General features: G+C 39.6%; 3 protein-coding genes and 1 long non-coding RNA gene across 19 annotated transcripts; 3 read left to right on the top strand and 1 right to left on the bottom strand.

The window, feature by feature from the left end:
• Window positions 1–314: 314 nt before the first annotated feature.
• On the top strand, window positions 315–17,197 carry exoc1 (exocyst complex component 1). 2 transcript variants are annotated; one of them, XM_053614368.1, is made up of 19 exons: window positions 315–557; window positions 1,753–1,884; window positions 2,083–2,213; window positions 3,256–3,415; window positions 4,178–4,365; window positions 4,443–4,670; window positions 4,983–5,115; window positions 5,537–5,646; window positions 7,905–8,054; window positions 8,231–8,339; window positions 9,710–9,754; window positions 10,590–10,753; window positions 12,151–12,252; window positions 12,936–13,012; window positions 13,551–13,779; window positions 14,083–14,266; window positions 14,495–14,694; window positions 14,908–15,102; window positions 16,484–17,197. In XM_053614368.1, the coding sequence occupies exons 2-19, from the start codon at window positions 1,761–1,763 to the stop codon at window positions 16,634–16,636; spliced, it is 2,682 nt and encodes an 893-aa protein (XP_053470343.1). In that variant the 5' UTR covers window positions 315–557; window positions 1,753–1,760; the 3' UTR covers window positions 16,637–17,197. The 2 variants fall into 2 exon arrangements, with proteins under 2 accessions (XP_053470343.1, XP_053470344.1); XM_053614369.1 differs by lacking the exon at window positions 9,710–9,754 and having other exon boundaries at window positions 316–557.
• A 966-nt stretch (window positions 17,198–18,163) lies between these two features.
• Window positions 18,164–24,612, top strand: chst14 (carbohydrate (N-acetylgalactosamine 4-0) sulfotransferase 14). The gene is made up of 2 exons (XM_053614594.1): window positions 18,164–18,578; window positions 22,923–24,612. The coding sequence occupies exons 1-2, from the start codon at window positions 18,285–18,287 to the stop codon at window positions 23,751–23,753; spliced, it is 1,125 nt and encodes a 374-aa protein (XP_053470569.1). The 5' UTR covers window positions 18,164–18,284; the 3' UTR covers window positions 23,754–24,612.
• cep135 (centrosomal protein 135) lies at window positions 19,460–45,715 on the bottom strand. Of its 15 annotated transcripts, XR_008384701.1 has the most exons (28): window positions 45,405–45,714; window positions 43,641–43,774; window positions 43,348–43,538; window positions 43,050–43,217; window positions 41,390–41,534; window positions 41,231–41,315; window positions 40,980–41,108; window positions 39,202–39,417; window positions 37,921–37,986; window positions 37,242–37,392; window positions 36,832–37,055; window positions 36,550–36,705; window positions 36,214–36,357; window positions 35,351–35,428; window positions 32,781–32,932; window positions 32,544–32,659; window positions 32,230–32,384; window positions 31,990–32,045; window positions 31,475–31,643; window positions 31,264–31,374; window positions 30,839–31,024; window positions 29,620–29,829; window positions 29,281–29,483; window positions 27,113–27,217; window positions 26,859–27,014; window positions 25,938–25,994; window positions 25,762–25,845; window positions 25,512–25,618 (listed from the first exon to the last, which is right to left on the bottom strand). XR_008384701.1 is itself a non-coding variant. In XM_053614569.1 (27 exons), the coding sequence occupies exons 2-27, from the start codon at window positions 43,751–43,753 to the stop codon at window positions 25,824–25,826; spliced, it is 3,564 nt and encodes a 1,187-aa protein (XP_053470544.1). In that variant the 5' UTR covers window positions 43,754–43,774; window positions 45,405–45,714; the 3' UTR covers window positions 25,477–25,823. The 15 variants fall into 15 exon arrangements, 12 of the variants coding, with proteins under 12 accessions (XP_053470548.1, XP_053470545.1, XP_053470544.1 ...); XM_053614569.1 differs by having other exon boundaries at window positions 25,477–25,845; XR_008384702.1 differs by lacking the exon at window positions 25,938–25,994 and having other exon boundaries at window positions 25,762–25,827; window positions 45,405–45,713.
• Window positions 45,716–45,730: 15 nt separating this feature from the next.
• On the top strand, window positions 45,731–48,018 carry LOC128601404 (uncharacterized). Its single transcript, XR_008384704.1, has 2 exons — window positions 45,731–47,167; window positions 47,656–48,018. It is a non-coding gene; the product is annotated as an uncharacterized LOC128601404 (long non-coding RNA).
• The last annotated feature ends 11,595 nt before the right edge of the window (window positions 48,019–59,613 follow it).

Below are 59,613 nucleotides of genomic sequence, written 5' to 3'. Positions count from 1 at the left end.
AATTGTAGGGTTGGCGGTTTGAATCCTCATGTCTCCACATGCCGAAGTGTCCTTGGGCAAGACACTGAACCACAAGTTGATCCTGGGATCCATGGCAGCCTTGCATGGCAGCTCTGCAGCCACTGGTGTGTGTGTGTGTGTGTGTGTGTGTGTGTGTGAGTGAATGAGAAAGCGCTTTGTAGAACCACTATATAAGTGCACAGCAGACCATTTACCATTAACTGAAGCTCTTGACCTGTATCTGTTTGATGTAATGCATTGCTTTGCTGCCACGTGCCACATTAGCTGAGGTGTACCTAATAAAGTGGTGGGGTGTCTATGTATTAGCAGTACTGATCCGAGCCGGTAGGAGGCGCTGAACCAGGAAGTCAGGATTATTCCTGTGTGTGTTTTCAGTAAGGTCTAACCGGAAGAGGAGCTGTTGTGTGTTTAGGTCGTGTCCCTTAAACAGATATTGGTTTCATTGGAAATAATTATGCGTAAATAAATAGAGATATAATAACTAAAGCAGAAAGCTTGCAGTTCACAATATTTCCGCTGCACAGGTCTGTTTCGAGGTAAGCTAATCCAACTGGTCTTTTCCATATCCGGTTTCGCTAAATGTCCAGACTGACTAGCCGGTTATAATTAATAGTAGCTGTTATTGCTATTGCTAAGTCTACAGTAATACAGTAAAATAATGCACTAATAGTGGTACAGGGTTTAGTAGGAACGTTTAGCTGTGTAGTTCTGACAGGTTTGTGTTTGGTAATTCATACATTATAATCCCAACAGGATGTTTTTCAGACCCAGAAATTTGTTAGTTGTTTACTTCCCTACTAAATAAAAAACAAATTCATTGAGTTACTGATGTTTCCAGTCCTGTCCAAGGATAGAAAAACAAACAAACATGAAGGTCTACACTAATGAAAAGAAATATCCCTTATAAATATAAATAATATTCCATACAGACAGTGAATTTAAGTCTCTCTTTTATATATATATAAATATAAGGAAAATATTTAGGAAACTGTTTGTGGTTCTTGCTGCATCATGCCTCTGCTATATCTGTACTGTACACATACATATACAGTACTGTATGAAATGCTGTAGAGCAAAGACGCCTTCGAAAATAATGCAATGAAATGTTTCGACATTAAACGTATACTATAAAGAGCAGTAAACGGTAGTAAATGTAGTCTCGGGTACAATGTGTGCAGTTTTAATAAGGAAATGAGCTGTGGGTTAGGTTTTACTGACCATCCTGTAGAAGTGTGTAGTGTAAATGTTGTACATGTCAAAATATTGCTTTATGTCTGTCAAAAATGTCATTATCTTCTCGAATTATAGTAAACATGTTCTATAATCATGTCTATAGTTTAGTCTTTAACACTGATTGATTATTTTAGACCTGATTGATTTTGTTGTTTTTGTTTTTCAGGTATTATGTTTGTTTTTATTATTATTATTATTATTATTATTATTATTAGTAGTAGTAGTAGTAGTATTATTATTGGCATTCTTACACAGGGCCTTTTTAAAAATATATATATAATATAGTATAATATTTAGATGTAGTCAAAATTCATATCGTGTTTAATTTAGTTGTTTTTTTTACAGTAATAAAAAAATCTGGATATGCTTATAAATAATTTATACATTAAAGGGTTAACGGAATGTTAAATGGTCTTTTTTTTTGTCTTAACAACTTTATTCTTGGCATTGTAATATTTCTGCGTTGAATCTACAAAGTAAAAGTATATTATTTTCCAGGAAGCAGAATGACCGCCATAAAGCATGCTCTCCAGAGGGATATTTTTACTCCCAACGATGAGCGCCTGCTCAGCATCGTCAACGTCTGCAAGGCGGGGAAGAAGAAGAAGAACTGTTTCTTGTGTGCCACTGGTAGGCAATAAAACCTCGAACCTGTGCCTGACCTTCTGCACTGATCTGACATTAGCCTTGTTTCACATTAGCACTGCAATATCGCTGAAGCACAGACCATGTAACGAGTCTAAACAGTGGATGCAGTAGATGTAGATAATAACCTTAACTGATGCTCTGTTATGATTGGTTAAATTCGTTGTTCTTTTTGGTTGTTAGTCACAACGGAGCGTCCCGTGCAGGTGAGGGTGGTGAAAGTGAAGAAGTCAGACAAAGGAGATTTCTACAAGAGACAGATGGCCTGGGAGCTCCGTGACTTGTCAGAGGTGGACGCCAAAGATGCAACCAAGGTAAAGTTTAGGTGATGGGGTGTGAGGGAATGGAAAATTTCAGCCTTATACCAGTCTTATACCAGTCTCAGTTTGTATTTTATGTCTGCCTGCTCTTTACCTGCTTTAGGTATTATTATAAAAATCCTGTAAATTTGGGGAAAACGTTTGTATCTTACTTGTGCTCCTGACTGTAAATTACGCACAAAGAAGACTAACTAATGTAAACCTGTAAACCTGGCGCAAAGCCGTAAACAAACTCCTCAGCTGAAGGAAGATTAAGTGCTCGCTTATTTTATATATATATATATATATATATATATATATATATATATATATATATATGATTAAATATGTTTATTAGCATAGAAGTGACTCACTTATGTCTTTCAGGCTTTACCCTGATTGTACAAAAACCCAGCTGTCTGTGTACTTGAGTTTTGTGGGCGTGAATAAATGCAAATGAGCTGTGTTGGGAACCCGCTTTGGTCTATATGGCTGATCAACCAATAAGCTTTTTACGAAAATCTGGCAGAAAACTTTTGTTTGGTTTGGTCTATTGACGCTAATATAATTTGGCTGTTTTTTTTGCAGTATGCACAAATCAAACACTACAATATTATAAATTACATGTACTCTCCAGTATATACAGATACCTGTTTCAGACTAAACACTGGCCAACTTGAACATGAAATGAAAATGTGCCTCATTTAAATAGGGAAAGGATTAGGATTTGAGCAAACATGGTGTGATATCAATACACTCACTTCAGAATAACACCAAGGACACTCATATTTGCCTGATTTTTTTTTTCTTCTTTCCCTCTACACCAGAGAGCAAAATAGCAGGGTATAAATCTGTTGTAACTAATGCTTAAGAGGAATTGCACTATACTATAGCGTATAATCATTAGGATTGGGATTTAAAGATTATAGCAGGAAAAAGAGTCTTGGAAGTGACAGTGTGTGTTTTCTAGCCATATTAAATGTTTCACATGTTTTTATCATTCGTAATAAATCTTGCTGTAACTCACTTTTTCTCGTTGTCTCCCCTCCCTCTGTAGGAGAACCCGGAGTTTGACCTACACTTTGAGAAGGTGTATCGCTGGGTGGCCAGCAGCACGGCGGAGAAGAACTCCTTCATTTCCTGCATCTGGAAGCTGAACCAGCGCTACCTGAGGAAGAAAGTGGAATTCGTTAACGTCAGCCCCCAGCTGCTGGAAGGTAGAGCCTTGGTTTGCATCACTCACTACTGCCCCTACTGGTGCTAAGGAGTAATAGCATGTGCATGTACATCAGTTCATAACTAAAGTGGTGGTGGGATTGTGGAACTTCCAGTATGCATGTATTATAGTAACAGTGTAAGCATTTGTTATGAAAAATATCAGTACATGACTAATAGGTGCAGCATGTAGAATGAATGAAATTAAGAGTCTGTTGATGCAGCCAAAGTGAACCTAGTTTGCCTGATTAAAGACTCTCTCTCTCTCTCTCTCTCTCTCTCTCTCTCTCCCTTTCCTCTTTCACTAAGTGGCTTTATAATGCTTTATAACCTCTCTTCTGCACTCTTCTCCTTAAATCTCTCACTGGCCAGAGCTCCCTGAAGGTTGGTACAGTACCTGCTTTTCCTCCTTTGTCTCCATTCTCCATTGCCATTCATATTTTCATTTTCCTTTTTCCCCCCTCATTGAGTTGGAGCGTACCCTTGATGGTTTTTGTCTGTTTGAATTCACCTTCATATAGCAAGAGTTGTTTGACATTAATCTGTGCACAAAGAAAGCTGACAGATGTGTGTGTGTGTGTATTTAAAAATTGTTTTCAACAGTCCCGTTCCCTGAAACATCTACATTTCAACCCTAATAATAATTACAATTCTACTCTACACATTATGTGCACTCCCTAACAAAGTATGTGTGTGTGCTGTACATGTAACAGTTTACTTGTAGATATCTTGTATTAGCGCTATAACACATGCCTCTTCCTCAGAGTCAGTCCCTAGTGGTGAGAGTCAGAGCGTTGCCGGCGGTGATGAGGACGTTCTGGACGACTACCAAGAACTGAACACACGGGAGGAGCAGGACATTGAGAACATGATGGAGGTGTGTGAGTACGCCATCTCCAACGCCGAGGCCTTCGCTGATAAACTTTCCCGAGAGCTGCAGGTCCTGGATGGGGTGAGTACCTGGAGGCCTTTTTTTTGGGCATGTTTCCTATTCATTATTTCTTGTTAACCATTTCCCCACCCATCCAGGCAAACATCCAGTCAATCATGGCGTCGGAGAAGCAAGTGAACATCCTGATGCAGCTGCTGGATGAGGCGTTGTCCGAGGTGGATGCCATCGAGGGAAAGCTCCTGAGCTATGAGGAAATGCTGCAGAGTGTCAAGGAGCAGATGGACCAGATCTCCCAGAGCAACCGGCTCATTCAGATCAGCAAAACCAACAACGGAAAGCTCCTTGACGAGATCCAGTTTCTGGTGGTGAGGAGCCATGGGAGCTGTGCTGTTGGGGGTGATGGATGATGGTGTAAAGACACTATCTTTGTTTCAGCAGTCCAATCACAGTGCAGCAATGAAAATCAGTACATTAACTATCAGACAAATAGAGAGAAATTATAGAAACATTAGATGTAGTTCAATTTCAATTGTTTTCCCAACAGATATTTGACACAATGGACACAAGAGATATTTGCTAACAAGGCCATGGTTAATGTCGGAGCCATGTCGCATCTCGCAGTCAGTAGGCAGTCTCAGAACGTTAAAGACTTTGTTCATGAATCTTTCTCTTTGCAGAACTATATGGATCTGTCAAAAGGGCATATCAGAGCTCTACAGGAAGGAGACCTGTCATCTCCTAAAGGTATCGAGGCCTGCATCAATGCCTCCGAGGCTCTGCTGCAGTGTATGAACGTAGCACTCCGACCAGGTGTGTGTCTGAAACATCCACAGAACAGCACAACAAAGACAAATACGCATATTAAACAGAGAGAAAAAAATCAGATATTGTAGGACTTCTGGGTGAAATTTTGAGAAAGTTCAAGATTGCATCATGTAAAAGTGTTTCGAGGAGGAGATGTGCATGTCTGAAGGCAATGGCCAGAGTGATCATGGATGAGCATGCATGACATGTAACATGCTGTGGTTTCAAATGTTGTGTGTGTGTGTGTGTTTCTTCTGGAACTCAATTAAAGATCTTGTATGGTAGCACTACTTGTATTGTTCTCTGCTTGATATATCGCTTTACTTGTCTTTTTCTCATTTGTAAGTCGCTTTGGATAAAAGCGTCTGCTAAGTGAATAAATGGAATAAATGTAATGTGTGTGTGTGTGTGTGTATGTGTGTGTCAGGTCATGATAGGCTGCAGGCCGTGCAGCAGCAACAGCGTCTGTTTGCTGATCTCCGAGACAATTTTGCCCGTCGCCTCACCAACCACCTCAACAATGTGTTTGTGCACCAGGTAACGGTCAATGTGCACACATTTCTTAACTCTTTTGCTTAATTAAGCCCTGTTCATGTTCCTTTTTTCCACCTAGTCTGTGACTGTTTTCCTATTCTGATTCATGTTCTTCGTTCTGTGATCAGTCTGCTGCTGTTCTGAACTGTTCTGTCTCTCTGTGCTACCCCGCTTCACTCTTAGTTCAACCACTTCAGTCACTTCAAAATGACCATTCCTCAGTTCTATAGGTCGTCCTGTCTGTCACTCCCTGTGAGTACACGCTCCCCCCGTTTGACCCGCCCACTCTAACCGAACGTGTGATCTTCACTGCCTCCACTAACATCCATCGAATGTCCTTGCTTCCACAGAAGCATGTGTGTGGTGTCTTATACATCTCAGGATGTCTACCAGCCCATGAACTCACCAGTACCACCACCAGCAGGCTCTGTCTGAATTTAACGTTCTTAAAAAAAGCACTGCATTGTTTTGTTCAGTGAGAACTGCTTTTTATATCTCCTGGGTACGTGTCGTGAAATACTTTTGAGGAGTATTTAAAAAAAAAAAAAAGACACTGCATGCTATAACTGTGGGCCATATTCAGAGTTATACAAGGAGAAAGATGGAGCAGTGGTGGCTCAGTGGTTAAAGGCTCAATGGTTAAATGCTCTGGGTAACTGATCAGAAGGTTCAAGCCCCAGCACTGCCAAGTTACCACTTTTGGGCCCTTGAGCAAGGCCCTTAACCCTCAGTTGCTCAGTTGTATAAATGAGATAAATGTAAGTTGCTCTGGATAAGGGTGTCTGCCAAAATGCCCTAAATGTAAAGATAAACATATACAGAGTAGTGCAGTGTGGGTTCATTTTATGAGCATTCAGATTATCGAAATGACCATTTCATGCAAGAAGTGACCTTAGGGTAGGACTTTTTTTAAATGTAAAAATTAATAAATAAATAAATAAGCAGTTGCCTTTAAACCTGAAACAAATTCGAACTGATATTGCAGGAAAAACAATAGTGAAAGAAAATGTAGGAGAACTGAAAGTTGATCAGATTTTTTGCGATCAGTTGCAAGATGGTGTAGCAAAAGCAAAAAATGACATATAGACTAATAGGATTACATGAAATTGATCATGTAAAAAGTTTTAAATTGATTAATGTAAAAAGAAAAAAGCAGGTATTAGTATCCTAATGTGTTGTGAATATGTTGAGGTCGATTGTCTGAAGTCCCCCAACTTTAGTTGCCTGATAGGCTTTAATATGTACAGCAGATACTACTACATTAAGAAGCAGACGAAGCATCAAAATCAGAAATAGAAACAAAATTAGTCATTTATACACTGTCCTCTAACACAACACAACCCCTTTAGTTTTTTGCACGCTTTATTGTGCTATAGATTTAATTTAAAATGGATTCAATTTCCATTTTTCCCCATCAGACTACACACAATAAACCATAATGACAAATGAGAATATATATATATATTTTTTATTTTTTTTGCAAAATTTATTCAAAATCAAAAACTGAAATCTCTCAATTAGATAAGTATTCAGCCCCTTATCAAACCTTTTTAATCAATCTTCAATTAAACCTATAATAACAGTAAAACGTGCAAAATGGAAGGGTTCTGAATACATTCAAAGCCCCTTTGTACATCATGCAGTGCTGCGCGAGTGTCCTATAAACTCTCGTGTTAATAAATACAGCCTTTCTTTGTGGCTTTTCTTTCTTTGGGAGCTTAAGTCTGCACGAAAGAAAAAAAAAAACGCGTGCCCTCACGGCTTGTTTGTCGGGTAACGTCGAATCTCGGTCACGATACGCACACATCTTGCGCCACTGTGCGATTCATTTCGAGGTCCGAATACTAACAGGTGCATTTTGTTCTTCTCACACTCACACTTCACTCGACTCTGAATACGGCCCGGTAGCTGCTGGATGTGAAGTCGAGCCAGAGGTTAGAAGTGTCTGCGTGGGGAAAGAAAGTCAGAAAGCACGCTGTTCGATTTGAGAAAGCAAAGCATGTGTGCCAGTGTTTCAGGAAAGTAGCTCTGATTCCCTTACAAGGATGAAAGACTGACTGCAAGGGAATGTTAGTTCAGACTAACTGCCTGTGTTTTTTAGATCATCATAAGATCATCCCTGTAGGTTTGCTTGTTGCCATTAACAAATAATTTCTTACAGTGATGTCTTCAGACACTTGTAGTGCATATGCTCTTCATGCACTTGTGTTTTTGTTGTTGTTGTTTTTTTTACCATTGTGTGTGTATCTGCATGTGTGTAGGGTCATGATCAGAGCTCGACGCTGTCTCAGCACACAGCAGAGCTGACCCTGCCCAAGCACAGCCCGCTACACCGAGACCTGCTCAGATACGCAAAACTGATGGAGTGGCTGAAGAACACACAGAGAGAGAAGTACGAGGGCCTGTCCAGGGTGAGCATTTCTTCATCACGTGCATCATCATCATCATCATCATCATCATCCTAATAATCTGGGATTGAGATTAAATCCATGTGATCACTTTATCACCATGCACATTTTTTTTAAAGAACATTTTCTAGTAACAATAAATTAAGCATCTTCTGTCTCTTCCCCCTCATATTTAATAGACCTATGTGGACTACATGACTAGATTGTATGAGAGAGAAATCAAAGACTTCTTTGAGGTTGCAAAAATCAAAATGGCAGGAACCACCAAAGAAGGGAAAGGAAAGTTTGGTAAGATTCATGTCTATTTTAAGTGTTTTCTTCATTATGCAAATTCTGCGTCATCCAGTTTGTGCTCGTCGTCTGTCCTGTGTTGCGCCGCATTGTCTTTGGCTTGCATCCGTGCATTTGTCTGACTCTGATGTAATACAGAAGATACAGTTGTCATTGCTTGCACTGATGTTGCTCTTAACGAAAAAAACACACTTTAGTTTGTTGAGGTCAAAAGCATTAGTGTCGTTCTGGACAGACAGATCTGAATTGCTAACAACTCATTATGAGTCTTGGAGTAAACATTTTGGGAGGTTAAACTGTCTGGCGTGCCTTAAAATACCTGCAATCACAATGATTAATATCTCTCAAGCATACCAGATTATTTAGATTAATTTGCTATGTTTATAATACAGTGATGTATTTATCTCCGTCTCAGTCGAAGGTTTGGTGATGCAAGTTAAGGTTAATTATAATTGTGAATATTATTTGAATTTAGGGCTGCAACTAACTAAGTATTTTGATGATCAAATAACGTATGGATTTTTCCGAGAATATTTAAGTAAATATATTTCTTTACAGCATTTCGCATCAACTTATATGTCGTACCTCCATTTCAAGCGCTGAATTGTTCATTTCTTGCCAAACAAATTGGGAGGAAAAGGCCAAATAAATATCACGTCTGTCCTCCGATGCTAACTGGGGGGGGGGAGACATCCTCGGTGCCTGGAATCCACTCCAAAGCATTGACTTATAGTTTTCAAAGCCTGGAATCAGTGAATTGACTTTTTTTTGGAAAAAAAATCATTTTGCATGCTCTTTCGCAGTGATGTTTGTTGGTAAATGAGACCTTTTAGCTGTGCTCATGTTTGACGCACGTGAATCGAAGAGGGCTTTGGCTGAATGCGCGTCGTGATGACGTCACATGACACGTCTTGGCTCAAAATCTGTGGTAATTTTTAAATATTGCAAGCTCCTGCGAATATAGCGTTTCCTCGGATTTTGTGTTAAAATCGCAAAGATCCTAGAGGGACTGATTGATTTTGTTTATTAGTTGTTGCAGCCCTAATTGAATTGCTGTGCTAATATCTATATAGTAAAAGACAATTAGGACTCTAATAAAGCTTTAGTTTATAATAAATTCCTAGTACGGCGTTCACCATCAAATGGAGATAACTCGACTTTGCGTCTCTGTCGTGTGGAAAACAAAACGCTGGAGAATTTTGTTTTCAAGCAGCCATGGGCTTGGAAAACCAACTCAAACTCGGCAGCGCACGTCATTGTATATATCTATTGACCTCATGTCTAACCCCTAACCCCTGAGTCCCACTGCATGTCATGAGCCTAACGTGTCTCTGTCTCTGATGCCTGCCTTTCTAACTGGCCTGCAGCCACGCTTCCTCGGAAAGAGAGCGCTCTCAAACAGGAGACGGAAAGTAAGTACCACGCAGCACGCATCTTTCAACGCTTCATTTTCTCTAAGTGCCAAAATACACCTCATACATATATATACACACACACACACACATATGTATATATGTATGTATATATATGTATGTATATATATGTATATATATATGTGTATATGTATGTGTGTGTGTATGTATATATATATATATATATGCTTTGTTTTCAGTGAGTTACTGACTAGAAGGAACATGTTTAAAGATACAACACATCTCTTTCTAAGCTTTGTGTTTCTGCACACATAGATTTACGTGCATTATTTTCAACAACTCATGCTTGTCACACGTGTATGTGCGTATGTGTCTTTGGCTAGACATTTGTTTGCTGAGCTTTACACAATGTATGAAGGTCAGACTAACCTCAAATGATTTGTTCATTACGAGCTGTTCACAGTGTCATTTCACGTAAGACTGAGGTCTGATTTGTACGTTTCAGTGAACTGTGAGCACACGGAGGCGTCAACATCATTCCTGTCCAATCAGTATACTATTAACAGGGAATTTTTGGGGATGAAAGTCACATGTAGTTAAAAGAAATAGACTTGAATATGGAAAACATATTTCAGACTAAATAATGCTTTAATTGTAACCTACATGCTATATTGTGAATATGGTTATTGTCTTCTGAATAGTATATAGCCAGAGTCGTAAATAAGATAATGGCGTAAATATGTACGATTAGGAAGTATAGGCCATTGTTTGTTATTAGGTGTAGTACTCTGTAGTGCTGTATCAGTGGGGGTGTGTGTGTGTGTCTCTCTCTTCTCCCTCTCTGAATGCCTTATCTTCTCTGGGACTCTCTCAGGTCTTCATGGGAGTTCAGGGAAGCTCACTGGCTCCACTTCCAGTCTCAACAAGTTGGCTGTGAGTAGTTCCAACAGTCGTCGCTCACAGTCCTCATCATTGCTGGACATGGGCAACATGTCTGCCTCAGACCTGGATGTGGCTGACAGGACCAAGTTTGACAAGGCAAGGACAGAAATTCTGTTATAGTCTGTGTTAGTTAGCTACAGTTACATTTATATAGTGCTTTTCTAGACACTCAAAGCTCTTTACACAGTATGTACTAGTGTGTAGCATCCACCTGGATGATGTGACGGCAGCCATAGTGCGCCAGAACACCTACCAGCTATTAGTGGAGAGGAGACAGTGATGTAGCCAATTCAGAGACCGGGGCCATGATAGAGAAGGGCCAGTGGGGGAATTACACCAGGAATTATACTCTTTTACAATGAGTGTCCTAGGATTTTTAATGATCACAGAGAGTCAGGACTGCGGTTTAACGTCTCATCCCAAAGACAGTGTTGTTTCTACAGTATAGTGTCCCTCTCACTATACTAGGGCATTAGGACCCACACAGACCACAGGGTGAGTGCCCCCTGCTGGCCTCCCTAATACCACTTCCAGCAGTGACCTTAGTTTTCCTCTGGAGGTCTCCCATCCAGATGCTGGCTCCGCTCAACCCTGCTTAGCTTCAGTGGAAAACCAGACAAGAACTGCAGGTTAATAAGGTTAGGCTACCACAGTGCTGTTGAAGCTTAAATCTGATTGGTCAGAAGGTGTCGATTTAGTTTTCTATAACAGTAAAGCACAGGTTTATATCAGTGCACTGGCTTTAATACGTTATCATTTCTATAGTAACAGTTCACGGTGATTTGTGTAGTGGACACTCCACATAATTTATCCCTAAACAAAGAAAAAATGTATAATCAGTAATAAGGAGATGTGTGTTTAATAATTATGGAAGGAAGCTCTGGTGTTGAATGTTTTCCACCAAAGGACAGTCTTCAGGACTGAGGGTGTTGTGCTTCCAGGTTTCTCAGAAAACATGAAAAGCTGCGTATTTTCTCTTATTATAAGAGAGGTTCCGTTATAGCTGCTATAATGTAAGTGATAACAGGACCTAACTTGTCTCATTGATGTTCAGTATCATTAAATGTAATTATAAATGGTTAAAGAGTGACATGATGCTTGATAATAAATTCAAAATTGTCAGGTAATCATCTGCAAACAGCTATGGTATAAACGCTTCAGGAAGTGCTGTTATTAGAACAGAATCAAATTCGTAGTGCTTAAAGTAACTCCCCTTTTGCGTCAGGCCACATCCCACCAACCCGTCATTGATTATTTCCCTACAAGTTCATGGTCAGTTGTGTTTTATTTGTACTTAATTAATTCCATAGTTGATATGCTCAGGAATGATTAACATGACCTCTTAGAGTAATACCTTTCAGAATAAGTGCCATGGTTTTGGAGTGATCATGATCCTTGACACATTTGCTTTGGACTTTGGAGTAGTTTATTGTATTCAACTGAACATGTTGGTGTTTAAGGTGAATTTGAATTGTCTGTGTTTGTGTATGTAGATCTTCGAGCAGGTCCTCAGTGAGTTGGAGCCTCTGTGTCTGGCTGAACAGGATTTCATCAGCAAGTTCTTTAAACTGCAGCATCAGCCAGCAGCAGCTCAGGTGTGTGTGCATGCGTGCGGGTGTATGTATATATTAGAGGTTGACAGATTCATTGGTTTTGCTGATTAATCAGCTCAGATAAACGACTGCTGGAACTATCAGTTATCAGCAAAAATCCACACTGATAGTTTTTCCTGGTTGCGTCTGCAACTGAGAAGCTGAGAAGGGTCCGCCGTCATTATACAGTACGAGAGTGGCCTCTAGCGGCGAAATAAAAACCATCACTGACTAATTTTGTTGTGTTATTTGAAGTGTTTTTTTTTTTTTATTGAATTTGTAGGGCTCTATTTTTATTTGTTATTTTGAGTGTTACTTTTTGGTTCAGTTTGGATCTATATCTTTCATTCACTTTAATATGTATTAATATTTAATATATATTAATATTTATTTAATTTTAAAAAAGTATAGTACATTTTCACGGTACAGTCAAAACTGTTTATTTTTGTAATAAAGTTCAGCAATATTTTACTCTGAGTGTTATGTTTTCATTCAGTATCAATTTTAAAAACTATCGGTGATTAATCGGTTATCGGCAGATACCGCCCGACTTAGTCATCGGTAAAATCCACTAATGTGTCAAAATCGGTCGACCTCTAATGTGTGTGTGTGTGTGTGTGTGTGTGTGTGTGTGTCTTTTTGGTGAGTTTAAGCTGCATACCAATATTATTATGGATGTTCATTAGGGAGAAACCCTGGATGACCTTGATGGAACGCTTCAGTCCAGACCAACCAGCGAGCACAGACACTCCATATCATCAGAGTAAGTGAGCACTTGTATCTCCCCACTCGTACAGTACTTCATCATGGAAGAGATTGTCAATCCGTATTTAGCCAACGTGTTCCGTATCCAGTTTTAGTCTTTGTGACATCCAGCCCAATATTCATTTGACTTTTTTATTTTTCTGATGGTGGCTTAGTGGTGAGCATGTTTGCGTCACACCTTCAGGGTTGGGAGTTCAAATTCCTCTTCTGCCTGGTGTGTGCAGAGTTTGCAGGTTCCCCCCATGCTTCAGGGGTTTCCTCCCCATTCCAAAGACTGAGGCTCAGTTGTAGGCTGATTGACATCTCTAAATTGTTCTTAGTGTGTGATCGTGCCCTGCGATGGGTTGGTACCCCATCCAGGGTGTCCCCCACCTTGTGCCCCGAGTTCCCTGGGATTGGCTCCAAGCTCCCCATGACCCTGTGTAGGATAAGCGGTACTGAAAATGGAGGGATGGAGGGATTTTCTGGCTTTTACTTTCCTTTCACCTTCATCTACAATTATTCAAAACCCCTCTTTCCTTCTTTGGCACTCTCAGCAAGGACATGGTGCGACAGATGATGAATAAGATCTTCCACAGCATCGAGACAGAACTTAACAGTCTTATCGCGCTGGGCGATAAAATCGACAGCTTCAACTCGCTCTACATGCTGGTGAAGATGAGCCATCATGTGTGGACTGCTGAGAACGTGGACCCCGCATCTTTCCTCAGCACCACACTGGGCAACGTGCTGGTCACCGTCAAGAGGAACTTCGACAAGTGTATTGTGAGTCGAGGGTCACAGGCAGCTTAGATAGCTAACAATGCTGTAGTGACACAGTTTAGTGTTCTTTAATCTGAAAGAATTGTAGAATAAAGTAATCAGTCTCTGTTAATGCCAGAAAATAGTTATTTAGATTTTCTCTCAGAACTGTTGGTCGTTATCTTCTCACACCTTATGGAGCGTTTTACAGTCAGCTCCAGAATTATTTGCACCCTTGGTAAAGATAATAATAATAAAATAATAATGACATAAAGCCGAAGTTAATGCGCTGTGGGTTTTCACATTTGCGTATATTTTTGCCCTCAGTCTGGTCAGATCAGGCAGATGGAGGAGGTAAAGATCTCTAAGAAGAGTAAAGTGGGGATCCTGCCGTTTGTCACAGGCTTTGAGGAATTTGCCGAACTGGCTGAGACCATTTTCCGTAACGCAGAGCGACGAGGTGACCTGGATAAAGCGTACGTCAAACTCATCAGAGCTGTCTTCATGAACGGTGAGACTCTTAGCCCAGTCAGATTGTTCATTGTTGTTTAATGGATATATTGATTGGCTGTTTATAATTGGAGAAATGTGATTAATTTTTTCACAAAATAAAAAATCACTTAGTCAGATTTAAGTGGTTTGTGGTAGTCTATACGTTTGCTCTGATCTGTAATACACTCGGGCGAATATGAATAAATATCAGCTGCTCATTATTGTGTCTGTATCTGATCGGGAGCAGTGGAGAAAGTGGCCAACGAGAGTCAGAAAACTCCCCGCGATGTTGTGATGATGGAGAACTTCCACCACATATTCTCCACTCTTTCACGCCTCAAGATCTCCTGTCTGGAGACGGAGAGAAAGGAGGCCAAGCAGAAGTACACAGACCATCTTCAGTATTATGTTATTAACTCGCTGGGCCAGCCACTGGTGAAACTCAACGTAAGGAAAATACATTTGCAGGAATTCTTCTTTCTAAAATCACTGAAAATGACCACAGCAGATTAGAGTTGTGAGTTAGTGTGATCTCAGTTGTACTGAAATTTCATTTCTATTTTGTCTGTGAAGGTTCGTGTAAGAGACGTAGTAAAAAAAAAACTATTAGAAGTACTATAAATGTATTCACTTTGTGTGTGTGTGTGTGTGTGTGTGTAGCTCTTCTTTGAGGGGGTGGAGGCGCGTGTGGCTCAGGGTGTGAGGGAAGAGGAGGTGAGCTACCAGCTGGCTTTCAACAAACAGGAGCTGAGGAAGGTGATTAAAGAATACCCAGGAAAAGAGGTGAAGAAAGGCCTGGACAATCTCTACAAGAAAGTGGACAAGCACCTGTGTGAGGAAGAAAGTCTTCTACAAGTGAGTGATCCGAATCCATTTCATTTTGGCCCATGGAAGCATTTTACTTTTCTTTTATTGTCCATTAGTGAATTGGGGCCCAAACACCAAGGGTTCGAAGAATCCTATTGTATATGTTAGGATTATTATTATTATTATTATTAACATTATTCTTTAGTCATTTTTGAGGTGCTTGTCATGCTAAAAAAATTCACAAATCTTGGCACACACATCAGAAGTGCTGGCTATCAGGGTCTGGTAAAACCTTGGACCTGGGCATGACCCCGGGGTTCATTGTTGGAATTCGGTTTCACCTACGTACACCAAATTCGGGAGTCAAGACACAAATTTTACAATCGCATCCATTATCTCCGCCAAACAGGAAGTCAGATTTTTGGATTTTGTACAATTTGACAGGTAGCACTCTCTTCAACAGATTCCAAGCAAATTTGTCAAGATAGCCAAGATGCTACATTACGAAGGAACTTGTAATATCTTAAAAGGTGTTGCCATGGCGAGGCGATCGATTAATATCATGTCACACAAACAGGAAGTGTGGCATAATTCCACTGTACATAATGCAAAGTGACTAACATAATGCAAAATTCACATGTATGTTAGACGATGGAGTTACATAAATATGTAATTAGTGATTTATTGCCATGGCGCTGTCACTTGACTTATATACCAAACTTTTTTGTACTCCTCCTAGAGCGCTCATTGGTTTCATTCCAAGTTTTGTCAGCATGATGTCAGCATATCCGTAACGCTATATTGAGAACATATTTTTAATGTATTAAAATGTGTTTTGAGATATCAATTAATTTGTTGCGCCACACAAACAGGGAATGTTGAATAATTCCACTGTACATCGTGTTCACATGTCTGTTCAGTGATGGTGTACATGCCTTGGCTTGCATGGTGGCTTAAGGGTTAGCACGTTTGCCTCACACCTCTGGGGTTGGGGGTTCGAATCCCGCCTCTGCCCTGAGTGTGCGGAGCTTGCAGATTCTCCTTGTGCTCCAGGGTTTTCCTCCGTGTATTCCCGTTTCCTTCCCCAGTCCAAAGACATGGTTTGAAGGCTGATTGGCATTTCCAAATTGTCCGTATTGTGGGTGTGATTGTGCCCTGCGATGGGTTGGAACCCCGTGTGCCCCCCCCGCTCTGAGTTCCCTGGAACATCACTTGGGTGTGAAGTCATAGCACATGCCACATATGCTGCCCCAAATTAAAATGCCTTCCTACGTCCCTGCCCTTGGTGCTTCGGCCCATAAATTGCTGCTTGCAGCCTAAATTTAGTATAATGATGCAGCTTTTTTCTAGGATGAAAATAAAATAAATGGTGTTGGGCCCAAAAACAAACCATTGATGATGTGTTTCAATATAAATTTCTTTTGACTAGGTGGTGTGGCACTCCATGCAGGACGAGTTCATCCGGCAGTATAAGCACTTTGAGGGGCTGATAAACCGCTGCTATCCCGGCTCAGGCATCACCATGGACTTCACCATACAGGACATGCTGGAGTACTTCTCCAGTATCGCCCAGTCCCACTAGAACTGGAATAAAAAGTGAGAGAGGAAGAGGTGTGCATACGCTCGCTCGCTCGTTTGTGTGTCTGCGTGTGTGTGTGTGTGTGTGTGTGTGTGTGTGTGTGTGCGTGCGTGCGTGCGTGCGTGCGTGTGTGTGTGTGTGCGCGTGCGTGTGTGTGTGTGTGCGCGTGCGTGTGTGTGTGTGTGCATGCGTGCGTGTGTGTGTGCGTGTGTGTGTGTAAAACTGTTGAGGGATCGACTACAATGTTAGCGTTATGAAAGGATTTACAGCGCAGTCTAATCTGTGTACATATGCTAAAGCACTAAAATCATTTTTGTCTGTGAAATGTATTCATCAGGTTTTTTTTGTTGTGTTTTGTTCAAATCTCTGATTAAACCCCGGGATAAAGTAACACTGGACCCTCCTGTAAATGTATGATATATATAAAATCAGACAGTTACTCTAAATCATTGAATTTCCTTATTTTTTTGTTTTTTGAACACTCGCCCACATTAAATCTATGTTAATCTCCTTAACCGATGCCAAATGTTAAGTAATAATAATAATAAAAAATCTCAACATGTATTTCTGTATTTGTGGAATTATTTAAATACTGTTTTTACTTTTCTGTTCAGTTTGGGAGAATAAATGCACCGAGAATTAAACGTGCATTAGATTAGATTTTTTTGTTTGTTTGTTTGTTTTAAACTCCTTGAGTCTACTCCCCCAATTCATTACCGCCCATTTTCACAAATCTCCGAACCCAGGATCTCTGGTGGCCTGTAATGTGTCTGTGATGGTTTTGTTCCCCCGCAGCATTGGTCTGGTTTCAGACTCACTTGATTCTATCGAACCCCGGTACATTTGCGTTCATCTTAAGTCATCACAAACGCTCATGGAGAACACACGACTTGCCAGATTTGTTGTTTTATTATTTTGGTGATATCATGCACAGCAATGGAGCTCTTCTGTGTCCCACAACGTTCCCCTGCCACTTGTGCTACACGTGTGTTGTGGAAACTAATGATGTTATTGGGTAAAACACTTTACTTCCTGAACGTGTTCACGTTCACGGGAATCGCAGCACAGTTCCAGTGCAACCGAACTCGGACCACTTTCTACAGGTCGTCTCGGGTTCGGTACCGCGGTGACCGCTTTCACATTCAGAGTGTGCTCTGTTTCAGACTAAATTGCCAGTGTGAAAGCCCCCTGTAAAATCACAAACCGGCGTTCCGGGCCGGATCTCAGTTTTCCGAACAGGTTTTCTCAGCCACTTAGTACACTTGTGTAGATCATGGTTTAAACTAATATATATTTAATCATGTTCTAAATATCTTCCAGGTTATTTGTACAAGTAAGAAATTTTTATTTTTATTTTTAAATCGACTATTGCATCTTTAACTTTAACTAAAGAGAAAATCAAACTGCCCTGCATCTCCCCCAAAACAACTATTCTCCACCCCCTCACCTCATCATGCAGCAACTACATTTCCCACAATTCCCCTTTCCCGAATTACTTTTTTTAACCCTTCCCCCCAAAACCACCGAGAACTGAAGTCAGAACTCAGTGTGGACCGACAGCTGAATGGACTCGCGTTAACTTTGCCACGTTCGCTCGTGTTTGTTAGAGAACGGCAGTGAGTTCGGGACAGACTGAGAGCGTTTCTACGTCATGCCCGCTTGGAACCCGGAGTGCGGGGCGCGCGGCGCGAGCGGCTCGAGCGGCTCCTCGGTGCTGCGCTTCAGTCCCGCAGTGAGCTCGCGCTCCACGCACCGCCGCCGCCACCGCTCGGCCCTGCTGCCTTCCGTGCTCACGTTCGCCGTGATCGTGGCATCCGGAGGCCTGCTGCTGCTCATCGAGAAGGGATTGCTCAACGGCATGCACACTCCATCGCCTCTGGCGAACGGCAGGAAGCCCGAGTACCGGCTCGCGCCGCGGGATCCAGCTGTGGACGTGGAATCGCAGGTATTTGGCGCGTTAGCCACCGGAAACCGAGGAGCCCCAGCTGTGGGCTACCCTAGATACACACGTAGCGTTTTTGTCTCCCCGTTTCCGGTGCTTCACTAATATTCATTTTAGCATCAGCAGCACTTTTTATTATTTATTATTTATTTTATTTTTACAGAGTCAGAAGTTTCTTTGCCCTGAGCCTGGCAGCACCTTTAACCACAACTTCTTTACACTTTATTTCAGGAATCAGTGCAACTTCTCCCAACACACACACATCTATACATTAGTCAGAACTCCACACACGTTTCCGGTGGGTTTTTTTTTTTTTTTTGCTTAATCATCAGTTTAATCAGCAGGCTTAAACTGCAATAACTTAATCATTCATTGTGATCAGCAGCCCCTTGTTTATGATTTACAGACCTCTCGAACCAGAGGTTTAACCAGTGCCAGAGCATCTTTATCTTAAAACGGATTTATTATTATTTATTTATTTTTGCCCTGGGTCACTGATCAGTATAACCTCATCCAAAAACCACTATAGTTAGAGTTCGTGGCTCTTTTTAATCATCATAATCAAAGAAACGACCAAAAAAAAGTTCCTGGTACTGATTTCTAATGATTACATCATTAACATGTTTCTGTGGTGTAGGTACAGTGCAGAAGAATAGCAGTTTTATTCCATCATTAATAGCATTAAAAAAAACCCAGAGGAGTCCACTATTTACTCGCATTTCTAATGAAATAAACGGTGTAGTATTTGAGCTGTTTGCTCACCTTCACCTTCTTGGATGTTTTCTTCTTCTTTTGGGTTCTCTTCGGATTCCCTGTCTGTTTGTGGTGACTCCATCTAACCTCCATGTCCACTCAGCACTCCTCCGTATCTCTTTATCGCCTACGCACAGATCACACGGTCATCTGAAAGGGTTGGGTGTTAGGTACTCGAAGTCATATATTGATTTGAATACTTTTACACACCACAGGTTCAAGATGAAGATGCGAGTTTGATTCTGTTTAGACCATGAGGCACATCAAGTCACGGTCATCCCATCCATACACACATATACAGTGGAAATATTGTACAATATAGAAGACTAAACAGGTGCTACACAGGATTACTGTGTTGATCAGTGGTACATGAGTAAAACATGAGCATCAGGTTGTCACTACATGGTGTTGGAGTACCAGCATGAACTGTGTGACTGTGTGACATGGACAAAATGTCCTTTTGTTTCTATTGATGTCTACATGACTAACATGTAGCAAATGGATGTAAATTAGTGCTTGCAATCTCATTCGGTTTGGGGATTGTTCCAGAATTGCAGCTTGGAAAAGCCTAAACTTGATGAGGTGACTTAGTCAAATCCAGGACCATCAGAAAACAGATTACACCTCGACCCCAGCTAGACCGAGTCACGATTAAAAGCTGTCATCAGTCAAGTGCTGAGAATGCGCTTAATTATGGCTTGCGCTTAAGCGACCTTGACCAGGATACGGCAGTTAATGAAGATGGAAAAAAAATTAATGAAGAGAAATGATAAATGGTCTGCACTTATATAGCGCTTTTATCCAAAGCGCTTTACACTGTGTCTCATTCACACACACTCACACACCAATGGTAGCAGAGCTGCCATGCAAGGCGCTAACCTGTCCTCAGGAGCAACTCGTGGTTCAGTGTTCTTGCCCAAGGACACTTCGGTATGTGGAGTCGCGTGGGCCGGGAATCGAACCTCCAACCCTACGATTAGTGGACAACCCGCTCTACCACCTGAGCCACAGCCGCCCCAGAAGCCATGACTGACTATTTTTTTTCAGCACGAGAACAATGTTTTTGTGTTGTTTCTTATGTTTTGTTTTTTTAACACAGACACATGCCGTAGTTTTTATCTGTTAACAACTTAAAACAAAAAAGTAATTTGGTGAACAAACGTGATGGCATGACCGACTGATGAGATTCTAGTCTCATTTGTAGACTGAAAACAGGGTTTTATATTACAGCTTGGATATTCTAGGCCACACAGTATAGACTTTATTATAAGTATCTAACTAACATGTAAAAAGTATACTGTTTTAAATGGTAGTGGTGCCACCTTTCACCTCCGAAGAGCAGATGAAGCAGATGAAGCGTTTATGGAAGATGGATCATCAGTTGGGGTAAAAACAGCCTACTATACTAATAACAGTATATATTCGCATGCTTCCAATCCTGGCAATCAACAATTTAATGCATATTTAATAATGTTTCACCAGATTGAGTGAAACATATCGAGAGTAGATTTTACCTATGGTCATTAAGTGTAACGTTGTGTAAAAACTGCAAAATGTAGGAGTAATGTACTGCTTGTGTTGGCTGTGTTGACTGGCTCTAGCTAAAGAAGGCCATTTTGGTGTGAGACTGGGGCTTGTGCACACTGTTCTAAAATGAATCACGGTGAGACGTGGACACACGCACGACGCTTGTTTATGTACTGTTGGCCAAAACCTTTATGGTTCGACTATTATAAAAACAACATCTCCGTAATGCATCAGGAACACGTCAAATATGTTTTGGTCACTTCTATTGATTCGGTTTCTAAAACAATCTGAATGACTACTTCTCAGAAAGTAAATTACAGCGACATCATGATACATCAGTGAATTTCCCCTTTAAGAATAAAAACAAATAATTTTCTTTTGTACAGCATTTTCTTTCCACAACAGACATAGTCAAAGCTTCAGACTACTGAAATCTAGATTCAGATGCTCTATTTCAGGCAGTTGTTACATAAACACCTTTAGTACTATTTAATGGTGAGAAAACATTTATGTAAATCAAATATCCTTCCCGCAGTAGCTGGACAAGCATACAAAGATGGCTTTAGAGGAACTGAGAGATTGTAGTTGGCATTTTGCCTTGAAAAATGACTGTGTCAGTGAAATGCTTAATGTAAATACTGTCTCTGTTTAAAATCTGTTGGTTGATGCGTTTTATTTTTTTCTTTCTTTAACTTGGCGCTGCAGAAATGGGAACTGGTGAACAAGACAGCTTGTAGCTTTCGCTGCCATTTCTGCATGGTTTCCTGAGCTGTTGTCATGCTCTGCCCTGGCAGTGGCGCAGGAACAATACTTAAACGTGTACAATTTAGGAAGTAGATTGAGGGATAGAGAGATGCGGTGCTGTAGGATTGCTGGTCCGTTACCTGTAATCAGCATTTCCCTACCATGCCAACACATTTGAATAAGTTAATTTGTATCAATCTTATGGGGGCATGGGGTTCGAATCCCGCCTTTGCATGTTCTCCCAGCACTTCAGGGGTTTCTTCCCCCAGTCCAAAGACATGAATAGTAGGCTGACCGACATTTCCAAATTGTCCGTGGTGTGTGAATGTGTGTGAGATTGTGCCCATCGATTGGTTGGCATCCTGTCCAGGGTGTCCCCAGAGTTCCCTGGGATAGGCTCCAGATTCCTTTGTGACCCTGTGTAGGATAAGCGGTGTGGAAAATGAATGGACGGATGGATATCATCTGTTAATAGGTGTGATTTACTGTATAACGTCAATAGCACATCAAGTGCAACCTGGTCTTGGTCAGGCTTTTTATGTTTCATGTCCAAGAAGAACACGACGTTGACACTCCCATGTTCCACTGTGCACGCGGGCAAATTTGTGCGAGACTCCTTCAACAAGAAACGATCCTTAAAAATCCTTATTATTTGGACCAAACAACAGGTGAACCACCAAAACACGCAAACTCTGGCTGAATTGCACATCCAGTTAGTGGAAAAGTAAGCATTCAGCATCATCATCTATCTTCACTTCTAGTGGCAAGCTAAACTTTGTTTTAGGGCTGAGTTTAAGCAGTGCTGGTACGCTAACTTGTTCCCTATGATATTAGGATACAGTAGTTAGCTAAACGTACGATACAGTAGTATTTATTGTCCAATTTCTCAGAAATGATTATGTCCGTCACCATTCTGTTCTACATCCAAGTACAAATAACGTTGCATAAAAGAGCTAATCACTGATACACTGGTCTTCATGATTTTGAAAGCAATTGAAACATATCAGACATTTAAGTGTAAAAGTTGAGGACATTTGAAGATTAGCATTTTATGGCTCAATATCTAAAAGTAGTCAGAGAGAAAATTCCAAACGTCTGGAAAGTCTTTTGACATTGCCATCACAGTGAAGTGGTATACTATGTAGCCACTTGTAGGTCCCCAGTAGACAGATTTCTTCTAAGTGGCACGTGTGTTGAATATCACAGTATATCCTTTAACCTGCTGTCGGACATGGCTAGTTGTTAACCCAGATATAGCGTTAATATTGTATCATCATTGTTGAATGTATACTTCCCTCTTGATAACCGCTTCCTTTCCTTCAGATTTTGCAGGATATCCGTAACCGCACAATCAGGGCGATGTGTGGCCATGAGAACACAGCTCACAGCGTGTGGTCTCTCAGCTCGGCGCAGAGGAAAACCCTGCTGCAGCACATCCTGGTGAACGAGAAGCATCGCTTCCTCTACTGCTATGTGCCCAAGGTGGCCTGCTCCAACTGGAAGCGAGTGCTGAAGGTGTTGAGTGGCGCGTTGACTGACGTCCACGTTCAGGTGAAGATGGACCACCACGCCGACCTGCTCTTCCTCTCTGACTTCTCGCCTGAGGAGATCCGCTACCGTTTGAGCCACTACTTCAAGTTCATGTTTGTGCGTGAGCCGATGGCACGCCTGCTCTCTGCTTACCGGAACAAGTTCGGTGAGATCAAGGCCTACCAGCACAAATACGGCACGGAGATTATCCGGCGTTACCGGAAAGGTTATGCAAAGAATAACCTGAAAGTAGCTGGGGACGACGTGACGTTTGCGGAGTTTGTGCGCTACCTGCTGGACGAGGACCCTGAGCGCATGAACGAGCACTGGATGCCCATATACAACCTGTGCCAGCCGTGCGCTGTTCAGTATAACTTTATCGGCTCGTATGAGAGGTTAGAGAGCGACGCGGCATACGTGTTGGAGCGCATCGGTGCGCCACAACACGTGCAATTTCCTGAACGTCAGGCGTGGTATAAACCTGTTACAAAGGAAACGTTGCATTATTATCTATGTACTGTTCCTCAGAAGCTGCTTCGGGAACTTTTGCCAAAGTATATTCTAGACTTTTCTCTTTTTGGTTATCCTCTGCCCAACATCACCACCGAGTACTGTCGACACTAGCAGAGACTTGACCTAATAATAGTCTTTTGTACAAATGTATATCACAGCCGTTTCCTTTTATGCAATCTTTGAAGTTTCGGTATTTTGAATTTCCTGATTGAATTTTCTTCTACATCAACAAGAGTTTGTACAGAATTGGGAATATATTTCACCTCTGACCTCTGAACGGTGTGTTTGACAGCTATTTAAAAGATTAACCACTATTTAGCACTGGAACAGAGGCAAAGTTTCTAATAACTGAAATCTATTTTTATGGACACCATAACTAATAGTATTTGCCACATATTTGAGGCAATTCAATTCAAGTTGTGCTGGGCACAAACAGACTTTTTTTTTTAATAATGCATCAATAAGCACAAGAATTTTCATTATCAAGCATTACACTTTCAAATGTCATTTATGTAGCTGTTTTCCTTGGTGTATTCATTCTAGGATTTAAAGAAAGAAAAAAAGACATGGGGCAAGCAACATGATTCAGGGATAGTAGATCAGCGTTGTACATGGGCATGTTTCTCTGTGTTAGAATATCCAAATGCCATCTGAAATTGTTCATGCACCTTCCCAAGGGCCAACATTAGAAACTGTTTCTGTTTGAAGCAGGAACAAATATCACTGTAAATACACATTTTATATAGTGGACACTAGCACTATGCAAATACTCCTCAAACACATTAAGCCATATCTGGACAAAAAGAGTCCCATCTTTGAGACTGTCTCGGCTTAAATCCCTTAAATATGCAGTTTCACAACCAAAAAGGCTCTTTCCCTTTTGGTTGCGAATCTGCATTCTTAAGGGATTCTAGCCAGAGGAAATATGGTGAAGTCTATGGCTTAAGCTCATGGTTAAAATAATCTCCAGAGTCATGATAACTCTTAAAAATAATAATAAAAATTCTACAAAGCCAAACCATGTACTGTACAGCATGACAGAACTGCTTACAAAAGCCATGATGAAGAATGAACATGATAGATGTTTAGAGGGGAAAATACAATAATGAGTGCTGATGTTTACTGGGAAAACTTATAGTGTAAATTAGCTGTTAGCTTCCATTCATTAGTAATTTAACAATTTTGGGGGGTGAAGTTTTTTTTTTTTTTTTAAATGAAAGGTTTGGTTAGCAGTGGTCATTGCCTTCCTTTCCGTTCTTGAATCTCCTTGTGTTAAGTAAACATGCAGAAAAAGGAGCGCTGTAAGAAACTAGGTACATTTTTATTCAAGTTAATAAGTTAATGATTCAAGTAAACACACAAAATGATTTATAATACAACACCAGTCATAAGTTTGGATTTTAAGTTTGTAACACTGGCAACCCTGAGGACTTTGGTCATATCCCATTTCATAGTCCATTAAAAGCTCTGCAAGCCATCTAAAACTAACATTTAACATAAAAATACCACAATTTACAGGAAATAAATGAATTACAAATTCATCTGCCAATCGTATTACAAAAGTAAGTAGAATAAAAAAATTACATAAAACATAAATAGTAAATTACAAAAAGAACAACAACACTGAGTTAAATTCCTTCAAGATATTTAAAAGAACAAATAGAAAACGATGCATCTTTCTCTTTGGCTTTGGTGCCATGATCAGGTTTGTCCCTGTAAAAGCAGGTCACTGCATTTGTTTTCAAAAGAAATAATCTAGGATAAAACCAGGGGTTTTCGTTCTCAATAAAACACCAATCAGAATTCAAGCCACGATGGAGTGAAGTGCTTTAAGCAGATATAAAATGGCCCTCCTACCAAATTCACAATAAGAGGGATGATGTATGAACAGCAAGTAACTCCCAGCGAGTAACTCCTTCTGATTCCCACTTTCCAAAGTTTTTTTCTCTCTCTAGTCCTTCTGGGAGTTCACATTTCTGAAATGAAGCACAATTAAGTCTACGATGAGACACTTCAGTAAGATCTAAAATGTAAACCACAACCCCAGTGTCACATCCAATGTTCTGTTTGTATTATTGCTTTGTCATTAGTGTGGTATGTTCATTTTTATTTTCCAAACCTTTTTATACCTCACCAGGCTCTGAGTTGATTCTTGAGTTTACTTTTCCTCAGAAATTTACTTCAGCTAAAATGAAGGAAATGTCTAATTTCAGGTATAAAGTTAGTGAACTATTTAAAAAAAAAAAAAAAAAAAAGTGTGTGTGTGGTGCCCTGCGAAGGATTGGCATCCCATACAGGGTGTATTCCGACTTTGTGGCCAGCATTCCCGGGATTGACTCCAGATTCACAACCCTGACCAGGAAAAACCGCTCACTGATGAAGATGATGATGAATGAGTTTGGTTAGTGCTAACTAGCTATTAGCAGATTTAAAGAGTCGTGACCTCAGTCGTATCCGATTTCCGTATAGTTGTCATAAGTTAATCCTTACTACCAACAAGCTTGTTTGTTATTTTCTATTATTGTTGTTTTCACTTTCTAAGATGCTAAGTTTGAACTTTATTCAGACAGGCTTAATGGTATAGAAACAATAAGCTCTATCTCCAAACCAGAGCGATATATATATATATATATATATATATATATATATATATATATATATATATATATATATATATATACACACACACACAACCTATTTTATTCAACTGTTTCAAATGATAGAAAGAAATACACTAATGTTAGAAGACTAAACAAAAAAGATTCCAATGAAAAAGTTTGCATCTCCAATTCTGAATGCAATATAAATAACTTGTTTGCTCAACCAGTGCCTTTATAACTGCCTCCAGCCTCTTTCATATCCTCTGAACAGCTTTTGGATCAAGGCCAAGCCCACTTCCCAGCATATTCTTCCTGTTATATCAGTTATCACTCTTCCTGACCTATCCGTTACAACCAAACATTGTCTTAAAACTATTTTACTGTTGATATTATGTTTTAGCTTGTGCACCTGCTGCAGGATACGGTCTATGGTTTAGCAACATGAACAACACTAACTACTCACTTGTCACATATGTTTGCTCAAGCTGATTTGTTTATTTGCACTATAGCCTCTCAGATTATGAAAATTCATTTTCGTTTGAATAATAATGATGTGCATTTACACACAACAAAGTCATGTGTAAAAGTAACCCGTGTAAATGCAACACTCGCTCACTTTTCTGGTGATTTTTCAATTAAGCGCTCCGGTGTGCGCAAGGCAGAAGGTTCAGGGGACGATGGGCGGGGACTGAGTGAGGTACTGAGAGGGGAGGAGCTACGCAGTGAAGTAAAAGACACACCCTGTCTTCGCATCTCCTGGACTGCCCTTTCCCTGAGAAAGATAGAGTGTGAGAGAGGGGTTGAAGAGTCTGACTGCCAGTATGACATAGTGAATTAAACACGTGAATTAGGTGGGACTGACTGTCTCACCGCTCAAAGCGCTCGGTTGTCAGTTGCCTCTTCAGCATGTCCACTTCTGTCTGGAGCTGAGACATTTTTCCACGCAGCTGGGAAACCTCTCTAGCGTGACTTGCCCTGTATGAACCAAACACACGATAAACTTCAACTTCCTTTTACACATAACACCTTCATTACTGCACGTACCGGTTTAAGTTGTCCGTAGAAGAGACGGCACTGTTGACTGAACGTCATCGTTGTTTACCGTGCTGAGGTAGGAACCTACATGCAATTATTCATTTAGCTAATCATGTGGCAGGAATGCAATGTATAAAATCAGGCAGCCACAGTTCAAGAGCTTCTATGAACGTTCACATCAAACATCAGAATTTGGAACAAATGTGGTCTCTTTGACCGTGGCATGGTTGTTGGTGCCAGATACATTAGTTGGAGTATTTCAGAAACTGCTGATCTCCTGGGATTTTCACACACAGCAGTATCTAGAATTTACATAGTATGGTGTGGAAAACAAAGAGATATCCAGCAATAGTTCTGCAGGTGGAAACGACCTGAGGAGAATGGCCAGGTTGGTTTCAGTTGCCAGGAAGGACATAGTTAAAAACATAGTTTTATAGTGCTGTTAAAAAGTATTTGCCCCATCCCGATTTCTTCTGTTTTTGTGTATCTCTCATTCTAAATTGTTTCAGAAATGTAAAAAAAAAAAAATCTAACATAAAACAAAGGCAACCTGAGTAAACACAAAATACAGTTTTTAAATGATTGTTATTTATTGAAGAAAAATGTTTATGTATAAAATACATAAAATACATCAGTCTGGGAAGGGTTACAAAGCTATTTCAAAGGCTCTGGGACTCCAAAGGACCACAGCGAAAGCCATTATGTCCAAATGGAAAAAACTCTGTGCAGTAGTGAACCTTCCCAGAAGTGGCCGACCTTCCAAAATTCCTCCAAGAGCACAGCAACTAATCATCCAGGAAGTCACAAAAGAGCCAAGGACAACATTAAAGGACCTACAGACCTCTCTTGCATCAATAAAGGTCACTGATCATGGCAAACATCTGTGGAAAGCATCTCTGGAAGAGTGATGAGGTGAAAACTACTGCTAACCCAGAAGAACATTAAGGCTCGTCTGAATTTTGCCAAAACACACCTTGATGATCCTCAAACCTTTTGGGAGAATGTTCTGTGGATTGATGAGTAGAAAGTGGAACTGTTTGGAAGACAGGAGTCCCGTTACATCTGGTGTAGACCAAACACTGAATTCTACAAAAATAACATCATACCTATGGTGAAGCATGGTGGTGGCAGAATGATGGTGTGGGGATGCTTTGTTGCTTCAGGGCCCTCGCAAGTTGCAATAATAAACTCCATATGCCGTAATTGAGGGAAACATGAATTCTGCTCTCTACCAGAAAATCATAAAGGAGAATGTCCGGTCTTCCAACTGGATTATGCAGCAAGACAATGATCCAAAGCATAGGAGTAAGTCCACCTCTGAATGACTCAAACAAAGAAAAATGAAAAATTCAGTTCATGCTTGAAAACCCTCCAGTGTGGCTGAACTAAAGCAGTTCTGCAAAGAAGAGTGGGCCAAAATTCCACCACAGCGATGTGAAAGACTGATCTCCAGTTATCGGAAGCGTTTGGTTGCAGTTATTGCTGCTAAAGGTGGCACAACCAGATTTTAAGTTTAAGGGGGAAAATAGTTTCTCACATGGGTGATAGGTGTTGGGTAACTTTTTTGTTTTGCTTCAATAAAAAAAAAAAATAAATATTGTGTATTTACTCAGGTTGGTTTCGTTGTATTATGTTTGAAGATCTAAAACTATGTAGTCTGAGAGATACACAAAAACAGAAGAAATCAGGACAGCACTGTAACTAAAATAATGACTCTTTACAACTGTGGTGAGCAAAAAAGCATCTTAGCATGAACAAAACATCGAACAGGCTACAACAGAAGACCACATTGGGTTCCACTCCTTGTCAGCCAAGAACTGGAAACTAAGGCTATGTTGGCCACAGACTCACCCAAACTGGACAGTTGAGACTGGAAAAACCTTCAACAGTACCAAACTCATACACCCTGTAGTATTAAGAAATTCTTTCATTTTTATGAGCATTGGATGAGGTGTGTTTTGGAGGGGAAGTGGACTGAGAGATATTCCCTTTCTGACCCTTACGTTTTGCTGTTTGCGAGAGCCAGTCGATCTTTGAGCACTTTCATCTCCGACTCCCTCTCACTTGCACTGAGGTGGTTCTGAAACTCTTTCTGTCGGTTGGTGGACAGCAGTGTCTCCAGGTTACGAACAGTCACCTTCTCGCTCGCCAGCTGTTTCTTCACAAGCTCCATCTCTGAACGTACATCCTCCAGCTCACCAGTCACCTGAATGTACACAGCATGGACAACATTTAGTAACTTCTTCAGAGAGCTCCTGCTTGTATGAGGAGGTGGGATGGTTTGCTATTAACCGAACGTATATGTGAATGCTGAGAATGTGTATACACTGCGTAAAGCTCACCCGCTCCAGCTCCATGCTCTTGGCAGCGAGTTGACGTGTGGTCAGCTCTTTGCTAGAGTCTAGTTTAACACAGAGCTCTCGTACAGAAGCTAGATCAGCTAGCACCGATGCCTTCTCAGCCCGTGCTGACCGCAGCTCCTCCTCCAGCCGAGACGTCGCCCGCATCAGAGAGGATGCCTGAGCCTCATACGCCTGCAGTGCACTCATGTGCTACACACACAAACAAGGAGAGAGCAGCAAGGAGCGGACAAGTGAAGATCATATTTAAGAACACATACAAAGGATTACATGGCCAAGTCCAAAAGATTCACTCCTCTACCAAAAAGGGCTGTTTGTAAAATAAACAAAATTTATATTTGTCAAGCACATTTTGAGTTCATTAATGTAAAAGGAACTCTATCAATGTATATCTAACATTAGACAAATAGGTATTTAACATCTTGATGTTAACATTGGGGGGGGGGTTAAATACGCCTATAATGAAGTGTCAAATCTAGGACAATAAAAAAGAATTTTAATTATAATGACTAAGTAATTTGTAAGTTTAAAAATTAAAAATGTTTTTTTTCCATGCCTGTGCTCATCCACTGAGCACCAGACCAACTGTGAAAAGGATATAGCATTTTTTTTTTTTTACTGTTTACTGTACATTACTGCAATGTTACCTAAAGATCTACCATCCTGTTATATTTTTGTGATTGCCAGGAAAACAGATTGTTTAGATATCCATCCATCCATCCATCCATTTTCAGTACCGCTTATCCTACACAGGGTCATGGTGAGCCTGGAGCCTATCTCAGGGGTCTCGGGGCACAAGGCGGGGTGTCAACCATGCCCCCTATTATTTAGATGGATTTTGCTATAATAAAAGAGTTTCTAAAATGTCTTTAAACAAAAAAAAAACTGATTTGTTTCAGTTGTAAATAATGTATTAGTAAAATGCATTAATTTTTAAATAAAAAGGTTCAATACACATCGACCTGGTAGTACCATCAGATGTTCGTATGTATTGTATGTGAAGATAAATCAGAAGTCTGAAATCAGAGTTCCTAAACTTAATAAATTAATTAATCTTTTTTTGTTGTTGTTTTTTTAATCCTCATTGCATTTCTTCCAAGACTGCTGCACAGGCATCTTTCTTTATTTGGAGTCTATCCAGAATCTCATTTGAATTTTATTTCATGACATGAATACTGAAATATGCAAATATTCACTCTACCTCCTGTATCTCTCTGTCCTGCAGAGAGACTTTCTCTCGGAGGTGTCTGCGCTCCGTGTCAGAAGAGAGAAGCTCCAGTTTGATAGAGTTGTTGAGCCCCTCAGCCTGCTGCAGTTTTAGCTCGCGCTCCTCGGCGTCCATGTGTGCCGAGCGGAAACGCTCCAACGTCTCCCTGTTCTCCTGTTCCTGTTGAATAACCGGCATATCATCAGCTGTTATACTTTTACGATAAAGGTGCTTATTAGCGATAAGTACGAATGACAAAATACACTTAATTCGTACAAATAGCTTCAACTGGATGATGCCATGGTCACCTGAGGGACAGCAATACTAAAATCATGAAGCAGGCATTTTCTTCTTCAGACAGTACACAGATCTCCTGAGAAATCCATACTTCACAGAGAAGCACATGAACAACACATCACCTTAGCCGCCATCATCTTCTCGATCTTGGCCACTTCAGAAATATAGGAGTGGACTCTCATCTTTAGCTCGTCTCTCTCTCTCAGTGCCTCTTCCATTTCTCTGTGCACTGCCTTCACACAAAAGCACATGACACATGTATGTATCTTAGTGATCATGAAGCTGTACTGTTAACATTTTCCATCCTGCCCTGCAGTGTCTGTGCATATATACCTGGTTTTCTCTGGTCATGGTGGCCAGGTCGTCCTGTAGTCGGCGGTTCTCTCTCAGTGCGATCTCTCTGTCTCGGCTGACTGAAGAGAGCTCCTCCTGCGACTGATCTAGCTGTCTGCGCAGACTAGCTATCTCCCGCTCACGGCTGCTCAGCACTCCCTTTAATTGTCTACAAAATACACAACACTAGTGCTGCGACTAACGATTATTTTCATAATTGATTAATCGGCTGATTATTATTTTTTTTTTTTCCTCCAAGTAATCATATGGGAAAAACCCCCAAACTTTCAATGTCATTTTTTCATTTATTTAAAATAAAATCCACAAACTGAGTGTTATAAATATAAACTTCAAATGAAAACTTTACATTTACATTAACACAACCATGTGTCCAGTTTATATATACATATATATAGTTCATGTTACAGCCAGAACTACTAAAGATGCTTCTGACCAATCAGATTCGAGAATTCAACCATGCTGTGGGGTACATAAAAGCATAGAAATGCACTCACTCTAACGAGTTCTCCATTTCTGTTATGGTGAGACGTACTTCTGTCAGCATCTTCTCCTGCAGAATAATAGAAGCTCATGACTACAGTCGACATCACAAGTAATAACCGCCAGCTTACAAGAGCAAAACTTTATAAAAATAGAAATATATTTTCTTGCTTTTAATACTGTCTATACGTTTAAGGGGAGCAAAAGAAATGGCACGGAGGCTACAATTTGTTGCTTCAGTGCTACTAAGGTACCTTCTTGTGTAGTTGGTCCTGAAGCAGGACCAGGCTCTCTGCCTTCTGGTCCATTGCCTCCTGAAGAACGTCCTTCTCTCGATCCAGAGATGCTATGGCAGTCTGCAGTGATGCCACCTCATCTTTCTGAGAAGACCCATTCCTAGTCAGCTCAGCTAGAAACACACACAACTACTGACTTTAGACGTGCTTATTATAATCACTTGTAGAAATAGAAACATAATAGTTGATTTCAGCAAATTTGTCAGCATATCAAAGAGAACGATAGAGGAAGTGGTGAGCATGTTGGTGTGATGAGTGAGAGAGAGACCTACCGATTCTCTCCTCTAACGTGTCCATTTGTTGGTGAGCCGCCTGTAATTCGCTAGCCTTTACAGACAATCTGTGCTGAACATCAGCGAGAGACTTCTCCATCTGCTCCTGCAGCAGCCTACAAACACACATTTTAGTTTTCTTAGACCAGTGGATGCAAGCAGCATCTGGAATCCAAGAGATTCTGCGTTATCAAAAAAAACAACAAAAAAAACAGATACATATACAATCTGCTGTACCTCAGAGCGCTGCTCTCAGCCCTGTGTTGGGCCATCTCTTCTGCGTTCTGAAGCAATGCTGTTGAGCGGGCCTTCAGCTCGTCTTCGAAAGCTACACGACTCTCCTTTAAAACAGTCACCTGAGTGCGCAGATCTGCCCGCTCTCTCTCCAGCTACACACAATTCAAGTCAAGTCAACTCCAGTTTGAATTAATTATTAATAAAGGATTGGTGACACGGGCCATTTCTTCCAGTGAGTGGAAATAATAGACAGTGGTGCATGAAAGCTTGTGAATTTTTGTATTTCTGCATAAATATGACCTAAAACAACATCAGATTTTCACACAAGTCCTATAAATAGATAAACAGAAACCAATTAAACAAATATTATACTTGGTCATTTATTTATTGAGGAAAATTATCCAATATTACACATCGGTGAGAGGCAAAAGTATGTAAACCTTTGCTTTCAGTATCTGGTGTGACCCCCTTGTGCAGCAATAACTGCAACTAAACGTTTGCGGTAACTGTTGATCAGTCCTGCACATCAGCTTGGAGGAATTTTAGTCCTTTCCTCAGTACAGAACAGCTTCAACTCTGGGATGTTGGTGGGTTTCCTCACATGAACTGCTTACTTCAGGTCCTTCCACAACATTTCTTTTGGATTAAGGTCAGGACTTTCCAAAACATTAAGTTTAATCTTCTTTAATCATTCTGTGGTAGAACGACTTGTGTGCTTAGGGTCGGTGTCTTGCTGCATGACCCACTTTCTCTTAAGATTCAGTGCATGGACAGATTTCCTGACATTTTCCTTTAGAAAGCACTGGTATAATTCATAATTCATTGTTCTATCAATTACGGCAAGTCGTCCTGGACCAGATGCAGCATAACAGGCCCAAACCAAAATACTACCACCACCATGTTTCACAGATTGGATAAGGATCTTGTACTGGAATGCAGTGTTTTCCTTTCTCCAAACATAAAACTTCTCATTTAAACCAAAAAAGTTCTATTTTGGTCTCATCCATCTATAAAACTTTTTCCAATAGACTTCTAGCTTGTCCATGTGATCTTTAGCAAACTGCAGAAGGGCAGAAATGTTCTTTTTAGAGCACAATGGCTTTCACTTTGCAACCCTGCCATACATACCATTGTTATTCAGTGTTCTCCTGATGGTGGACTCGTGAACATTAACATTAGCTTAATACGTGACAGAGGCCTTTAGTTGTTAGACGTTACCCTGGGTTCCTTTGTGACCTCACGGACTATTACACGTCTTGCTCTTGGAGTGATCTTTGCTGGTAGATCACTCCTGGGGAGGGTAACAATATTCTTAAATTTACGCCATTTATACACAATCTGTCGGACTGTGGATCGGTGGAGTCCAAATGCTTTAGAGATGGTTTTGTAACCTTCTCCAGCCTGATGAGCATCAACAACTCTTTTTCTGAGTTTCTCAGAAATCTCCTTTGTTCATGTAATGACACATTTCCACAAATAATATGTTGTAAAGAGCAGACTTTGACAGATCCATGTTCTTTAAATAAAACAGGGCGCTCACTCACACCTGATTGTATTCCCATTGATTGAAAATACCTGAGTCTAATTTCACCTTCAAATTAACTGCTAATCCTAGAGATTCAAATACATGTAATATTGGATTACTTTCCTCAATAAATAAATGACCTCAATAAATAAAATGATATTTTTGTCTCGTTTGTTTAACTGGGTTCTCTTTGTCTACTTTTGGGACTTGTGTGAAACTCTGATGTTGTTTTAAGTCATATTTATGCAGATATCTAGAAAATTCTACAAATTTTCAAGCACCACTGTACAATGAGAAACAATAATTGAAACTTTGTGCTATAATTTTAAGCAGCATAATGTCTTCTGCAAAACACCGCTTTCAAAATTATTGGTACATCTACAATTGGTGCAACCTTCCCTGGAAAGAATAACAGCACTGAGCATCTTCCTGTAATGTCTAATCAGGTTGGAGAACATTTTAAGGGCTTTCATACTGTTTATTTTGTGCATGTGGAATGCCCTCTTCAATTCAGACCAGATGTCTTGGACACGGTTAAATCTAAAGATAGAGATTTTCAAGTAATTCCAAGATGCCACAAAAGCCTGTATGCTTTTTTTTTTTTTTTTTTGGTTTTGGTTTTTTTTAAACCTATGGTGATGGATGACAAAGAAAACTATACATGTGAACTGCGTCATATGGAGTTTAGAACAGAGTTTTTGTTTATCCAAAATAATTTTAGGGGTGCCAGTAACTGGCACTCTGTGAAGAAAAAAGTATTGAATAAACATACATCATAGTATGTTTATTCAATACTTTTTTCTTCAAAGAGTTCCAATAATTCTGGACTTGTCCATACAGTTTTAAACAGTATAATGTACACATACGACCCTTAGTTTATACCCTTATACCACACACAATTACATACCATCGATAATAGTATGATAAAATATAAATCTTCACCTCAGTCACATCACACACAGCAGAAATACCCCGGCAAGTATACTAACATCTCGTACCATCAGTATAATCAATAATCATTAATAGAGTAAATGGAGACTTGTACCATCTGAACAGTGTTCTCCAGCTCCATTATTCTTATCTCCTCCTGCTCCCTGTCTGTCAGAGCTGAAGTCTGAGCCACCTGCACGTCACACACACACACACACACGTCAACTGGAACAATGAGAAATGTTCCACTTACAACTAAAATGTAAGAAAGATACACTTACCAGTAACACGTCATCACATCATATATCTACTCCTGAATTTTCAACCTAGTCTTTATCTACTGTATCTGCAGTGTATATGCAATTAAAATAGGGGACAATTTTACCAGTACTGGGAAAAGGACAAAAATCTGGTTACTGTAATCTCAAATCACTTGTTATGTATGTTTATGCAGATTTCCAACACGGGATCAGTACAATGAAAGACAGTAGGTCTACAGTAGGCCTTATTTCTCTTTGTGGCATCAATGAGTGATCAGTTTCACACAACAATGTTATGTGGTATTACATAACCACATATATTCCATTGTGTCTTTATCTTAAAAGGCAAGGATATAAAGTGTCATTTTAGAATCACGTTAATTAAAAATGTATAAATTAATGACATTTGTGTGCACACAAACGTGTTATCACTGCCCCAACAACTGCCAATAGATTTCTTTTATGCTTTACACTTAAAGACATTAGAGCAAATGGCTTGTCCATCTCTTTCTCAATGCAAAGAAATGCATTGAAAATGACTGGCAATAAATCAGACGTTACAAATGCAGTAAATGGAGATTAGGTTGAAAAGTCATAGCGTATTCCCTTATGACGTTTGTATGGTTCGGCAGGAACAGACAAAACTACTCTCACTTATATTTGCACTGAGGTCTACCACAAACATCATAACTGGTCTCGCCAAACCACCCACACGAACCTTGAGTCTCTCGCGGAGAGCGTCTCTTTCTGCTGAGACTCTATGGAGTTCAGTGTCTGCCTGCTCTCTCTCCTCTCTCACTCTCTGCGGCAGCTCAGGAGAAAATGCTAACTTGCTATGAACACACTGCAGCTCCTCCTGGGCCTAGTGCGCGCACACACACACACACACACACCATACAATAAAGATCTATTACATAAAGTTTCCCTCCTGTATTTATTTCAAATATTTATATAGCATTATTTAACATAATTTGCCAAGCCGTGTCCTTTATATACTTTTATATATTTTAAAACCATGTAGATATGAAATGTGCTAAAATTCTGTGTTTGTCACCTGTTGATATTGAGTGCGGAGTTGGTCTCTTTCACTGGTGAGCAGTTTGACTTTAATCTGGATGTCCTCCATGTGTTTCTCAAAGTCCAGCAGCATGGCTTGCAGCTCATCTCTCTCTCTTAGCGCACGTGACAGCTCGGTGTCTGCACTCTCTCCCTGCACACAGACAGCCAGCAGAATAGAAGAAACATGGTACAATAGTAGACTGTAACCAAAGCGACTGTTCTGTTAATGTTCTGCAGCGTTGTTTATTTGTGTTTGTGTGTGTACAGGATATCTTACTCTTCCAGGCCAGCTCCCACGCCCTCTGGGACTCCTGCTCTTGGAGGGACTGACACTGTCTGCCCCACCCCTTGTCTTTCGGTATTTCTCCGCCTCATGTCTGTAGTGGTCCCTTTCTTCTTCCAAACTCTTTACGAAAGCGTCCAATCGAGACGGAGAGCGCTCTTTGCCACACGTGCCATGCCGAGCACGCATGCGCTCCAGTTCTAAAATCATTTCTTTATCTAAAAACAAATTCACAGACCTACAATGTGAGTAATGCTACAGCAGAGCAGATATTGCATACTGTGTGTTTATCCATCTTCTCTTGCAAATATACGTCATTTTCAATATCTTCCTCAAATCAAGTCGACAATTCATCTTGCTCTCTTTGCGCATCTTTAAAATTATGGAGCAGTTCTGCATCTCACCAGCTTGTGTCATTCTCTTTACTTTGTCCTGCAGTCTCTTCTTTTCCTCCTCCAGGAAATTCATCAGTCCCTCCATCTTCTCGTTTCGCTCCTGCACTTCTGATAGCTGATCCTTCAGACGGTCCTTCTCATGGTTGCTTTCGGCTAGGCTCTGAAGCAAAGGCAAGTAAGTATCTACAAAGAAACCTTAAATAGCCAACAAAAGAAGAATCCTAAACAAAATAATTGAATCTTTAATGTGTTGCTCTGATTTTGCATTAGAAAGCCTTCCCAGAAGAGTGGAGGTTATTATAACAGCAAAAGGACGGACTCAATCTGGAATGGGATGTTCAACAAGCACTTAAGAGTTTAATAGTCAGGTGTACACATATGTTTGGCCATATACTGTATGTGATATCTACATTTAGCTGACGCTTTAAGTCTAAGTGACTTACACTGAGATAAAATTGAGCAGTTTAAGCAGGTTGCCCTAAGAGTGGCATCTTTCTGGTGCCAGGATGTTGATCTCATGACCTTCCAATCAATAGCCCAGAGCCTTAACCCCTGAGCTATCTTTGCCCTAACTCTTACCGAGATCTGTGACGCTAGCCATCCATCCTGCGACAGATGGATAATTTAACAGTCCATTTCACATGACAATGTTGTGGGAAGCATAGATTCAGGAGCCAGTAATACGCACCTGTCTTAATTTAGAAATGACCTCTTCCAGTTCTTCATTTTGTCTGTGCAGCCGCTGAATCTCTTTCTGCAAATGGAGTCATAGGCATCATGAACAGAGCAGCAGCACGTTCAACAACACTGTGTGCAGCTTCTCTTTACCAGCATAACAGCACTGAGGCTTCCCCTATGATCCTGAAGAGATCTAAGATTATCGAGAGGCTCTCTTGTGGACTCTTCTCTTCAGCTCACCCCAATTTTTTTTTTCAATGTTTTAGGTCAGGGGGCTGGGGAAGCCATGTCAAAAACTTGATTCAGAGATCGACCGATAATCGGTTTTATTGTTATTTCCCCGATATTTAAGCATTTTTCCATAATCGGTTATTGGTTTTGTAATATCGGATACACCGATAAATGGCACCATCTTGTGGGCATTTTGAGAATTGCATGCAGGACCGACTTTGAGTGGAGGCGAGTCAACAGCTGTGTGTACAGGTAACGTATACTTGCTTTGCTTTAATTAATAAACTTAATTTAACACAACAGTCATTAATGCACAAATGAGATGTGTTCCATTAATGCTTGATATGTAGCTTGGTGCTAATAGAGACGAACTGTCGATCGATCTCTAATTCTGTGGTCATGAAACCATTTTTTTGTGTGAATGTGGAGGTATGTTTTGCATTATTGTCCTGCTGGACATTCCACATCCTAGTTGCAGCTTCTTAAATTTGTGCCTTTCGGACCTCCCTCTTCACTGTGTGTGGAGGCTAAACACACTTGTGTTTCTTTCCAGGCAGGTTCATTACAGCTCTGGTTGTTTCTTCTTAATTCGTAAACATCTTAATTATTGCCCTAATATTGGATTTGGCCAAAAAAAATGTTAAATTTTTTTTTATAGCTGTTTGTCTCATTTGATCTGTGTATTCTCTAATCGTCCCCATGCTGCTAAATAGCTATAGGAATTTAGCATTTCATTCACATTATAATTATATCCCAGTGAAACAGGAAGTCACGGATGATCACTTAAGAGCTTCTAAACATTTAACTGAAAATAAATAAATAAATAAATATAAAATTGGAAACATGCTTCAGTTACATCTTTTTATTTGAATTTCTAAAAGTGCAAATAACTGCAATGTGGGGTTTTTGTTTTGTTTTTTGCTAGTATAAATTGACTTCAATTAAAAGTTATATATTTCGTATATTTTAAGTGCGAGATGAATCTAATAAACCACAATTTATTTTTTTCAGAACTCCCTGTAAATAAATTCCAGTTACATCATAGAGCTATGTTCCTTACCCTGGCCTCCTGCAGCTCCATGTCAGCCGTTTCCAACACTATCTCTTTGTCTCTCTCTAACTGCTGTGCGAGCTGGTCTATCTGGGTGAGTTCACTGCACAGCTCCTGGTTCCTGGCACTCAGGTCGGCCACCTCACTGGAAACAGTCTTCTTCTTCTCTTGTAGTAACTCCACCTTCTGCTCCAGAGCCCTGTTTGTCTCCTGCAGGTACTCAATCTTAGAGAGAGACAGAGAGATAGAGTGAGAGAGGTTGATTTCCTTAGATAAGCAAGACTGGACAATGAAATAATGCTCTTAATGATGAAACCTTATGAAACTGAGTACCATGTTAGAATTTTTTTTTTGCTATACTGCTTAAACATATGCTGATAAAGTATGAGAGGTGTTTTATCTGGTTAAAACCAAGTCCTTAGGGCACTGTAGAAGAAAGTGAAACCAAAACATAGTGCTCTCAGTGGAGCAGTTCACAGGTTATTTTAGTAGGTAAGGGAGTGGTTTAGTTGGGTCTTCACAGGGAGGAACTGGGAGGTGTAATGACTAACGTGGCACACCTGAGCCCTGTTGCTGCACACAGGTGAACATTTCCTCTATTCCTCTGTCTCTGAGCACTGGCAGGTGTGTGTGTGTGTGTGCGTGCATGCGTGCTAGGGCTGTACCACACTGTATCATCCATGATATACCGGTACAATTCGTCCCCATGATAACAATTCCTCATCCTGCAATATTGACGATATAGTTGCTGACGTGTTTACGCGCTGCAGCGTGGGGCATCTCACACGTGGAACGAGAATAAGCATGGTGGAAGACGGAGTTCCAAGACTAGACGAGGAAGAAGAATTAATCCCCAAAAAGGAGTTTCCTCAGTTATATGGAAGTGGTTCGGGTACAGAATTTCCATTTGTTTTTCCTGGGGTTAGATTATGAATCCTGTGAGTATTGGTGTTTACAGTTTTATTGGAATTTTACTTTGTGAATGAAATTCATATTCTATTTTTTCTACTTAATTGGTATAGTTTAATATTTGATGATGGTCAGGATTAAGTTTGAATTTTTTGGATTGATGTTTGTGTTTGCACTCCTCTCAAGACTGTATGCTGATGTGACTCATGGCCAGAAAGATTTTTTAATATCATCATTTATATCGTTACCGCAAACCCCCCCCCCCCAAAAAAAAAACAGGGAATATCATGATATAGTTTTAAATATATATCGCCCATTCCTAGTGCCTGCATGCGTGAGCAGAGCAAAGGCACAACTACTGTTACTACCTTACCAAGGGCATGAGCCCAAATAAAGAACTTGTAATCTGCTGTGTTTAAGAAGCATGCTGTTAAGATTGCTACAGTTACAGTTTCCTACAAATGTGAACAAATCATGCTTAATATAATTCATATAACAGGAACACAGCATTAATTCAATATCAGAATAATAGATGCAGTGACAAGAACAATGGTACTAGCTTAGGCTCTATTCTACTATCATACTAATTTCACATATTATTTAGTAGGATAATAATTTGAGGCTTTTTATTCTGATACATTAATTTAGTACGGTACTATTTCAGCGCACCATTTAATAGGGTAGCAAGCAGCCGCATATAATAGCATACCGTTTTGGCATACATGATCTTACAGTACTACGAGATATCTGATGAGATACTGTGTTTTGTTTTTAATTCCTTTGAACACAAAATGGCAAATAAGGATATCATGCAAGCTAATACTAGTTAATAAGACCTTGCATTTCTTTCTGCGTACAGTACACAAGCAATTAGTCACCTGTAAGTTTAAGTGAGCAATGAGCTTTTCGTTACTGATGTTCTGAGCCTGCAGAGAGATGACATCGTACGGCCGTCCTCCATCTAGAGCCCGATTCAGGCGCTCGATCTCTTTATCTCGTTCCTCCACCTATACGAATAGCCAAACGCAACATTTCGATTTCAAACTTGCTTGGCTTTTATGGTAGTGTGGTTAGCAATTTCAGGTGTTATCATTTCTTCAGTCTCAGTTCTCATAAATATCTCACGTACCTGTGTGTTGAGGCGCTTGATTCCTCCCTGGGCTCTTTCTAGATCCAACTTCAGTGCTGTCACTTCCTGCTGCAGCTCCTGAATCCTAAAACGAACAGCAAACCTTGCTCACACAAATCATTTGAAAGCAAAAAATAACAATAAACAACTCTCTCGTACCTGTTGTCAGCCACCTGGAGGAGATCAGCAATGTACGGGTCATCAGGCTGTGCCACAACTGGAGAAGTGAGACCACGGGAGGTGGGGAGGAGCTCGTCTATCTGCATCCGCTGGCGTCTGAAAGGAATTGGCCTCTTTTTCCCTCCTGTTCAGTCAAAATAAACCACACATTGGTAACATGATCTTATAACTGAGCAGTGGAAACAGAGAGGGTAAGGTTCTAACTATTGTCAGTTAGCAATTTTTGCTGATAAAGTCTTGAAATAACAGTTAACAGGTCTGTAATTTGATTACATCATGACTTTCCAGCGTAGACAGCAGACAACACAATAGTATACCGAAATCCGTTTTACACCAGGTTCTGTGGGCACGCTGCTTGAGCATCAACGCGACTCCACTGCCGAAATGCTCTCGTTCAAAGTCTGGTGTGAAATGGGTTTTATGTTATAAATATCGGGAAATGCGTGCCACAAACGTCCATGGTAACATTACACACATTACAGATCCGCTGGAGCGTTTAGGAACGTTTATAGCATTAAATTTAAAGATCATGTTCAGTTGTGTGAAAAAAGTAAGTACACCCCATGAAATATTTATTTTATTTTGACATTTGTGGACACATCAGTATTTGATCTTCAGTAAAACCGAATGTATAGATACACATTATGTAATAGCTAAAAAAAAAAACGATGAAATTTGATTATACAACCATTTACAGGTGCATCTAAAAAAAATTGAATATCATGGAAAAGTATTTTTTTTCCCTGTAATTTAATTCAAAAAGTCAAATTCATATATTCTAGATTCATTACACATAAAGTGAAATATTTCAAGCCTTTTTTTTGTTTTAATGTCAATGATTATGGCTTACAGCTCATGGCAATCAAAAATCCAGTATCTCAAAATATTACAATAAAGAATTTATAATAGAGAAATGTCGCCCTGAGAAGAGCTCTAATCAGCAAATAAACTCAAAACGCCTGCAAAGGTTTCCTGAGCCTTTAATTTCTCAGTCTGGTTCAGTACACACAACCACAATGTATCCACAATGTATCTATCTATCTGTGGCATAATTACAGAGGGCCTGTGGGGTTGTTTCTACAAATATTTAAAATAGTATATAGTGATATATTTGTTAAATTGACATTTTTAGGACAATTAAATTTAAGAAAAGCCACAGACTTACTTTTTTTTTTAATTAACCTATATGCCTAGATGTGCGCATTAACATCTCTCTCAGTAACATAGCTTGGCTTGCTCATTCTGGAGTGATCCATGTTCACCGTGTTGTTATTATCGCAAACGTGCCAAAACTGATGGGATAAATAAACAAAAGACAATTCAGAGTGATCATCAAATGCAGGGTAATAGTAGCAATAAAACGTGTGAGCATTTTACTGTTCACGCCAGGCTACAAAAACCTCCAAATTCTGAAACTTCTATATTCTCACTGATCCGTGAGGATTATGCCTGAGGGTCCACGTCTGAAAAAAAGGTTGCAGACCACTGTTCTAATGGATGATGTATAACAGATGACAGCGTACTACAACTCCAACTTCTTGTGGTTTACTTAACTGTTTTATCATTTACTATTATGGCAACAAACACAAGTCAGCTTGGAAGATTTGCTGGTTGAAACAGATAAGGTGTTTCATCCTACCTGGTGTCTGCACTACAGCCTGCATGTTCTTCTCTTGGAGCTGCTGAATGCGTTCGCTTTTGGCTTTGCTGTCCTTCTCCAGGGCGCGGACCTTATGCACATACTGATTGTTGAGGAACTTTAGATCTGAGGTCTCGTGGTCCAGTTTCCTGATGAAAGCCTTTAGCTCTAGTCATGTAAAAAAAAAAAAAAAAAATGGTATCAGGAGAATTTCATAAATATGCAGTATAATAAAGAACCTGGAAAATCCTGGATGTAATATATGATGTATATGATGTGGTGCTGGGAGTCTGCTAACCTCTAGTAGTTCGATCTTTATCTTCCTTCAATTTGAGAAGCCCCAAATGCAGTTCATTGTTCTCTCGGACAAGCCGGGCATTTTCCGTCTTATACGGCTCCAGCAGAGCGTCGAGATTCCGACTCTCCTTTTCGGTCTTCCCAGCTGAGAGCTTAGCATTGCGAAGACTTTCAGTGGTGTGGACTAAATCACTGGCAAAGAAAACTCCACAAGATTAAAACTAAATGTACAAACTAAAAATCAAGACAATCACTTGATCAGGTGTTAGAAATGATCATGAGAACTTAACTCACCTAAAAAGCTTTTCAACCAGAGGCAGTGACTCGATGCCTAATGGCTGCCTGTAACCCAGCTGGTCCAGACGCTTTCTGAGATTAAGAAATTTCCGCTCTGCATTGGTACTCATGGCTACACACTGAGTAATCTTCTGTGGATGTAGATTCGTTTTATTGGTAGTGACGGTGAATCTTTAAAAACATAATAAAGCTAGCTCCTAGCTATAATAAAGCAAGCAAATAGATTGTAAGCGTTGACACTCCTGACGTTTCCTTTTAAGAACCGGTAATTGGAAATAAAAATAAAGGGGGGTTATTTTGCCAATCTGCTGATAAACTGCAATCAGGCAAAATGTGATGAGCGATAAATGCTGGGTTTCAAATTTTGATCAAACTAAACCTGTTAAAAACATCTCAAATCCAGCCAAATAATTACAGCAGAGTAGGGCTGGGGGATATAACAAAAATATCATATCACAATACTTGAGGACATTTCTACGATACACCATGCGTACAACGATACATAATTTCGCTAACAAACTGTCTGCAAACGTAGTAATATAAAAGAAATGGTTCAACTGAGTTTGACGGTACTTTTCATGATGACGTCATGTGACATGTCTCGGCCCAAATCTGCAGAAAATCTGCGTTATTTTTGGAAAAATTGCGAGATCCTCCAAATATTGTGCCGTTTACTTGATTTTGCGTTCATTTCTGCAATCACAAAATACTCTAAAATCCTGGAGGGACTGCTTGTAAATGGATAATTCTTTCAGTTTTAGTTAATTCTTTCAGTTTTAGTGAGGTTTTTCTGTAAGTATATTAAGGAATAAATGTAGAGGTAAGCATGTAGTGGGGCATCTTTCGTTGCAATTAGAATGAAATTTTTAAATGTGAATTTCTCCCTTTCTGGGTTTGGCAGTAACTTTAAAATGTTAGAACTTTACATCTGGTTGAGATACATGTAAAAGAGAAACATATTTCAGGGTTTTGTTTTGTTTGTTTTTTAAATATTGATTTCAAAACGATGTACACTATATGGCCAAAACCTTGTGGACATCTGACCATCACACCCATATGTTCATGTTGAACATCCCATTCCAAATTTATTCCCACTTTACTGTTATATTAAGCTCCACTCTTCTGGGAAGGCTTTCCACTAGATTTTGGAGTGTCGTTGTGTGGATTTGTGTTCATTCAGATACAGGAGCATTAGTGAGGACAGGAAGTGATGTTGGATGAGGAGGCTCCAGTTCCAGTTCATCCCAAAGGTGTTCAATGGGGTTGAACCTTAACACACCATGTCTTCATGGAGCTGGCTTTGTGCACAGGATCATCGTCATGCTGGAACAGGTTTGAGCCTCTTAGTTCCAGTGAAGGGAAACTGTAACGCTACAACATACAGAGACATCCTAAACAACTTTGTGTCAACAGTTTTGGGGTAAAAACACATATGGGTGTGATGGTCAGCTGTCCACAAACTTGTGGCCATCATGTACGTAGAAGAAAATGTCAAAATTTGCCCAAAACATTCTCCCTTGAGTTTTCCATCTGGAATCTTCCTCCAGTTTAGCAGTCTATTTACTAATGAAATGGCAATTCAGTGATTTATTTCTGATATCCACATTTACTTATTCTCTCTGGAATAGAAATCACAGACATTTCCTCTTTATTTTATGTACACACGTACCGTGATACCATCTACACTGTTTTCAGTGTAACCGAAGCGAGCAGGGAATGTTCCTAACCTAAACATGAATTATACAGAGCTTAAACACTTACCCTGCTTAAATGTTTTCGATGTGTTTGTATTAGCCAGCTGTCAGCTAGGTGGCTAGTTAGTGAAGTAGCAGCTTAACGTACACATTAGCACTTAGCTTAGACTAGCTAGCTATGTTTACAGAGCACTCACGAAAAGAACGCCATTTTCTGTTAACATATGAAACGGATAATATATTATAACATGGGTTCTCTTGTTTATTTGTTTATTTTTTTAAAGCACGCCTTATTGTATTACAGTTCAGAATTTTTTTTTTAATTATTATTATTTTTTTGGTCTTTGTAGCTAGCTACTCTGCAGCTGGTTTCCTCTTCAAGCTGTATATCTTCCGGCGGTGGTTAAAGCTGTTTTGAAAATGGCGCCCAATACAAAACAGGATTGCCATAGAAACGAGGTAGCCATGGTGAAATAGCACCACCAAGCGGCTAAGCAAATAAACAAAAGACGCGAAGCTTAGGCTGTGTCTTAAAACCAGAACCACTATCGTATTTTTTAGAAGAAGAAAAAAAGATACACTATATAGTCAAAAGTATGTCAAGAGTATCAAAATTATGTGGACGACTGGCCTTCAGTAAAGCAGTACATATCACATATTATTACTATACTAGCATACTGCACCTGTTTAAGGTGTAGACTACACCTGTTTAAGTTACACCTGTGTAACTCATTGTGACATACTAAGTATGGCTAAGTAGGGTAGTATGCTGGCATACCTAGAGGTGTAGTCTACCACATACTATTACTAGAGTAATATACTAGCATATTACATCTGCTAGAGGTGTAGCTACATTAACAAGATGTACTATTAGTAGGGTAGTATCCTGGAGCACCTCTAGAGGTGTAACCTACTATTACATACTATTAGTAATGTACTATACTAGCATACTACACCCACTGAAGGTGTAACTCAGTGTGATATACTTTTAGTAATGTAGTATGATGGCATACCTAGAAGTGTAGTCTATCACATACTATTAATATAGTACTATACTAGCATACTATACCCGCTAGAGGTGTACATATTATACATACTATGACATACTATTAGTAGGGTAGTATCCTGGGGCACCTCTAGAGGTGTAACCTACTATTACATACTATTACTTGAATACTATACCAGCATACTACACATACTAGGAGTGTAAATTAATATGAAATCCTATTAGTAAGGTAGTATCCTGGGGTACCTCTAGAGGTGTAGCCTACTATCACATAGCCTACTAATAGAAAAGTACTATACTAGCAGTTCACTGAAGCCATAGTCTGGTAGTGTACACTATATTGACATACTGTTAGTAGGGAAGTGCGTATTGTACCTTTGAAGGTGTAGCCTACTATCACACACTACTTAGTAGGCTAGTATGCTTGCGTAATTTCGGAGGTGCAGACTACAATGACATACTATTTAGTAGTGTAGTATAACATGCTGACGAACCTGGTGTACACGACGGCACTATGTACAATGGACTACTTTTCGTGCAAGACTCCCGGTGCCACACCCTCCGGCACGTGCAGTCGTCGTGCAGGAGCTTGCACGCGCAGCCCAAAGCGAGGGGGAGGGGGAGAGGAGAAGGGGAAGAGGGAAACGGAGGAGGAGAAGGAGAAGGAGTGGAGGAGGGAGATGAGCGCGCGCACTCAGCATCAGCAACACACACACACACGCACAAAGAGGTCGGAGAGCTGGCGCGTGAATGGGAGATGACGGAGCGCTGCAGGACGCGTTCAAAACAGGACTGATACACGCATCCATCATACACACAGGGAGGTAAGATATTTTCACTACGTTATGAAGGCTTTAAGTGCAGACGCATAGCGTTGTCTGTGATGTTGACCTTGTCGTAGCTCATATTGTTCTATAGACTGTTCTGCACAGATGTAAGCACACAGGGGTGGGTGGGGGTGGAGTGGGGCACGGATGTGTCGACGTGCATTTTATTATTAAAAAAATAAGGCTTTATATACACCACATAATACACAAGTGACACCTTCTTATATCTCATTTACAAGTGACGCCTTGTGCTGTCTGTCTGTCTCACATCTTTTCTTTTTCATAAGCCTCTCATTATGGCTTAAATTCTAAGACGTCGCCCATCATTTCCCATACACCATACACCACCATAACATAACGGGGTTATAATGTCCTGTCACCAATATGTGTTGTTGTCTTTTTATGATCAGGAAAAGTCATGGTGGTTTAACCCATGATGCTTTGATTTATTCACATATGGCTGTTTTTGCTTTCCTAATGTACAGACCAGCCGTGCCACTGTGTATGCTATTGTGCCACAAGCATGCCAACAACAGCATGGACAGAGCGTCCAGACATCAAGACTGTTCTCTAACTGCATCCTTATAGCTAATAGGAATCAGGTTTCATAATATGTTCACAATATTGTGTACATCTGCATGGATTAATTGGGGTTTTTGACTAAGAAATATTTCATTTTCTGCATGAAACCCCATGCATTTTTTGCAATGATGTCATGTTTGTACTGTAGGCCCACAATATGAACCCTAACAGGGTATGACATGTGTGTACATACTGAATTGTTGTCATAGGTTACCAAATGCCACTCATGGTTGCCTAAATAAAAGAAACTGATTTAGACTATATAATTGATAGTTTATGATTTCCACTTAAGTTTCATAAGATTCCCCTACATCACTGCAGCATATAATCCCGAAATGCCATTTTGGCTCTTTAAAATATCCAAATATCCAAAATATCCAATTTTCTGATTGCAGTAATCAGCCATTTGTTATAATTGTTTTATTTACAGTTGTGCTTGTACGTTTACATACCCCTTGCAGAATCTTCAAAATGTTACTAATTCAAAATATATATAAGAGCGATCATGAAAATTACATTTAGTTTTTTATTTAGTGCTGCCCTGAATAAGCGATTTCACATTACAGATGTTTACATATAGTCCACAAAACACAATAATAACTGAATTTACACAAATGAACCAGTTCAAAAGTTTACACACACTCAATTCTTAATACTGTGTGTCGTTACATGGAGCATCAACGACTGTTTTTATGTTTTGTAATAGTCGTGTACGAGTCCCTCAGTAGTCCTGAGTGTGAAAAGATGGATCTTAAAATCATATAGCTGCTGTTGGAAAGGACTCAAATATGCAGAAGATGATGGAAAAGCAGAGAATGTGCAGGACCTGGAGGATTTTTCTGAAGAACAGTGGGCAGTTTAACTGCTCAGGACAAACAAGGGACTCATGAACAACTATCACAAAACATAAACACATCATGTCGTTAATCATCCAGGTAACGACACACAGTATTAAGAATCGAGTGTGTGTAAACTTTTGAACTGGTTCATTTGTGTAAATTCATTTATTATTGTGTCTTGTGGACTATATGTAAACATCTGTTATGTGAAATAGATTATTCAGGACAGGACTAAATAAAAACTAAATCCAATTTTTATAATCTCTCTTATTTTTATTTTTTTTAATTATGAACATTTTGCAGATTCTGCAAGGGGTGTGTGAATTTATGAGCACAACTGTATAAGAGGACATAGCCTGCAGGACACCATCCATTTCAGTAGGATAAAGTGATGGAACCAAAACATGATGGAACCTTTCATGAATTACTAAGGCCTTTATTAGGGATTTCCACAATACATTTTTTCCTAATTGTAGCTTGATTAGACGGGGTGAACTGTTACGGGTATCAGTGGAGGGGTTCACAAAGAATAGCTAGGAGCTTCGTAATGCATAGAGAAACACAACCAGATAAATGGCAATAAACAGTCATTTGTGAAAAGCATGATTAATAATATCTGCCAAGTAGTAGTTTCTCACATATCAAGGATTTGGAGTTATAGCGGCAGTTATATTTATTTACGTTATCACTGCGTCCAATTCGGCTTCTTCTGGGCTAATTGCCCCATGTGTAAATGACTTTGTGAATGTGTGCATGTGATGGGATTGTGTGGAGTTGGTGTCGTATGCATGGTGCACTCCCATTTTGCACAGTATTTCCGAAATAAGATCCCTCACGACATTCCATGATATTGATTGCGAATTTGGTCAGTGAATGAAGAGACACTTTGGGTTGATCCAATGACAGGTACTTTTTTATATATGCATGACATGTTATCTTACAAGTTAATGAAGGCAAGGATACCGTTTTATCAGAGAGCTGCTGCAAAAGATATTTAAAAAAACATTGTACCCATCTGTCACTTTAGTATTTTTCCCCCCACAATTTCTCACTCTCCTGCATAAAGGGAATAAAATTTATTTGTATGTGATGTATACATGGTGTATACAGTGCTGTGAAAATGTATTCTGATTTCTTCTGTTTTTGTGTATATCTCATCCTAAATAGCTTTAGCTCTTCAAAAGAAATGCAACATAAAACAAAGGCAGCCTGAGTAAGCACACAATACAGTTTTAATTTTTTATTTTATTTTTTATTAAAGCAAAAAAACTCTCTCAGACTACATAGTTTTAGATCTTCAAACATAATACAACGAAACCAACCTGAGTAAATACACAATTTTTTTTTTTTTTTTTTTATTGAAGCAACACAAAAAAGTTATCCAACACCTATCACCCATGTGGGAAAACTAATTGCCCTCTTAAACTTAAAATCTGGTTGTGCCACCTTTAGCAGCAATAACTGCAACCGAACACTTCTGATAGCTGGAGAACAGTCTTTCACATCGCTGTGGTGGAATTTTAGCCCACTCTTCTTTGCAGAACCGCTTTAGTTCAGCCACACTGGAGGGTTTTCGAGCATGAACTGACCTTTTAAGGTCGTGCCACAGTGTCTCAATTGGTTGAAGTCAGGACTTTGACTAGACCACTTCAAAACTTTAATTTTGCTTTGTTGGAGTCATTCAGAGGTGGACTTACTCCTATGCTTTGGACCATTGTCTTGCTGCATAATCCAGTTGGAAGACTGGACATTCTCCTTTAGGATTTTCTGGTAGAGAGCAGAATTCATGTTTTCCTCAATTATTGCATGTTGCCCAGGCCCTGAAGCAACAAAGCATCCCCACATCATCACACTTCCACCACCATGTTTCACCATAGGTATTATGTTCTTTATGTGGATTTCGGTGTTTGGTTTACGCCAGATGTAACGGGACTCCTGTCTTCCTAATAGTTTCACATTTGACTCATCAATCCACAGAACATTCTCCCAAAAGGGTTGAGGATCATCAAGGTGTGTTTTGGCAGAATTCAGATGAACCATAATGTTCTTCTGGGTTAGCAGTGGTTTTCACCTCGCCACTCTTCCATGGATGCCATTTTTGCCCAGTGTCTATCTGATAGTGGAGTCATGAATAGTGACCTTTATTGATGCAAGAGAGGCCTGTAGGTCCTATAATGTTGTCCTTGGCTCTTTTGTGACTTGCTGGTAAGTCGTTACTGTGCTCTTGGAGGAATTTTGGAACGTCTGCCACTTCTGGGAAGGTTCATTACTGTGCTGAGTTTTTCCATTTGGAGATAATGACTCTCACTTTGGTCCTTTGGTGTCCCAGAGCCTTTGAAATAGCTTTGTAACCTTTCCCAGACTGATGTATTTCAATCACTTCCTTTAAATTCCTTAAAATTTTGCCATAGTGTGCTTCATGTTGTTGAAAAAGTTCTATTTAAGCACTGATTTGATTGAAAAGGGTTTGCTGTCATCAGGCCTGGTTGTGTATAGTCCAGCTGAACCCCATTATGAATGTAGTTTCATAGATTTAGGGAATTAGTAACTATGAGGGCAAATACATTTTCACACACGCTCAGTTGGTACTAGATAACTTTTTTTCTTCAATAAATAACATCATCATTTAAACACTGTATTTTGTGATTACTCAGGTTGCGTTTGTTTTACCTTAGACTTTGTTTTAATTTCTGAAACAATTTAGAATGAGAAATGCACAAAAACAGAAGAAATCAGGATGGAGCAAATACTTTTTCACAGCACTTTATGTCCTTAAGTCTTGTCTGCGGATGTCAGACCAAAAATAGACCAAATTGATCTAGTCATTGATCCCCAGGAGGAAAATTCAAATAGTTTTTGGCCACTCATTTATATTCATTAGCACAGACACAATAATATACTGTGAAGCTGTAACCACCAGAGACTCTAGTTACACAGCCTACAGGCTACGCTTCAACTAGGCCAGTCCAAGCACGACTAATTTGATGTATACATCAGGCAAAAAAAACAGTCCTGTACAACAATTAGGAGTTCAGGAGAAACAACAGGTCAAATACGAACTGTTAATAATGTATGGTAGGGTACTGTATGCATGCAGATTATTGAATGGGTCTTTCCTTATTTCACCATGTGACAGTAATGTGTAGAAATATACAACCAGGAAAGTAAGCCACACTGATTGATCGTGATAAAGAAAAGATTTTAGTGCGGTCACAGTAACATGCAGCTCGATCGTGTGTCATTGACTGACAAGAACACACACACACACACACACACACACATCGAGAGCCAAAGCCTGTCATTACTCACATGGGAACATAACATAACTGTGTACACACCCTGACTCAGACATGCCCTATTACCTGTGAGGAATTTTAGAAAATGATACCTAGAAGGCAGAACAGTTTATGATGGATATGTTATTAACACTTTAGTCATGCGTGTACTTTATTTTGAAAGAGGGACGGCCTTCCCTGTGAGATGGAGCCCAAATAAATGGAAAGAGGGAATTATTTAACAGTGAGCACACAAGACATGCTGAGAAGAGACAAGCCAGAACAAAACACATCAGACTGCTCGTAGGATTTAGAATGAATTCTAATCAGAGAATAACATTGACATTGACAAACAGCATTGGCAGAGCAAGAAAAGAATACAAAGAGTGCAAAACAAAGAGCAGTAAATAAGATATGAGGGAGAGGCGATAGATATCAGTCATGAAAGAAAGACAGACAGGGCAAGTTGCCAGTATATTAGGTACTAGACACCCTCTAGGTGTATATAATAAACTGGTAAGTAGGGCTTTAATAAGGGCTGAGACTGTGTGATTGGTTGTGTGAGACCCTGTTATTGGTTTTTCAGAGTGTCCCCATGGCCACATTCATCAGATTCCAGTTGTGTTTCTGCTAGCACGTATTGTATTGTACATACACTCCTGGGCAACAAAATGGGCCAAACTCAAAATGGCAAAATACTAAACTTTTAACCCTTTATTGCATGGTGTTGCCATATGGCAACAATTAATTTATCTCCAATTTTTTGATAGGCAATAAATACAAATGACTATCTTTCTATGTGACTAGAAAAGGGGGCTTTAACTTTGACATAATAAAAAAAAATTCCACGTCAAATGAGCAGGAAGTGCTGTTTACACTTCTTTATCTGCAATCACATGGCATGGTGAAAGTTGTCATCAGAAGGCTCTCAAAATGTGATAAATTTTTCAATATTTAGGGAGAAACTACTTAAAGGAAAAAAATTTTAACACTATCTAAGATAAGTTAACATTTATTTTTTGTCATTTAAACAAGTTTAGATATTTTGAGTATTCTGTTAAATGGTAAAATGTAATTGTTGCCTTATGGGAACAACATATGATAATGGAACTGTTGTATGTGCGTTCATGAATTCTAACAGGCCGACATAGTAAAAAAAGACACCAGGCTTCTCTAATAGTATATTTCACATTTAAAAGTAAGAAAAACTGTTGTAATTTCAGAGAATTTTGCAATTGTACCTTTCTAAATGTTATGTTTCTAGAGAAAGAATTAAGAATTCAAGAGAAAGAATTAAAAAGATACTTGACCAAAAACTTGTTTGGATCTAATTTGTGTATGTATTGTGAGTGAGTAACTCCATCCACATACTTTTTACGACTGTAATTACTTTCTAGAAGATATAACTTTTACCTGCTTACTATAGTAGCACTAAAAATCTGTAACTTATAGTCTGTAAAATGCAGTAATTAGAATTATCTCATACATTTTGTGATATTTTTGACTATATGATACTTTCCACCATTCCACACATTGCACACACAATTTACCAACTACCCCCCGCCCCCATTTTTTCCCCACATTTTAATATATATATATATATATATATATATATATATATATATATATATATATATATATATATATATATATATTTATATCACTTGAACAAATTCAACTAATTTGTTTTTTGATGTAATTGTAATGATTCATGCAGTACAGGGTTAATGGTCGTACCAACAAATCACTGGTCAGGAAATTAGCAAGAATTGAACAAATACATAAAGTAACTTATTTTATGGGAGAGCATTTCCCTTTGATTTCTTTAAATGACTAAACCTTGTGGGTAAACTTGTGGACAGTTTTTTATTTTTGACTTTATTATTTTATGTATTTTATTTTATTTATACTTTATTTTCATTTTGTACACCCAGACATGTGCCAGTTTGAATTATACATCAAACATTTTAATCATTATCATTTCACCTTTGCGTACAAGAAAACTATATAAGTGAATCTTCCTGTTTCAAGCTTTTCCCAAACAAGTCACTGCAGCAAAATAAACGAGCAAATGGTGGCGCAGGACGTCTCATGAGTGCGTTTGTTTAATTCTTGCTAATTTTCTGACCAACAATTTGTTGTTAAGACTGTTAAAAGTTTAATAATTTGCCTGGTCCATTTTTTTTCCCCAGGAGTTGCCCAAGAACACATCATGTATTTATATGTTGAGAGAGAGAGTGAGAAAGAGAGAGAGAGAGAGAGAATGTGGCAAAGATACACACTTTAATTAAAATCCTATGTTCACCTCGATATCTCATCTAATTTTATACAGCCTGTATACACTGTAAGTAACTCATTGTGGTTTGAATACACACAGGGACTAGGAGTTCTCTCTATCTCTCTCTCTCTCTCTCACTCTCACTCTTTCTCAAATAAGCACACACTTTCTTCTAGATTAACGTTGCCATGAACAGTGAGAAAGAACTACAGGAAGCACCTATTTCAGCACATAAACACATGCTGGCACTAATTCCATCGAAAGCGAAATAGTGAAGCATCTCTGATTTCGCTGAAACCACAAAAACAAATTATAAAAAACAAAAACCCCTTTGCTAGCCCGTGCCTGTGGTAAAAGTGGCGAAGACATTCCAACACAAGCTTATTACAGGAACTTAGACAAACAACAACAACAAAAAAAAGTCTAGGCTGTTTTTGTGCCTCGCATTTAATGCTTGTTAAAAAGTTTTGTTGTGTTATCCTGCAGATAACACAGACACTATGAATTGCAGAGGGGCAGGGTGCATTCAACCATTTTGGTTTAATGGACAATAATGTCTGACAGTCAGTGGCCACCCTGCTAACCTCAGCACAGAGGTCTACGTTTAGTGGGTCAGCGAAATTTAACATCTGCTAATGATGAGGTTAAAGCTGCAGTGGCAGAATGGGCTTAGACTTCTGTGAATTTGATAAACCAAACAGTTCAGGTGTGCTTTCAGGTCTGACATTGGGCATCCATAGGCATGTGTTAAAGGAACAATCCACCCTGAATGACTTTTAATTGGCTTGTATGGGAAAGTTTATTTTGTAATGAAATTCTGCATTGAGCAGATCTTTGTCGATCTATTTTCCTTTTGGTTAACAATTCCCTACATTACCCACAATGCTGTTCAACTACCTGCTGATGCACAGCAGAAATTTTGTCCTTTAGTCTGTCCAGTTCTCTCACCTTCTCATCTGTACTCATTGCCCAAACAGATTAATTTTCCAAAACGAACACTGCCGTCATTACCATCACACTTCTCATAGCTCACTAACTAACCGAACCGAGTCTCTGCCGTAATATAGTGCAATTGTGTCGTAGAGTTGCACTGTATACTGGACCTTTGAGTCCATTCACTGGAGAATGATGCATGAGAAAAGAAGCTCTTGCTCTTTTTTTTAGGAGCTAACAGCAAAACCTGATTGTTATCCCTTATGTTTGAGATCATTCAAAAATGTTTGTAACCTTTTAAACACCACTGTAACTGCCCTAGCAATGCCCCGCTGTGACGGGAATAATGAAAATACAGCACCAACCAACAAATTACCACCAGAATCACTACACACATTATGTATATTTCAATATTTAATGTTTCAGGGTGGGGTTTTCCTTTTTCAGAGTGTCCCCTACGTTCACACATACAACGATTTTATCACTACTTATCAAGTTTCCAGTCACTGTAATATGAAGTCGCCAGTAGGCGTTCCTACTAATGGTTGCCATAGTAACATTTATCAGTGGGTGGCACAATTAGCATTCGACTTTTGACAGCAAATCAGTTTTCTTACCGCTAAAATTAAACATTCTGGAGGGAGAGCGTTCGTATTTAAAATTCACCAGCGTGTAAACATGCATCATATCCTATGAGATGAAGGAGAAGCAGCGTGTGCTCTTTGACATTGTGGTCATCTCTCTGCGGACAGTCTGGGTCCAGGAAACAATTCGAGCTCGCAGGCAGCATGGCGGATCACGCATCACGTGCGGTCTACTGTCTTCACTCCCATTGGTTCTCGCTGCACGAAGTTGCTCCAAATTTGCATAAAGTTCAACTTTTCTCAACTTTATCAAGTCACTGGACACGCCCACGTCTAGTCGCCAGCTCTCTTTTTCGCTGCGAGTTGTATGTGTGAACATACCTTTATTGATTAATGTAGTCAAAATGCCATTAAAAAAGCGTTATTGCCCTCTTATGTTACATGTTGTTGTCATTTTAAACGGTTATAAACTGGTAATATTTATTTTTGGGGTAAAACGTAGGGCTCATGTTGTAGCTTAATTATGTAGTATACACACACAGTCAACTCCAGAATTATTTGCATCGTTATGAAAAAGTGCATAAATGAATCTAACATGCTGTGAAAAAATGAAAAAGAAAAAAGAAATAGGGTGACGTATTCAATAAGAGTGACATTTTTAACATGTACTCTGCAACAAATGACATCTTAGCAAGTATTTATAAGTATTTCCTCTTATTTCCTATTATATCCTTAAGAGATAATAAATGTGTATTCAGTTAACTGCCAGAGTGTGAAAAGAATCTGTAATGTTGTGTAATAATGTATATGTACACACTGTACATATTTCCACTGCTATAAATCGCTGCTCATGTTGGTGGAAGCTTGCGTGTGTATGTTTTATACAGGAGTAATATTGAGGAATAATTACCAGGAATATTAAACGCACAGAATTGGTTAAAATTGTGGAAGTTATGTCTACTACAAAGTTTAGGAATGAAAATCTCATTGAATTAACAATCTAAATGTAATCACAGTGGCACAGCATGTTTGTTATAATCTGGCGGTTTGTGTGATATTTACTAAACCAGTGAATGAAATTACAGAAATGAATTGAGTCTTATCTGGTGTAAAATGGGCTTCACCTACAAACCCGCTGTACCTGATTTGCATCCACTGTCATTTATGTATTTTAATGGAGTTGTCCTGAGTGTTACTGAAGATGTACAGTATCTCTCATGTCCCATGAGCTTCTTATGTGACTGCCCACGCCCATCTGCATGAAGAGTAAAAGCCAGTCTCTCCTGAGTTTTTTTAATCCCTTTGCACACTACTAATTTCCTGCTGCTTTCTACATCAAAATGCTTCCTGGCTTCTCTTTTTCACGTTCTCCTTACTGACTTAATGTTGTTTTCTTTACATCCCTCACCATTTTCCTTACCGCGTGTAGGGGCAGCTTGCTCATGGCCTTTTTGGTCTTAATGGCATTTCGAATCGCTTTTGTATTTTTCATTTGCTATAGACCCTTTTTGTTCAGAAACAAAAAGATATGCGCATGCAACCTGGGTAGAAAAAGACCCTAGCAACCTGACTGACACTACTTGAATTTAATCCGACTGTAAAATCGGTCAAGGGGGTTTATATGGTGTAACTTTAGATGATCCGTATTGCTTGGCGTCCTGTCAGTGGCTAAATGATGTTAAGTGGTGGATTAACCTGCGATCTCATAGACCTCGGAGCGTTTATACTCAAGAGAAATTGAAGAAGTATAAGTTTATTTATGCTTATAACGTTGTTGTTCGTGGGCATATTCGAGACATAATGTTTTACAATCACAACATCAAGGACAACGTTGCGCTGAACACTGAGGTGCTGCCTAACCAGGTGTCATAGACCCATTTGCTAGCTGTACAATGTTAGCTAGCTAAACACATTCATTTCAGGTAACTCCTCAATAGGAACGTGACCTAGATATCTAGTGTTAGATAGCTAGTTTCTTGATGTAGATTTTAGCTGAGCTACGTAGGTTTGTTAAAGCAATCTAAATTAGATGTTAAATTCTTAGTTAGCAAACCAACATCACCGATGATAGATGGAATTAACGCTGCAACACTCGGAGCTCCTCAGACCAGTTATCCTTTTTAATTGCCTGTAACGACAACCGTCTTCTGTTGTCTTAGAAAGGTGTCTGATTCGATAATATCAGAGTGACATGTATCACACAAGGGGTCTATTACATGACTTGTGCAAGTCTTACCATTTATTTTAAAGTCCCTGTGAAATCAAAAATGAAGTTTTGTGACTTTTAGTATGAATATATCATCCATAAGGTTATTTATAAGCTAGTGCGTTCCAAAACAATATCAAAATTCGCATTTGGAAGATCAACAATTTCGATGACATCATTCTGCACTTCTCATCAGATTTTCTGTCCAATCAAATGCTTGCTAGAATCTGAAGTGTCCCGCCCTAAACAGTTGTAGGTTTCTTGGCTGTGAGGTAAGCTAAATGCTATCGGCTATTTAAAAAGGGGGAGGAGCCACTCAATATGCCCCGCTCCGACTTCCTGTTTCAGTGGAAATCTGCTATTCAACACATCAAATAACGCTACATGTTTTAAGGCACCTCACGGGGACTTTAAATATTCTTTTGGGGTGTCCATGACGTGATTTTTTTTTATGCTATTACCTAAAAAAGTACTTCTTATGCCAGTTAGAAGAAAGTAGTTTCTCCTTGTTTGAATAATCAGGTGTAAGTTTATAAAGTTATTTTTGCCGGATATTTTGACAGGTGCCATTTTTTCTGGAGTAGTTTTGGGATGTGTTCAGGTTTAATCAAAGAAAGTACGCTGTTAGTTCTGAAATATTTCACTTCGTACTGTAAAATAAGGCATGTGTGTGACAGACCTGGCATTCCACATAGTCTCAGTGCTTAGACCTCAGTGTACACAAGACCTGTGTCTAAATTCCAGCAGATTTGGACCATGAAACAGGTCTCATGTGTGATCTGCTTTACCCACAATCCCTGTCTTATCTCTGAAGCATTGAAACCTTTTATGGGCAGGCATAGTAAAACGCAGAGCTGTCAGGATATTGTTTAATGCCGTTATAGTTCTCAAACAGAATTAACGCACTAATTCCTGTGCTATTATACACTGTGCTGTAGGTCAGTGGGTTTATGGTGCTGGTCTGTGTTCCTTAGTGTCGTCAGATTGCTTTCAGATTTCTACAACACACCTGTGAGATGCAGCATTATGAAACATGCCAGCCTGCTGCTGAAGACGGCGTCAATACACATTTTGAAGTGCAGTGTACCCAAGCGACACATACGATTCCTAAACCCCAAAGATTATGACTGGGACATCACAGAGAGACTGATTCTAGAAGGGAAACTCGGGTTAGCCCACACATGAGCATGTTGCTAACTTTACTGTATGTCCTGTCCTCATACATATCACCACATATTTCAGCCAGGGTTATGAATAATTAAGAAACAAGTGAATTATGAAAATTGAAATGTCAGATTGGACCCAATGTTACTGTTCATGAGCAAATAACACAGAACCCAGTTAACTCAAATACTCTGATTGAAGCTCAGGGTACGCCCAGGAATTTAGTGCTATATAACATAGAACATTGCTGTGGTGTACCACAAGTTTGTGCACATGGACATGGGTGGGAACACACACACATACACACACACACACACAGGTTATTCTTTGTAACATACTATTATTGACTTATGTCAGCATTATTGTAGATCAGTAAATACACTGAACAACTAAAACTGACCATAAACCTAACCTCAGTAACCCAGAGGAAATGTTTACTTTCAAATATAAACTCTAAAACAGCACTTTTTTTTGTAAGGACCATCGAAAACATCTAAACCAAAATGTCACATATTCCTATGAACAGGGTAACATTTGGTCCCTACAACTGTATTTAAAAAAAAAAAATTATAATAACACACA

This window comes from Ictalurus furcatus, chromosome 25 (genome assembly GCF_023375685.1).
Source record: "Ictalurus furcatus strain D&B chromosome 25, Billie_1.0, whole genome shotgun sequence".
Taxonomy (NCBI): Eukaryota; Metazoa; Chordata; class Actinopteri; order Siluriformes; family Ictaluridae; genus Ictalurus; species Ictalurus furcatus.
This window is presented reverse-complemented; position numbering and strand designations above follow the sequence as displayed.

What these genes read in the sequence shown, in the direction of transcription:
- exoc1 (XM_053614368.1), top strand. Translation starts at nt 1,761, where the DNA reads ATGACCGCCATAAAGCATGCTCTCCAGAGGGATATTTTTACTCCCAAC. An exon ending in CAGCCCCCAGCTGCTGGAAG is followed by an intron (nt 3,416 to 4,177) that starts GTAGAGCCTTGG and finishes CCTCTTCCTCAG; the next exon opens with AGTCAGTCCCTAGTGGTGAG. An exon ending in GGAACTTCGACAAGTGTATT is followed by an intron (nt 13,780 to 14,082) that starts GTGAGTCGAGGG and finishes TTTTGCCCTCAG; the next exon opens with TCTGGTCAGATCAGGCAGAT.
- cep135 (XM_053614569.1), bottom strand. Translation starts at nt 43,753, where the DNA reads ATGAGTACCAATGCAGAGCGGAAATTTCTTAATCTCAGAAAGCGTCTG. An exon ending in TTGCTCACTTAAACTTACAG is followed by an intron (nt 39,418 to 40,979) that starts GTGACTAATTGC and finishes TCTCTCTCTAAG; the next exon opens with ATTGAGTACCTGCAGGAGAC. An exon ending in CACGTTAGAGGAGAGAATCG is followed by an intron (nt 32,385 to 32,543) that starts GTAGGTCTCTCT and finishes GTGTGTTTCTAG; the next exon opens with CTGAGCTGACTAGGAATGGG.
- chst14 (XM_053614594.1), top strand. Translation starts at nt 18,285, where the DNA reads ATGCCCGCTTGGAACCCGGAGTGCGGGGCGCGCGGCGCGAGCGGCTCG. An exon ending in CTGTGGACGTGGAATCGCAG is followed by an intron (nt 18,579 to 22,922) that starts GTATTTGGCGCG and finishes CCTTTCCTTCAG; the next exon opens with ATTTTGCAGGATATCCGTAA.